General features: G+C 39.8%; 2 protein-coding genes across 5 annotated transcripts; one reads left to right on the forward strand and one right to left on the reverse strand.

Annotated features, from left to right (window-relative positions):
- The first annotated feature begins 2,131 nt into the window (after nucleotides 1-2,131).
- On the forward strand, nucleotides 2,132-30,227 carry IL7R (interleukin 7 receptor). Of its 2 annotated transcripts, XM_060634476.3 has the most exons (8): nucleotides 2,133-2,343; nucleotides 6,852-6,990; nucleotides 17,820-17,977; nucleotides 21,941-22,098; nucleotides 23,926-24,088; nucleotides 24,990-25,083; nucleotides 26,194-26,269; nucleotides 26,669-30,227. In XM_060634476.3, exons 1-8 carry the CDS (start codon nucleotides 2,262-2,264, stop codon nucleotides 27,170-27,172), a joined length of 1,374 nt encoding a protein of 457 aa, XP_060490459.1. In that variant the 5' UTR covers nucleotides 2,133-2,261; the 3' UTR covers nucleotides 27,173-30,227. The 2 variants fall into 2 exon arrangements, with proteins under 2 accessions (XP_060490461.1, XP_060490459.1); XM_060634478.2 differs by lacking the exons at nucleotides 24,990-25,083; nucleotides 26,669-30,227 and having other exon boundaries at nucleotides 2,132-2,343; nucleotides 26,194-26,273.
- Nucleotides 30,228-36,946: 6,719 nt separating this feature from the next.
- CAPSL (calcyphosine like) lies at nucleotides 36,947-59,959 on the reverse strand. Of its 3 annotated transcripts, none has more exons than XM_060634482.3 (5): nucleotides 59,675-59,940; nucleotides 56,669-56,846; nucleotides 56,166-56,375; nucleotides 50,938-51,041; nucleotides 37,523-46,529 (listed from the first exon to the last, which is right to left on the reverse strand). In XM_060634482.3, the coding sequence occupies exons 1-4, from the start codon at nucleotides 59,833-59,835 to the stop codon at nucleotides 50,940-50,942; spliced, it is 651 nt and encodes a 216-aa protein (XP_060490465.2). In that variant the 5' UTR covers nucleotides 59,836-59,940; the 3' UTR covers nucleotides 37,523-46,529; nucleotides 50,938-50,939. The 3 variants fall into 3 exon arrangements, with proteins under 3 accessions (XP_060490463.2, XP_060490465.2, XP_060490464.2); XM_060634481.3 differs by having other exon boundaries at nucleotides 37,523-43,702; nucleotides 59,675-59,937; XM_060634480.3 differs by lacking the exons at nucleotides 37,523-46,529; nucleotides 50,938-51,041 and adding an exon at nucleotides 36,947-37,516 and having other exon boundaries at nucleotides 59,675-59,959.
- Between the last annotated feature and the right edge of the window lie 6,781 nt (nucleotides 59,960-66,740).

Below are 66,740 nucleotides of genomic sequence, written 5' to 3' on the forward strand. Positions count from 1 at the left end.
CATTGTTCCCCAAGAATCTCTAGAAGGACTGACTAATGAGCCTTCACGTTTCTTTGAGCTCCCCACGCTATATCTAGGTTTCTCTCTAGGTCCTTCAGCATCTCCTGCCCCACCCAAAAAGAGTAAGTACACCAGTGGAAATCCCCTGAGCAAACTAGCACATGCTGTACCAAAATATTGTGTCTTGGCTTTGTTCTTTTACATCTTCACAACTAAAGGAAAGAGATACAATCAAAATGATAGTCCACTTAAATGATAAACAAGAGAATTTAAAGAGATACGACTCAATTACTCACCCATAGAGTGAAAATCTGAAAAATTCATGACACCTGGGTTGGTGGATATATATATAATTCATGGTTCCTCCTCTAACACTTATTTAGCTTATGAGAATTTATAATTGTATCTTTCTTGAAAGGATATTCAGCTCAATGCACAAAATATACCAATTGTGAGTCAGACTCATGATTTTCTAACCAAGCTTTCTAGACAAGATTAGAAATGAGGGCAGAAATTATTATCTGATGCACAAAATTGTCACTCTTTATTTGGCTTGAAATATGTTTGAAAATGCCAAAAGTAGGCCTTAGCAGATGGAGGATATAGATTATGCCCATTCAGTCGGCTTCTTGCAGAGAAATATCCCTTGAGTTTGCAGTCCAGAGTGTGATCTTCTGAACAGGACATCCCATCTCTATCACTGGATCTGCCTCAACACTGAAGACAGGCTTCTAGAGACTGGTACAGATGCCTTACTTCTTTTCTTATTTTATGAGATTGTCACAATAACTGTAATGGTGAGTTAAGTGAACTCATGCAGCTTTCAAAGACTCTCTGTTTTATGCACGGGAGGGTGTTGCTCATCTTTGCTAATTTAGCCATTTTTATAGTCCTGTAGGGCCAATTCTACCCAATATCTATGAATCAAACAGTTAAGTACACACTGCCTACTCATCATTTCGGTACTCATCACCTAATAATTGCAGTCTTGTGGCTTTTTTCTAAAAGAGAGGCGAGTGGTGTTTCCTAGTTTGAATACAGGTGATTAGCCAGTGGAAGACCTAAGCAGACCTCTGTCTTCCAGAAGGCTTCCTCTGCCTGTTGATAACAATGATTGCTATGAACCGTCATTTGAATACTAATAGCAGTTTAAAGAAAAAGATCCAACAATTCTGGGGAAGTCAGTTAGGTTTCACAAGTGTCACTACTTTAACCCTGAGGCCGTGTTGGGAATAGTTTTGATTGACACACAAGTTTAGAGAGAGACTGAATTATCTTTGTCATTGTCTCAGGCTTCTGCCCCTTATATATATTGTATGTACTAGTTTGGTTTGCAAATGCCATATGTTCCTGAATGTGTGGAAATCAGATTGTCAGAAATAGAATCCTATTAAAAATACATTGAGAAAATAACTGTTTATCTATTAAACAAGGGATCGACAGTTTTTTTCTGTGAAGGACCAGAGAGTAAAGATTTTACGGTTTGTGTGCCATACAGTTTCTGCCGCAAGTCCTCAGCTCTGCTGCTGTAGCACAAAAGCAACCGTGTTTCAATAAAACTTTATTTGCAAAAATAGGTGGTGGGCCAAATTTTGCCCTTTGGCCGTAGTTTGCCAACTTCTAAACTAAATAAATAATTCTTGAATGCCTACTTTGATCAGTGAAGTATAAGTATTAGGGATACACAGAAAACAAAATGAACATTTGCTGTTCTTGCGAAATTCTCTAGTGTATATGTTCAGAAATTGGAGATGATCTATTTTAAAATAATCTGCAATAAAGTACTTAATAAAGTGCAGAATCTTTCCTTAAAGCAAAACTTACCCCAATCAATTGATTAGCTCTGTAAGTTTACAGTTTTGTTTTGTGATTATTTTTTGAACTGAGCCTTATTCACACTCTAGAGTCTCAGGTATCTTGGACTATATTTGAATGTACTACCTTATTCTGGAATAAGCACAATAAGTTTGGGGACTTACAGGAATACCAAAGAGGTACAATAATTCAAATGCTCTATCCCTTCATTTCCTCTACCTCTGCTTACAACAGCAATACTTTTACTCAGACTTCCTGTTTCTGGCACTTGCCTTCTTTTTTGCTGTGTTTATACTTCCCCCTGTCTGTGGTTAAATAAGTATAAAGTGCTAAAGCTGTAGATTGGTGCCTCTCTCTCTCTCTCTCTCACTGGTGTTCTGTCTCTCATTCATTCCTACACACAGGCTCACACACCTCCCCTCTCCTCTCTTTCTCTCTCTCTCAGAATGATGATTCTAGGTACAGCTTTTGGTATGGTTTTCTATTTACTTCAAGTCGTTTCTGGAGAAAGTGGCTATGCACAGAATGGTGAGTCATTTCTAACTTTTCTTTAGGATTTCAGGTTATCTCTAGCATATGCTTCGGGTTACTTAGATCCCCAAAGACCTGATCTGGACACTGGGTTGGAATGGAGTTAGAGAATTACCATATATTCTGTCATTTTTCTGTCATTTGTAAGTTCTAACCACGGGGACAGGAGGCCAGGAAACAATACTGTGGGTGGTATAAAGTCTTAGAATTGTCTAGAAAGAATGCATTTAACTCTATAAATGTGGATCTTAAATGTTGGTCAATGTTTCTACTCTTACAAAAGGAATACCCATATAGGTGCAATGGTTGTGCTTGTTGGAGAATCTCCAAGGTAATTTTACCTTGTTAAAAAAATCAAACTAGATTTATTTTGTTTAGTTTTTTAAGAGGTTCCAAAAGCATAACTCTCATGATAAAATAGTTTCCAGAAACAACAGCTTTGTCTGCACTTACCATCACCATATCGCCAGCACCTAAAAGTGTCTAGAACGTAGTAAACATTCAATATTTGAATTGAATATTTGAAAATTCCTTCAAAATACTTCAGTTTTGATATTTATGTGAGATTCTTACTTAGTGAATAATTGAACAGAGAAAGATCTGTATTAGTTGTCTCCTAAAAATATATTTAATTGCCTTCATATCAACACATTTATCATCATATAGTAATTCCCTTTGGGATCCTTGAAATACTTAGCACCTACAAACCAATGCTATCTACTTAGGAACTAGGTCATAATGACAACACAACTGTAAACAAAGACAAAATGGCAACAAGAGGAGCCACCTGGGAATTTGAACCACCCATTTGTTCCCGATAATTAAGCTCTTTGGCTCTAAGAGTTGAAAAGTATTTTCCTATCAAAGATACCAAAGACATCAGCTTAATGATTCAGCTTAGATATGTTAAGTCGTGTAATTACTAAGGGTGGAAATCCCTAGAATATTTTCACTGAGGGAATTGTCAGAAAGCTGACATTTTTCAGTGTGACCATATATGAATCACTTTGTGGGGATGATCATAATTCCTTGGTACATGTCCCCTTATGTTTGCACAGATAGCTGCTTGGCAGGTAACACCTAATTCTTACTCTTTGGAGTATAATATTTTCCTTCTATTTCTCCCTGATGGCCATACTTTTTAAAAAAAAGAAATAAGAATTCTAACTGAAAGCTGAGTTTCACTTCAACTTTTCAAATTTCAGTTTTATTTAGGATATCTATAACCACCCATCCACATTGATCACCTCAAAATACTTTTCAGTTTGGTGTGTATAATAATCCACTGCTCTTTGTTGAAGGATTAGTTTGTTGATAACCATAAGGATGATAAAGAGAAGAAAGGGATATCTTTTAATAATCCAAACCATGTATGTTTTTGATCAACTAATTCCTTTCAACAGGAAGACTTCCAGACCACACGGCCTTGTCAATAATGCATATTTAAAAAAACTAAATTTTTATAGACAAATATGCTTAGATAGTATTGAAAGAATAGTAAGTTAACTCACTGTTAAAAATTTCTATGTAATTTCAAAATCATAGCAATAATACCTTTGACATAGAACTCTTTCAAAGGATCCCCAAAGGTTTCATGTAGATTCTTAGAATTAGAATTCTTGTGTTACCGTTTCATTACTTATTTCTCAAAAACAGAAAAATGATAATAATCATAGCTAACCCTTATTCGGTGCTTACTATGTTTTTTTTTTTTTTTAACGTTTATTTATTGTTCAGAGACAGAGACAGAGTGAGAGTGGGGGAAGGGCAGAGAGAGAGAGAGACACAGAATCTGAAGCAGGCTCCAGGCTCTGAGCCTGATGCAGGGCTCGAACTCACAAACCACAAGATCATGACCTGAGCTGAAGTCAGATGCTTAACCAACTGAGCCACCCAGGCGCCCCAAGGTGTTTACTATGTTCTAAGCTAACTCTTTGCATATATTTGTTCAATGATTTCTCATATAATGTGAATTTCCATATCAAAACACTGAGGTGTAGAGAGGTTGAGTAACCTGACAGGGACCACAGTTACAAAGTAAAATAGGAAGAATTTAAACCCACATCTGTCCAGCTCTGGTGTTGGAGGTTTTAACCACTGTGTATAATACTCTAAGAATTTTTCAGCTTAGATCAGGTAGAACATTCTCTTTGTAAAATGCCATGCAATTTTGCAAGTTGTTGAGGGGAATTTTTCTTGGTTACAAAGCAATTTTGCCCAGTAACATCTCCTAAAGAGCCAGTAAGCTGTTTCTCAAAACATAGCCACTTTAATTGTATGACTAGTGTTTTGTATATTGTATAAGCATATACATCAGACACACTTCACCAGACTGAATGGCTAAGGGTGGTAGGAATGCCTCGTTCTGCTGGTGCTCAGCATCTGCTAGTCTATGCTCTCCGGTTTATCTTGTATATTGTATTATATTGTATATTGAAGAATTTTGGACACAAAGCTGATCCACAGAAGTATGAATCCAAATAGTAATGTAGGTTCTGTTGTACAGGATTGGTGGAAGATTTGAAGAAGAGAAAACCTCAAAACAGAGTGAGGACTGCTGTGTAAAGGCAGGCTACAACCACCACTGTTCCACTGAGAAAAAGTTTTAGGAGACGAGGTTTTAATACTATCAGATTGGGAATGAACATGGTTTAGAGTGTGAGCCCTAAATAGTGGGTTGCCCCTCATTATTTAAAACTGTCATCAGGGAGCACCTGGGTAGTTCAGTCAGTTGATCGTCTGACTTTTGATTTTAGCTCAGGTCATGATCTCATGGTCATGAGATCAAGCCCCATGGCAGGCTCTGTGAAAAGCATGGAACCTGCTTAAGATTCTCTGTCTCTCTGTCTCTCTGTCTCTCTCTCTCTCTCTCAACAAACAAACAAAAACCTGACTGTCATCAGGAAGGGGTCTATACCCTACTGAAATTACATAAGGAATCTTTGCTTGTGGCAAATTGTAAGCCTATGGATTCTAGGAACCGTCAGATAGAGCAGCACCCACAGCTTTTTATCTTGATGTAGTCTTTCAAGATGTGTGGCTTTGACTGAACCAACCTGTCACTCATCTAGTTGGTCCACTCCACTCACAACCAGCTTTACTAATTTTCCCACAGAACTACTTGGTAATTTAAGTAAAAAGGACCTTCAGGACACTCAACGGGTTTGATTTTAGTATATTCTGTATCCTATTTGAAGCTCTAGAAGCTTCTAATTTCTAGTATTGATGGGCCAAAGTGATTTTTAGTAACAATGGACCTAGAAGCCATCATAAGCTCACACTTGATTACTCTGAGAATGACTTCAGTTACTCTGGATTTTCTCAGGTCTCAGTCCAAGTATATTTGCTGATACGTTTTTTTCTATTAAATATTATGAAATATAGATACAGAATGTCTATGGAATCTTAAGGACCTCAACCCAGTTTAAAAAATCGAATACAATCTATGAAAAACTGTACTTACCAAAAGTGACTGACAAAAGATTCTGGCTCACTACATACTTTCAGAATTCTGATAATATCTTAAGATACAGTATCTATAGAAGAAGGATCTATAAGCACTGAAGTAATACCTATAGGATTTGTGGGAAAGTCCACCAGATCTGAGTCCCAGCAGATCTAATCTAATCACATTTGCCTTAGTAGCTTAAGACAAATTGCTTTAAATAAATATTCACACAATGGAGATAATCAATTGTACTTTTAGTTGGAATTCCTATTCAGGTAAGGGAAATCTATCCCTTAAAAAAGTGAACTTCTGACTGTATGATAGCTCTCATCTTCCTTCATTAAAAAAATACTTGGGAGGAAATAAATGAAGATTAGTAATAAAGTTAAAGGCTAGGTAGCATTTGAATAATACAGATAGCGTATCTCTTATTTGAAATTCACTAATTAACAGAAGAAATTATAGTGTAAAAAAGAAAGTGTATGTTTAGTATTTTATTCTAGATCTCTAATGCACTAACCCAGTGTCAGAGGTATTTAGAAATATTTGGAGATAGGAGCACTTGGGTGGCTCAGTGTGTTGAGTGTCCAACTCTCCATTTTGGCTTACATCATGATCTCACGATTCATGGGTTCCAGCCCGGCATTGGGCTCTGCGTTGACAGCTTGGAGCCTGGAGTCTGCTTCCGATTCTGTGTCTCCCTTTCTCTCTCTCTCTCTCTCTCTCTCTCTCAGAAATAAATAAACATTTTTTAAAAAGAAAAAGAGTATAATGTATTTAAAAATGAATATTTGGAAGTTATTTATTAATTTTTATGATTTTTTTTCTTCTAGAAAAATCTGTGCTCTTTAGGTTTTATTTTGGTTTGGATTTGGGATCTTTTCTGCTTTGGTTTTGGTTTTTCTGTCTTTTGCCTTGGGCTTTTCTTCTTGAGATAAACTTATAACAGCTCCCTCATGTCTGCCCCCAAAGGCTGCCATTTCATTAAGGTCACTCCAGATTTCAAAAGGATGCACTTATTTGCCCCATTAACAGCTACAGGTTTGTTCCTCCCCAGGAGACTTTGATGATGCCGAACTGGATGACTATCCATTCTCGTGTTACAGTCAGTTGGAAGTGGATGGATCCCAGCACTTGCTGACCTGTACTTTTGACGACACAGATGTCAATAGCACCAATCTGGAATTTGAAATATGGTGAGGAATATTGGCTCCTACGGGTGCCTGGAAATCCTGTCTCTCTTTTCATGTACTACGCAGCAAAGGAAAGAGTATGGAGCATAATTGTCAAGTACTAAAATCGAATGAATTCCAAAAACTTCCTGAAACTCCTTGTTCTTCACCAAAATACTCCAGCAAAGATACTTTCATAGGTTCTCCTGTCAGTCAGTCCTTGCTGGTACAACAAGCTGATGGTATGGAACTTGGAGATCTCCCAACCCTCCTGACTTCATAGCAGACTTTAGCATTTATTTTTTTTTAATATTTTATTTAGTTTTGAGAGCAAGAGAGACAGAGCACAAGCAGGGGAGGGGCAGAGAGAGAGGGGGGAGATACAGAATCCAAAACAGGCTCCAGGCTCTGAGATGTCAGCACAGAGCCCGACGCGGGGCTTGAATTCACAGACCATGAGATCATGACCTGAGCCGAAGTCGGACACTTAACCAACTGATTCACCCAGGCGCCCCCTTCATAGCAGACTTTAAATCTTGCTTTCTTAGAACACTCCTCCCCCAAAATTTATCTGCCTGAGACAATCTAGTGTCTTGCTGCACTCTGGAGGGCTGTTGCCTGTTTTCTAATCCCAATACCAGCACCGTCTTAGCTTTTCAACCTAAAGCAAGCTATGGAACTCATGTAGGCCTCAAGTTCTTCGCCTGTTAAATGAGTTGTACAAATTCATAGGGAGGTTTGGATAAATAAATAATGTAATACTTTAATAATTGAATTAAAGGGGTGCCTGGGTGGCTAAGTTGGTTGAGCATCCAACTCTCCATTTTGGCTGAGGTTAGGATCTCATGGTTTGTGAGTTCGAGCTGCACACAGGGCTCTGCGCTGCCAGCATAGGGCCTGCTTGGGATTTTCTCTCTCCTTCCCTGTCTGCTCCTTTCTGTCTCTGTCTCTCTCTCTCTCTCTCTCTCTTTCTCTCTCTAAATAAATAAACTTAAGAAAATAATAATTTAATTGGAAGACATATCCATTATATAATTATTGGGAAAGAGGCATTAAAATAAAAAAATCTATGAATACAGACCTAACTTCCACCTTCTTGGCACAGTTTGACTCTAGATGGTACCCTTAGTATCAGTTTTCCAAAAATCAGCAGGAATAATCTGGCTCTTGTTTTCATAAGGCCTCAGGGAAAAGGCAAAGAAAAAAAGTAAGTCTCTCTCTGGTTTGAAAGTTTGGTGAAAAACTCAGAGAGTTTTCTTCTCCCTCCATAAACCATCTCATTGCTTTGGGTTACTGTCTCTGATGACTTGAAAAAGATACTCCAACATGAAATTCTAACTTAGGGCTATCTCCAAATTCATATCAAATGCCCTAAGTAGGTTCTTACCAAGAAAAGGGAGTCAAGACCCACTAGTAGTAAAAGAGGGCTTCTTAAATTCAGTAGACTCTCACCAATCCCCCTAATATATGGTCTAGACAAGCCCTAAATTCCATGCCTTACATTAAATTACAGGAGCTTCCTGATGCAGTCATTCGAGAACACAATCTTGGACTTGAATTCCATTGTGTGTTCTCAGCCTGCTTCTTGGTTCACTTCTATAACACACTTTCCAGGAATAAAATCTGTCAGGAGAATAGGAATCTACGATGTCCAGAATCTATACTGCAACTAAACTACACTAAAACAGGCAAACAGCTTATTCCAGCCATGTGCTCCTTTTTATGGACAAAATCCCCTCCAACAGTTATGTGACTTTGGGTTCTCCACCACGCTATTTGGTGGACAGCAGTGTTCGTATAGTTTCTCCTCAGGAGGCTGAGGCTGACCTTTCTGTCCACTTTCACTCACACCACTTCCTTGACCACTTGAACAAACTTGCCCACTTCCTTTTGCAAGTCTTTTGATTACTTCTGTCATATTATAATCTATCTGCAGCATCCATTGGGGGTTTGCAATTGGATTTATGTATTTTGGTTGGAAAGGGATTGTCTTAAGACATGTTTTCAGTGTGAAACACTAAGTATGAGGAGGTTAAGGTGCTTCTGGAGAGCATCTGTGTTTGTGAAGGTATCCACACTTTGAGGGGGACTTTCATGCAACTCCTAATCCCAGGAGGAACATTGTTTCTCAAGTCAAAGTCACTTGGAGTGCTGTATTTGCCTACGAGGCTAGGTTGCTTTGCCAATGTAACTAGTTTCATTGGAGCTTTCTGTTCCTTTAACATGTTTATAAAGAAGAAATTGGAAATCATTGAAAAATGTACTTTCTTCTGAAGTCTTTTCACAGGTGGAATTGTTGACAGAAACCAGATGCTGTTTCCCAGCAGGCTTGTTAGGGGCATATTCCTAGAAGAGTTTACCACCTGCCTGATCTGGTCACCAGTCTCCTAGGGTTAGAAACCATATTACTTGGTGTTCAATGAGAGGATCCATTTCCCAGGAATGGACTTGGATTAGCCAAAATCACAGAGTTATATTACCAATATGCCAATTGAAGATTTCACACTGATAGATACAATTATTATAGATACCCAAATATTCACACTGGGCTCAGGACCAATAGGAGTGGGTGTTTGGGGAGAAGAGGAACAGAGTGGACCAATGGAGTATATGTCAATATAAATCCACTCTTACTGAGGGATCTGAAAATTTTTTATTCACCAGAAACTTAACCACCTCTCAGGTACCTGGATTAACACAACAGAGGCACTAAAAGCAAGCAGCTAAGTTAGAATCCCCATAGTAACACTTAAGGGGCTCTGTGACCAAGGAGTTGCTACTTAAGCTCTCTGATCATAACAACCACATTGTATTGGGGTGGTTGGCATATGGTCAATACCTGTAAATAGTACTTAATTCTCAATGTAGATTGATTTTTATTTAAAATGAGATCAAAAGGTTGTTCAGTAAATATAGAAGCAAAACAAAGGAAATTTATTTGTTGGTTTTATGACTAGAGTTAGTTGGGGCACCTGGGTGGCTCAGTCAGTTAAACATCTCACGTCGGCTCAGGTCATGATCTCACAGTTTCTGAGTTCGAGCCCCACGTTGGGCTCTCTACTGACAGCTCGGAGCCTAGAGCCTGCTTCAGATTCTGTGTCTCCCTCTCTCTCTGCCCCTCTGCTGCTCATGCTCTGTCTCTCTCTGTCTCTCAAAAATAAATAAATATTTAAAAAAATTTTTTAAAGTTTACAGTTATTTGGTTCAGATCTCAAAGTGCTTAATGTTTTAAGACTAGCTACCAGCACTTAAACATCTAGGTATCTCTTTAAAAATCAGATTTGATAATAGCAGGCCCATCCAGCAAAAGGGCCTGAACAGAATTCCTGCTGCTTCTGTGGATGAACAATTAAATCTCAGCCCTGAACGTAAGCCCACTTTTTGCATTTATGTTACTTTCATAGACACTGTGGGCACTTGACTTTGGGACCCTGCTTTCTAGGTGCTTATATAAGGTCCATAGTCAGCTCTCGAAGGCAACTGATTTTTTTGTTTGTTTCCACATTCTTGGGAGCATCACAGTCACCTCCATGTGCCACCTACAGATAGCACTTCCTATATGTCATTTTTAGTTTCTATGATTTACCACCAATGTCACAGGCACCCTGCCAAATTTATCTCATATTGTAGAGTTACCTAGCAATATCTGCCTAGCAATAACCAGGGGTTATTAATTTAGTCCTTCTCCAGGAAACCATGCTAACTTTCAAAGTTGCTAAATATTTTTGAGATAGAGTCTATCTTTAGAGGCCAAATGAGGAAAAAAGACTACAGTTTTTGTTTCTGTTTTTTAATGTTTCCATGTAGATATCTGTCTGCCCCATCAGGAGAAATGCATTTATCAAGCTAAACCAGACAAGATTGAAAGAGATTTAGGAAGCTGGAGCTAAATTGAAGAAGTAGGCACTATGGTCTCCCCAGGAGTCTCTCCCTCTTTTCAGAACAAGAGGGTTTGTGTGAGTGGATTACTGTTGATGCCCTCTGGGAAGGTCGTATAGGCCCAAATTTGTTGGCCTATAGTACTACTGGGGTCAAAAGTACATGAAAAAAAGCCACCCCAGAAGTAAAGCCAGTAAATCACTGAAATAGTAATTTCTAAAAGTTTATTGAGCACGTACCAAAAAGACAGTTTGCAAACCAGCTGTGCTCAAACTAAAATATAGAATGAGGCTCAGAGGTATATTGTTATAAAGCAATTTATATAGTGTAAAGACAATGAGTGTCTATTCTTTACAATGATTGACTATAATATTAGAATTTTCTTAACCAAAAGGAAATTGGTTGGTGGTTACCTCATATCAATTTTGGCAAATGGTTTAAGTTTTGCTTATGATTTTCAGAGGCACAAACAAGAAGTGACCCAGGTTAAGTTAATCTTGCTTGTCTTGTAAAGCAAGCTAAAATAATATTTGCATATATGACGAACTTGTTTTGTCTGCTCAGGGAATTTTCAAGTTCGGTCTCTGTGTTTAATTTTAACATTGGATACTTGTGGTGCTTTTTTCTGCCCCCAAAATACCCTAGAATTTTGGGTATTTCCAACAGAAATATAGTGTGATCCATAAATGTGTGAGCCACATATATAATTCTAAGTTTTCTAGTAGCAACATTTTAAGAAATAAAATATAAATAGGTGACATTAATTTAATTTAATATATCTGATTTAACAATACACTTTAATATACTATATCCAAGATATTATCACTTCAACATGTAATCAATATAAACACAAACATTAATGAAATATTTTACATTACTTTTTGCATCTTCAAAATCTGTTGTATATTTTATAGTTAGAGCACATCACATGTGATATTTCAAGTGTTCAATAACCACATATTGGGAGGTGGTTATTGTGTTGGACAGTGTCATTCTAGAATACGTCTAACCTTAACAATACATATTTAGCAACCAAGGAAATTGTTTCAAATTAGGTAAGTGAGTTGAAATGAATTACATTGAATTGAGTTGAACTCATGGGGAATACACTAAGTTTCTTCCATTTGCCTGAAGCCAGTGTCATTGGCACAAAGAAGATTGTCTATTCCAGGCCATAGGTTCTTCTTAGCAACAAACATGGCTTCCCCTCCACATAGGGTGGCTCCTGGAATTCAGACCCCTTAAAAGGATGCCCAAGCTCAAAAGTCAGCCAAAGGGTGATCCTTTATTTATTTACTTTTTTTTTTGCTCATTTATCTTATTTTCCAAAAAGTGGGAAAAAACCAAGAATGCCATTTTAGGTTCTTTTTAAACTTCTAACAAGACGAAAAACTTGCTACCTGTTAAGGATTTATAATTGAATATTGTACTATGCTTCACTTAAAAATATATTGCAAACTCATTGACTGAACTAAAAGGCATTGGCTTTCTAATTTCTCCACATCATATGTTTACCAAAATTCAGAAATGGGATCATGCTCTAATTCTCCCCCTCTATCTTTATCAAATTATGAAATGTAGGCTATCTTCAGAACTGTCCATATGACATTCCTCCCAAGTTTGTTCCCTGGTATCCATCTGGCCCAACTTAAAAATTTGCTTTTAATATTTACTCTACTCCAAGGGGTGGAAAACCCAGTTAGCCCAATGAGGGACACACTCACTAGAAACTCCAACACACTCACGTGCACACACATACACACACACACACACACACACACACACACACATTTAAAGCCACACAGCTGCATACCCTGAAAGATTAACAGTTAACAAAAAAACTATAATTGGGGGAAGGTGGCAATTTTAAGGGATGTTCCACAAATATTAAATATATTTAGCCAATTAATAAACTTAAAATTTCTTGACCCATCTCTGTCTTTGTTTGAATACAGGAATGTAAGTAGTCACTCAAAGACCACAGCAGCCTAGAACAGGGAGATTGTGCACCTACAGCCGAGCCATCCTCCTCAGATTTTAACCCCACACCCACCTCACCCCAAGCCACACAGACAAGTTCTTTCTGCTCAGAATCCAGCAACAATCCTGGAAAGGGCTCACTTGAGCACATGTTGAGGAAAGTGTACGCACATCTAATTTACCAAAGAAAACCAACACATTCTGTACCGTAGGTAGCAAAGGACATTTTTAGAATATATTCCCTGTGATATTTTTAAAAATATCTGGTTAATGAAAAGAATTCTTTTCATGTAAGCAAACTCATTTTCTTTTTTTTTCTTTTTTTTTTTTTCTTGCTACAATCCCCACTTCCAATTTGAGCCAGCTATCCCTCTTTTCAGGGCTATTTGGCTGGAAGAGCATATAGGAAAACAAATTGGTAATCATGTTTATCACAGGAGACGGAAATTAAATTGACGATTGGAAAAGAAAGAGAAATGAGGACTTTTATTTTTATTTTGCATTGTTTAATTATTGTTGCAATAGGTGTACATACTTTTCATTCTTTCTTTCATACAAAACATTTCTTTTACCCTTCTGTCCCCTTCTAGCCACCCATCCCCTGTGAATAATCCATCACCCTTTGGGTTTGCCAGTTTCCAATACTTCTTATAAGTGGAGTAACACACTGTTTACTCTTTTCTTTTTGAGATTTATCCACATTGATGCATGTTTCGGATCTCATCTTTTCAATTGCTGAGTTTTCATTCCACTGAATGAATATATCACAAATTTGTAATCCTTTCTCCTTTACATGGATATTCGAGGTTTTTTTCTTTCCAAATTTGAGACTATTAATTTTTAAGTCGCTGTTAAAATTTTTGTACAAATTAGTTTGTTCATTTCTCTGCAGTAAAAACCTCAACGTGGAATTACTATATCATAGGCTCGGTGTGTATTTAACTGTAAGAAACTATCCAGCAGTTTTCCAAAGTGGTTATACCATTCTACTCTCCCACCAACAGAGTGTGAGAGCTAAAGTCATCTCCAACATTTGGCTTTGAAATAGTACCTTGTGATTTTTATTTATGTATTCCAAGTAACAAATCATGTCGACCATCATTTTGCATACTTGCTGGCCATTTGCATGTCTTCTTGTAGCAAGTGCCTGTTAAAGCCTTTTGTCCTTTTCACCCAATTATTTATCCTTTTATTGTTGATGAGTATGAATTCTTTATATGTTCTGGATACAATTCCTTTGTCGGATATCTTCATTACAACTATTTTCTGCCAGTGTGTAGCTTGCCATTTCATTTTCTTAAGGTGTACTTTAATAGGCAGAAAGTTTTCATTTTGATGAAAGTCCAATGTCTTTTTTTTCTTGTAAAGGTGCAGCAGATTTTTTTTAAGTTTATTTATTTTTGATAGAGAAAATGTGAGCTGGGGAAGGGCAAAGAGAGAGAGGAAGACACAGAAATCTGAAGCAGACTCAAGGCTTCAAGCTGTCAGTACAGAAGTCTGACTTGGGGCTCAAACTCATGAACTGTGAGGTCATGACCTGAGCTGAAGTCCGAGGCTTAACCCACTGAGCCACTCAGGTGTCCCTTAAGTTTGTTTGTTTGTTTGTTTTTTTATTGAGAGAGAATGAGAGAGACAGAGAGAAGGAGAGCACATGCATGTGTGTGCATGAACTTATGTCTGTGGACAAGCATGGGAGGGGCAGAGAGAGAGGGAGAGAAAGAATCCCAAGCAGGCTGTTAGTAAAGAGCCCCACCCAGCCTCAAACCCAAGAACTGTGAGAGCATGACCTGAGCCAAAAGCAAGTAAAGAGCCCCACCCAGCGCTCAAACCCAAGAACCATGAGATCATGACCTGAGCCAAAACCGAGAGTACAACGCTTAACCCACTGAGCCACCCAGGCACGCTTTTTTTTCCCCTCTTTTATGTTTCAATGTTTTGTGTGTCATTACTCCCTTTGTCCCCTCGTAAAGTCAAAAACATATTTTCTTATGTTTTCTTCTAGATATTTTGTAGTTTGAGCCTTTACATTTAGGTCTATAGTCCATATCTAATTAATTTTGCATGAGATTAAGGGTCATATTTTCCCTACATTTGTTTACTTGTTCCAGGACAATTTGCTGAAATGATTTTCTATTTCCCATTGAATTGATAGAGTACTTGTATTGAAAATCAGTTAACCTTCTATGTGTGAGCCTATTTCTGAACTCTTTATACTTTCTATTGATCCTTTTATTTATTCTTACACCAGTGCTAAGACTGCCCAATTATCATAGCTTTATAGTAAATTTGAAACCAACTGCTCTGAATCTTACATATTTGTTCTACTTTTTCAGTGTGATTTTGGCTTTTCTGAGTTTTTTGTATTTCCACATAAATTTTAGAATCAGCTTGTCAATTTTTTTTTTAAATCCTGCTGAGATTTTGATTAATATTACATACACCAAGTTAGGGGATATTCCCACATTCTTACTACTAAATTTGCTAATCCATGAATGTATGTCTTCATTTATTTAGATCTCCTTTAATAGCTCTGAGGAATGTTTTATAATTTCTATTTCAAAGGCCTTGAACATCCTTTATTAATTTTATCTCTAAGCATTTTATGTTTTCATTGGTGTCATAAATGGAGCTGTTGGTTTTAAAATTTATTTTCTAATTGTTTGATACTAGTCTGTAGAAATATAATTGTCCTTTATATTCTTACTTTGATGAATTCAACTTACTAGTTCCTGTAGTTTTGTTGGAGAGTCTATATAATGTTGTCCACTAATAAAGAAAGGCTTTTTTTCTCTTCCTTTACAACCTGGATATGTTTTTGTTTGCTTGTTTGTCCTGTTTTACACACTGCCTAGAACCTCAAATGTTCTACCTCAATTACTCAAATGCATAGAACCATTTGAGTAAAAATGGTGAAAGTGCATATTCCTGTTTTGTCTGTATCTTAGGGGAAAATGTTCAAAATTTCACCATTAAGTATGATGTTAATTGTAGACTCTTCCTAAATTTCCTGTTTCAGGTTGAGGAAGTGTTCTTCTATTAATAGTCTTGATATCATCCTACAGGTCACTGAGATTTTGTTTTTTCAGACTGAATATTTCTATTGATCTATCTTCAAGTTCAACAACCCTTTCTTCTGCCATCTTCAATCTGTTATTAAGTCCTTCCAATACACTCAGTACATTTTTAAAGATTTTAGATTTACTTGTCAGTTATAGCATTTTCATTTTGTTTTCTTTTATAGTTTCCATTTCACCACTAACATTATGTATCTATTCAATCATTATGACCATATCCTTTTTTCAGCCCTTAAACATATTTACAAAAGCTGCTTTAAGGTCTTTTTCTGCTAATTCTAAAATCTGGTCACATTAGGGTCAGTTTCCATTGACTGTTTTTTGTCTTGACTATGGGTCTCATTTTTCTTTTCTTAAGTCATTTGTAGTAGCTTTTGACTATAGAAAAGACATTATTGACAACAAGTTTTCTGGATTCTGTTAACTTACTCTGCCAACTGTTGATTTGAACTCTGTTAGTTAACTTGACTGGATTAATCTTTAAATTCTCTTTTCTTTTGAGATAATACCTAAAATCTCAGCTCAGTTATTTCTAGTGTCATCTAGCTATTCCTTTCCCATGGTTTCCTTAGAGTTTCCTTCATACCTGACAATTAAAGTGACATATAATGATATGAGCAGAGGTTATATGCAGATCTCTCCATAGCTTCCTCATTTCTAGGCCTTTCCCCATTAAAAATATCCATCCACACAGGAAGTCCTCTAACTTCTCAAGACAATAAAACTGTGGCTTTTTGTTAGATTCTAGATGCCTGTCACAGTGTGACCTGAGGAGTGCTATCAAACAAAGAAAAAGAAAAAGCAGGAACAAGGAGCTCATCTACCCTTTTATAAAGGATAAAATTCCCTCTCAGAGTGCATGGGTGGCTCAGTTGGTGAAGACTCCAACTCTTGATTTGGGCTCAGGTCATCATCTAACAGTTCATGGGTTGAAGCCCCACACTGGACTCCACACTGACAGCATGGAGCCTGCTTGGGATTCTCTGTCTCCATCTCTCTCTGCCCCTCCCCTGCTCACTCTCTATCTCTCTCTCAAATTAAATAAGTTAACATTTTTTAAAAATTCCCTGTAATTTCTGCATACTTTTGATTACTCTTTAAAACTTTTAAAAAGGATTTTCAAAAATATCTTGTCCAAGGTTGATAATAGTTATATATTGGAAGGTTAGTATGATACAAGTTGTTCTGCTATTACTGGACCTAATAGTTATACTTTTTATTGAAAAAAGTGCAATGTGAAGCTTTTGATGTTAGTTGTACAATAAGCAACAATCTCTCTTCCTCAGTTTATTGAAAGACTGATCTTAGTTGGGAAGAGGAAAGGGAACATGGGAATAAGGGTTGATTTTAAAGTTTGTTGATGAGGTAAAAGTGGAGCACAGTCAAAATTACCTTTGAAAGTCCCCAAATTACTCATTAAGTGTATATGGTTTTATGTATATAATCCTCTAGACTATTGTATCATTTCCTTTAACTTTGTTTTGGTCAATGTTCCTTTACAGGCTTTATTTCCTGAATTTATTTCTGCAGAACATCAAAAAAAGCAATTATCTAACCACCTACAAAACATTTTTGTTTTTCAATGATCAATTATTTAAAAATAGGAATTTTCCAGGTTTTTCATGAACAGGCTTTGACAGTTTCATATTCAGTTGCATGTAACGCCAGAGTATATCATCATTATACCATTGTGATGGTACCAAGAAGCCACATTATTTAATTTCTCTCTCTCTCTCTCTCTCTCTCTCTCTCTCTCTCACACACACACATACACACATACACACATACACAAGGACCTATACATCCACATACCAGTGGACAGAGTTGAAGTCACAAAACTGAAATGTACATGTAGTGCTATTCCATTGTATACAGAAACTCTTACTTGAATTAAGATAGATTCCTTTTTTGTTTCTACAGTGGGGCTCTTTTGGATGTGAAATGCCTGACTTTTAATAAAATGCAAGAGATGTATTTCATCAGGACAAAGAAATTCTTACTGATTGGAGACAGCGAAATATGTGTGAAGCTTAAAGGAAAAAAGATAACTTGCAGGAAAATGAACGTAGTCAAGATAGGTAAGTTGTATATGGGAGTAGTCTTGCCGTTTGGACATATATGAAGACACTGATTGTGTCTGGACTTTCTGCATGTTAAAAGTAGACAAATCATGAAAGCTCTTTGCAATAGAGAATAGCAAAGTCCTTAATGGAAGGAATTTTTTTAAGACCTGGAAGTTTTGAAGCATGTGACACTAATTCTTAATATGAGAGAATTCTGAGGGGGATGCCTGGGTGGCTCAGTGGGTTAAGTGTGCGACTTTGGCTAGGGTCATGATCTCAAAGTTTGTGAGTTTGAGCCCTGCATTGGGCTCTGTGCTGACAGCTCGGAGCCTGGAGCCTGCTTCTGATTCTGTGTCTCCCTTTCTCTCTGCCCCTTCTCTGCTCACACTCTATCTCTCTCTCAAAAATAAATAAACATTTTTTAAAAGTTTTTTAAAAAGAATTTTGAGGGTCTTCCAACTCAGCCATGAAAGATAGTGATTGGCACCTACAGATTGCAGGAAGAGTTCTACATGAAGTCACTAGAGCTGGACCTCTGATGCCCTTTCCCTCTTCATCTTTCCTTCTCCTGAATTCCTTGTATTCTTCTTCCCATATATCCACCATATTCAGAGTATGTTTAGTTAAATTATCAAGTTATTTTGAAAAGTTAATATCAATTAATATTTGGCCTAGAATATTCATATTACATTTTGTCAAAAAATATTTCAAACAAAATTATAATCGAAATTGGTAAATTCACCTACATGTTTCCTTTTGCTCTATATAATATTCATATACATAGTAATATGAATCAGAAAATCCATTCAATTATCTGACTATAAGTCAATATTAATTACCAATTCATCATTTAGTTGCCAGGCAAGTAAATCAAAATAATCAGAAAGATTGAGAATATAGACCCAAGAAATTTTCTTTTCTATTACTTACAGATTATAACCCTAGGGTGAATAAAGTTACATTCAAAACCTCAGAGAGACTCTGATATAGGAGAATGTCTAAGCCAATTATGACGCATTAGTGCAATGGAATAATGACTACATGTGTTTATTATACCTATGGAGATTTACAAATGAAATAATATATGTAGGAGGGAAACTGGTCAAAGTGATAGAAGAGGTACATTCATTCTTTTGCTGGTTTTAAGTACTATGGCTCACTCTCTCTCCCTATTTTCAACCCCTTCTTCACCATCCCAAAAGAAAATTAAAGGTAAAAGAATAATACTCATTAGAGACAATAAAGAGGTGAGAAACTTTGAATCTAGTCTCAGCTTTGCCTCACTAAGTTGGTAAAATAAAGAATGAAAACAAAAGTTCCATGTGTGAATAATTACCCTATAAAAGTTCAGATAGTGAAAAAGAGACATTAGACAAATGGTTTGTGCATATTGAACACACAGCAACATAGGCCACAACCAATGTAACTGCAAGGTAATTCTGAATATAGGACACAAGCAAAGTAGGTTTTGGTCATTTGGAGACTAGGCTGTTATGGATGGATGGTCAGTTTGTGCACTGCACAAGAGCACCATATCTAAATGTTTACATTGGGGGTGCAAATCTATATTCACTACTCTAAAATCAGGTAGGGAAGACAGAGATTCTCAGTCCTCTGACAGCATCATGGCATTTTACAGAGTGAGCATGTGACTACTCAAGACTCCAGGTAGCACCCTGCTGATCTGAATCCCCAGATCTCACATATCCAGTGCTCTCAGAAGCCTATTTTCTAGATCTCAGCAGAAGCAAACCTACCAAGCCACATCTGAGAGGCCAAGGGAGAAAGGTAGTTGTGCTCACAGCTGGTAGTCTGGGCCCTTGTGAACTGGGTGTGGTGAGCCCCTTCAGGCTTTGAAAAGCACCCTTAAGCAACCAGATGAGAGGTAATGGAGGTATGTCACTCAGCAGCACCTTCTTCTGGTTCCTAAGGTGACATTTGATTAGCAGAACTGTCATTTAATTGAATTTAAATTGGAAGTTCCTGATTGAGCCCTAGACCAGAGCTACCCTGCAACCACCTGCCCCTCACTCCCCCTTCTTTAGATATGGGCCCTCTGATAAAGCTAGAGGGTCAGCTTCCTGCCTTCCCATTTGTCTTGGTAGAGTGAGTCTGTGTAATTGTTTAGTTTGCTCACAGAATAAACTAAGCTATAAAAATGTTGCTTGAGTAATGAGCAACTTTTTCTGATGTGCTCAGAGACACTCTTTGAACCAGAGACAGCACTATTTGGAAGACACCTGGACAAGCCAGAGTGAGATAATGGAGTACAGAAAGAAAAGCTAAATGAAGAAGAGTGAGCTTCAGAATCAGACAGAATTGGATTTAAATCATATCAAACTATTTTATAGGAACCTGAACTTAAGTTAATTAACCTCTCTGAGACTCAGTTTCTTCATCAATGTAGTGATGATAGAGATTATTGGTGGAAGCTGGCATAAGTACTTAGTAGGTGTATAATCAATATCAGTCTGTTCTTTCCTTAATTCTTCCATTATTATGAGACCTTGAGAGATGGGGATGAGGCAAGGAATTTAACATCAGAGGTTTCACTGAAAATGTGAATCTTAATTATTCCCTTGAATGAAGAGTAGGAACTGGCTTGGCAGGGGTTCTCTGTTGGTCTGTTTCTCTACACTCACCACCCTTTCCTCCTGTTCCCCCAGGGCATCTCCCCTTTCTATAGTGAATCTAAAAATAAAGAAGGATAAACTTCCTCTTTTACAAGACATCCAAGGGCAAAGAAGGACACATTTCCTCTTTTTCAGGATCTCTGGGGCAATGCAGGAGAAACTTAGGTGGTCACCACTATGAGCAAGTGACTACAGTAAGTGAGCCAAACTCCATTACATGAGTTCACTTTACTGGGTCAACAAGTCTGCCATAAAGCCCAGCGCAGAGAGCCTAGAATTCAGCTCAGTCTAGAGGGTAAGAGTTTAATGAACACATACTCTCTCATTAACAATAGATTTAGATTAGATTTTAGTCTATGTGCTCTCATTCTCTGAGACCAGCCATGCAAAAAAGTGGCTGCCCCATCTTTAGAAAACAAACGTCCCAGGTTTTGGTGATAGAGCAGCTAAGAACCCAAGACAGGAAAGCCCCTGGTCAATGATGGGGAGGCTGCTTGACATGCATGCTTTTCAAAGAATTCAGTACCTTTCTCAGGGTAGGTTCTGCCTGAAATAAAACCTATTTCCCTCCAACAGCATTTCATATATGGTGCCTGTGATCCTAAGAGTAAGTTTGCTCAGCAGGCAGACAGAAGAAAGAGACTAGAGAGGAATTCAGAGCTAATACCAACCAGACTAAAGTCACACTAAAAATTATGAGCTTAGGGACAGAATGCAGACCCTCAGCTTCTATATAGCTGAGATGAGGTACAAGGCTCCCAGCTTAAAACCCGATTTATTGGAATAATGAAGACTCAAAGTTTAAACACTCCTGCTTTGAGGCTACTTAGTAACAAATTCTGTAGTATTCAAAAGGCAAAGTGAATGTGTTTTAGTGTAGAATTAGCACTAGCTGCTATAACAAATAATTCCTAAAACTTGATATCTCAAACACCATAAGTTTATTTCTTGCTCACATAAAAGCCAAAATGGGTATTTCTAATGTGTGCATGGTGCTCTTTCAAACAATATTCAGGTTTCTTTCATCCTGTGGTTCCACTGTCTTCAACATATGACTCCAAATGGTGGAAAGGGAACAAACATAAGGTCACACATGTAAGCTTTCTGGGCCAGGTGGGAGGTGGTGCACATTTCCACTCACGTTGTTCACAAGGCTACATTCTACTGCAGAGGAGGCTGAAAAGTCTAGTCAAGCTTTGAACCAGGAAGAATAAATGTTTTCTGATTTGTTGCTTGATTACTGACCCAGAAAAAGAATGTGATTTTCAGAATGGATGAACTTTAAAAAGTATAATTATTTTCTTGATTGCCCTATAGACTGACCTCCTTTCTTTTTCTTTTCCAGTTAAACCTGAGGCTCCTTTTGACATAAGAGTCATCTATCGTGAGGGAGCAAATGACTTTCTGGTGACATTTAACACATCTCACTTACAAAAGAAGTATGTGAAAGAATTATTGCATGAGGTAGCCTATCGCCAGGAAAAACATGAAAATGACTGGATGGTATGTAGATCAACTACATTTATACATTAAAAATGCATAAAGATGACTGCATAAGTATATTGAATAAGTAAATTTCTATAAAATACATAAAATTATAATATATGTATATAAAATCATAAAATAAAAACTTCTTAATGTTATAAATTTTTTCATCCCAGAGGTACATTTACCTGGGGAGGGCCCCTTGCAATTTTGTGTTCAAAATATACCTTTTACTGAAAGAAGTTCCCCAAAGTATAAGAAATTCAGGTTTCACAAAACCTGGATCTTCTCTGGGCCATCCTGTTATAGCTCTCATTGTCATTAGAATGGTCTGGCCATCCCTGCAATCTATCTTGAGGAGAAGGTGGGAGAAAAGTAAAGTGTCCCAGGTTTTTAGGCTCCTCTGGGCTCACTGGCTTAAATTCTGTCCTATTTGTAACACATGGACAAAAACCAGATGATGGCTTATCTTTCTCACAGTGAAAAGAATGCCTATTTATACTCATGCTGTTCTCTTTTCTTAGGCCAGGATCAGCCTTCTTTGTTTGCAATATGCTGCTGTATAGTACTTACATAAGTGTAATGTCTACCCTAAAACAGTTCTACCCTCCTTCTACCACACAAACGAGGGTACCTTGGTCCTGTTCTCTTGAGTCTTCATTTGAAAATTGCACCAATGGAAAAGCAACTATAGTGGAAAAGGAAGCATTAAAAAAAAAAAAAAAAATATATATATATATATATATATATATATATATATATATATATTGTGGGGCTCAAACTCATCACCCCAAGATCAAGAGTTGCACACTCCTCCAACTGAGCCAGCCCAGAGCCCCAAGAAAAGAAGAATTTTGAATAAATGATACCAGGACAGTCAGTTAGCTGTTTGGGGAAATAATTAAGTTAAATGCCTAACTTAAAAAATAGAATAAAAAGATGATTTAAATAAATTATGTAAAAGTGAAACACTAAACAAGGTAGAAAAAATATAGGTAAATGCTTATGTAATCTTGAGATGAAGAAAAATATTCTAAGCATAAAAGCAGTAAAGAGAGAAAAAGACGGATACATATGAATATATAAAAATAAAGGCTTATAAATGTCACCACACATGATAATCAAAATTGTAAGGCAAATTAGATATTAGGATTAAATTGCCATACATACAACTGACAGATGGTTAATATCCTTCATATATAAAGAGGCCTTATAAATCATTAAGAAAAGGACAAATGTAACAACAGAAAAAAATAGCAAGAAACTTGGAAATGTCTCATAAAATAAGATATATGTAAATGCAATAAATATATGAAAACTAATAATCAAATAAGTATAAATGTAAATAACAGTGGAATATTAACTTTTTATCCATCAAATTGATAGTTTTTTCTTAAGGATAATGCACATTGCTGAAGAGACTGTTGTTCTCTATATTGCTATTTGCAATGTAGAATTGAATCTTTCTAGAGAGAAATTATTCCTGCTCACTTACCTTACCATTCCCTTGTATTTTCCTTTGGGATGTGAAAGAGGAGAAAAAGAGAAAAAAAAGAGAGAGAAATCGAAGTGTGGAAAGGAAGGTGGGGGCCTGGGAGTGATTTATATCCTCCTGGTATTGAAGAGTCCAGCTCACCTAAACAAAGACCCATGGTACTGTTGCCCTCCTTGACCACTGGTAGCATCATTTATGAGCTCACACATGCTCTTCTCTATGTCATATCTCCTTTTCCTAACAAGAAAAGGACTTCATGACTAAAGTCACTTAACTTGAAATGATTTGGGGGATCTAGGCAACACGTCTTTTTTGACCCTAAAAATATAATGGCATGTTTTGCTCTTTAGCATGTGAACTTATCCAGTACAAAGCTGGCACTCCTACAGAGAAAGCTACAACCTGATGCAATGTATGAGATTAAAGTCCGATCCATTCCTAATCATGACTATTTTGAAGGCTTCTGGAGTGAATGGAGTCCAAGCTTCCACTTCAGAACTCCAGAGATCACAGGTGGGAAGTGACAGCAGAATCTTTGTCCCCTGCAGAGTGCTTTGCATGTTAAGGTGTGTGAACAAGAGTGAGAGGCAGAAAGGTGAAAGGAACCCACATGTTAGAACTCCCCTGAGGGTATGTTTACACTGTCTTTGGAGAATGACCTGCCATCTTGGCCCCTCTTGTGAAGAATAAGGAAGTAGTGGGAATAGAACCCATAGTCATTGATCAAATGATATAGGCTGCCCTGGATTCCACTGACCCAGGTGTTCTTGGGAGCTGATAATAATTCTGAATAAAGTCCCCACCTATTACCTCCACTCTACCAATTTAGACTGGAATCCCAATGGCTGGTCTCTCAAAAGCTCCTCTAGGAGAACACCTTTGGTGATAGAAGATGAGCAGGTTAGTGCTGCTCATTCATGCCTCCTTTTCCAGAATAACAAAGGTATCCACATGGTCTAGGAAGTGAGAATGGCCAGAAAAGCCAAAGAACATGGCTCACTCCACATATACCTTCTCTTTGAAGTATGAGGGGAACTATTCTTGACATACCAACATCCCATTCTCAGACTGGAAGTTGATGAACCTCTGAGGTAGAGCATCCCCCTCCTGATTCCCCTGCTAGGTTTACTTCTCTTGATGGTAGATGTTGGGGAAAGAGTACTGCTATCCTTAATGCTGGGCCACTTTTACATTTCAAATGACAGATGTTCTACACCTGGTCACTCACGTGAGTGCCACTTACTGAAGCCAAAATTCCTTGTGCGTAAAGTTAGTACATTATCCTGTTCACCGAAGGGCGACTTTGAAGAAATAGTAAATGGTCTCGAGTTACTAAATAAACTCAAAGCATACTGAAAGCCTCCCCAACTCCATGTTTAATGATTACTAACCAAGATCTTTCCTTGCATTCCAGGGAGGATGGATCCTATTTTACTAACTATTAGCATTCTGAGTTTCTTCTCTGTGTCTCTGATGGTCATCTTGGCCTGTGCATTATGGAAAAAAAGGTGAACTTTAATCAGTAGGATGGTTACATGGGGTCCCAGACAGTTGGAGCTCTAGCCTATTTATTGATGAGAAAACTACAAAGGGAAAAGACATTTCAGGAATTGTAGTGCCCAACATCCCTCCCCACCCTAAGGCACTGGTGAATTTCCACATTTAATTTCATAAGAGGTGAAAATACATAAATTAGACATAGGGCAAACCCTGCCCCCAAACTTTTTCTTCTAAAATAGTGGGAACCATGCCTCCAAAATGTCTGGGCAGCTGGGGTACCCATGGAAAATACAGAATGTATTTGAAGTCTTGAATTTCAGCACACAAATTCATGGGACTTTTGCATTCTACCTCATGACAGAGCCCTGTCTGTTTCATTATGAAAATGATGCTTTTGACACATACCATCAAGTTATTAATGTTCTAGGAAGATGCCTTCAGCACAGTGCCACATGCTCTCATGATACTTCAATTTGTCTTTTTGTCTTTTTTAATGTTTATTTTTGAGAGAGAGAGAGAGAGAGAGCGAGTGGGTGAGGGGCAGAGACGGGGGGGACAGAGGATCTGAAGCAGGTTCTGTGCTGACAGCACAGAGCCTGATGCAGGGCTCCAACTCACAAACCATGAGATTATGACCTGACTGAAGTCGGATGCTCAACCAACTGAACCATCGAGGTGCCCCATGATACTCTAATTTCCCTGGGTGGCTTAGAAAATATTCCTCACTTCCACAAAAATCAGAGCAGAGGAGTTGCTATCAGTTAAGAGAAGGAGTAGGATGACAACACCTATATTAAGAGTAGAAGAGCCGGGGGAATGTTGGTTTCATAGCCACACCCTTGCCAAGCCTCACTGTTCCTCTTCTCCAGGGTTCTCTCCCAAAGGTGTTCACAGAGATCACTGACAATGACCCCTGGTCCAACCCCTCTGTGAATTAATAGGACACTGAGGTCCAGGGAAAGCAAGTCACTTGTCCAAGTTCACCCGCCTAGTTGTGGCTGAGGCAAGACTAGAAATCTGCTCTTCTGATTTCTGGCTCAGAATGGATGGAAAGGCCTATTGTGCATGCATGCTCCCTCACTGTTCATTTCATCTTTCTCAATGTCCTCTTATTTCAGAATTAAACCTATTGTGTGGCCCAGTCTCCCGGATCATAAGAAGACTCTGGAACAACTTTGCAAGAAACCAAAAAAGGTAAGTGCTTCTGGTGATTCTTTCACAATGTTGGAGGCATTCCAAAAGCCAAGAATAATATTGCAGGATAGGGAACAGTTGAACCACAAGTGTTGGTCTTTTGTGCATCCCATAACTGCAAGATCCTAGCTGCAGCTCCCTGGATATAGAAAACTAAAATGAGATACAAGTCTCAGAAGTCTCCTGGGCTTTCATGGGGCTGGAGGGCATGGCCAGTCCCTTCAGAATGACATGTCAGAGTGCATCCAGTGGTAGAGTCAACTAGAACATGTGGGTAATTCTCTGACATTCTCTGGTAAACCCCTGTCAGAAAGTTTGTTACATCTTTCCCTGAACTGAACCTTTGCTGGTGTGTCTCTTTGGAGCACTCTTAATGCCTTCTCTCTTTTTTTGGTGTAGAATTTGAATGTGAGTTTCAATCCTGAAAGTTTCCTGGACTGCCAGATTCATAAGGTGGATGGCATTCAAGCTAGAGATGAAGCCGAAGGCTTTCTGCAAGACACTTCTCTGCCACAACCAGAGGAGTCTGAAAAGCAGAGGCTTGTAGGGGGTGTGCAGAGCCCCACCTGGCCATCTGAGCATGCAGTCATTACCCCAAAAACGTTCAGAGGAGATTCACCCCTCGGATGCCTGGCTGGGAATGTCAGTATGTGTGAGGCCCTTGTGCTCCCATCTTCCAGACCCCCAGACTTCAGGGATGGTGGCAAGAATGGGCCTCATGTGTACCAGGGCCTGCTGCTTGTCCCTGGAACTACAAATGGCCCTGGGCCCACTCCATTTCCTTTCCAATCAGGAATCCTGACATTGAACCCAGCTGCCCAGGGACAACCCATTCTCACTTCCTTGGGATCGAGCCAGGAAGAAGCCTATGTCACCATGTCCAGTTTCTACCAAAACCAGTGAATTTTCAGAAACCCAGGACTGGAACCATGATGACTGACAAAGATGACTGAGCTCTGCCTACTCTTCCTCGAAGCACAAAGAAGACAGAATTAAGGCAAGCCCTCCGTATCATCTACAGGATTCAGAAGCATGGCTTGGATCACTCCTTTTCACTCCAGGGGCATTTGGCTTGAGACAGGAGCACTCTGCTTCAGGCAACCCAAATTATTCCATTATTTAAGGAAAAAAAAAAACCAGGAAAGAATGAAAGAAAGGATGGAGGAGAGAAGGGAGGGGGTAGGAAGGCAGGAAGAGGGCAAGGAAAGAGAGAGGAAAAGGAGAACAAGGATGATAGGTATCATTGTTAAGACTTACTATATACCAGTGGGCTCTACGTAGCTTGTCTCCCTACATCCTCATAGTAATCCCAGGCGTTGGTACAATTATTATCATCATTATTATTATTATTCTCTTTTTTAATAGATGATGGAATGGAGACTTGGAAGTATGAAGTAACTTGTCCATTTTGCTCCCCCCTCAGTGTGGGGTTTGATGGTTGGGAGTCTAACCATGGTTCCCCCCAAAACATGCGCCTTTTCCTTGACTAGGGACTATCCTATTCTTGAGTGACAAACCCCACTAATAACAAATGGGGTGACTATGTCATTTATTGTCCAAACTGGGTCATCTTTGAAAGTGAAAGGAGGAGTTATAAATACTCATTCCAGGACAACAAGCATAAACCAGGAGTGTCCCAGACAGCGACATGGCCACCAAACTAAAAACACTGAGAAAGAAAGGGTCAGGTGATGTATGAACTACCATGGCCAGCCATGTCTACGAAAACTGAAGTTTGTTCCCCACATATCCCATTTGATTCTGTTTTTCTGAAAAAGTAGAAGCCCAGGATTTCTGTTGTTAGTTATCGAGAGCGTGATTGTCTTGCTAATACCACCCGGCTGCATCCATCTGAAATAGAAGAACCTGTTGCCAACTCCAGACACAGGTGCATTTGAGCAATGAGCCAGGAATAACACTTCTCTGTGTGTAGAGACTGCCCCAATCCAAATGCATCCACAAATTGTCCTGAGTTTTATACCTGTGGATGTTTCCACAAGCTTCAGGGAGAAGAGTTACAAGCACATGCAGTGAGTGAGCTGACTGGGGCCATGTTCTTGAAGGTAAAGAACATGCATTTCTTGGTCTAGATGAATTTTTAGTGATGAGCTCAAACCAAGTCAAGGCAGCTGAGAAATCTCAGCTCAGAGGAGTGCTGCCAACACCCATCCCACAGCCCCCCAGACCATGGACAGATGCAGAACCACACAGAGCAGCAGAGGCACAGGAAGTAATGAAGGGCATAGTTCAGGGTTTTGTTTTGTTCAAGGGGTTGTTTCCATTGTTTTTGTTTACATTTTACACCTTTTTGTCCTGTTTTTAGTTTTTGGGGGGCTAAGTGTTTTTAAGTTTTCAATTTTCTTGTTTGTTTTGTTTTGTGATATCTGTAAAGGGGGTTTTAAATTTTGGACTAAAATCATATCTGTTGGCTTTGAGGCCTAATGATAATAAGATCATTTACTCCTCTGTTGGCCATTGTACTTTCCAAATCCTTTTCTCTGAATCAGTAGTGATGAATATAATCTCTTATTCCCTTAGATTTGTTAGTGCTTTTGTGATTTTCAAAGCATTTCCCTAAGCATTATCCCTTTCATTTCCTTGGCAAGTATTCATGGAAAGCCTGCTGTGTGCCAGCCACAGGGTTAGGTGAATAAAGTTGGGGACCCTGCCCTCATAGGGTGGAAAATCTGATAAAAGTGGCAACTTTGTAAACAAATGATCCAATAACACAAAGTGCTATAATAGAGGCATGTTCAGGGTGCCCAATTGCAGACAGTCAGGGAAAATGCCAGACAAGTGATATACATCTGTGTGGCGGGAAAGCAGAACCTACCTGGTGTGTCAGCCCTAGAAGACATTTTCCACCAGGTGGACATGTGTTCTTTACCTTTTGTAGAAATGGGAACTAGGTCTCAAAGAGGAGGTTATCACAGGAAATCCCATGCCAACCTGGGTGTCCTATACCTTATTCACAGAGGTCCTATGAGGTGTGTTGTTGTCATCTTTAACTTCTGGGGAAATTGGAACACAGAAACCTTACATGTTAATTCAGGACTGGAAGCCATAAGTTTGTTCCTCTGATATAATAGACAATCTCTTGAAGAAATAAGGAGATAAGTCTTGATACAGATCAAAGCCACCCCTGCTCTAAAATCCCATGTTTCAGTATTTTGGGGCACAGGTTACTATTTGAATTTAGTGTGTGAATGTCTGTCTGTTACTGGAGGGATTTAAAATCCATGTATTATACTCTTATAATCATAATTGCTGCTGATGCTTGATTTTATACTCAAGGACAAGGTATAATGTCAGATTGCAAGTTTGTTCCCACTAACCTCCTTTTGCATTTCATTAGGAAAGAAAAATTGGTCTCAGACACAATGCATAAGTCAGAGGTGTTAACTTCTAGTTCTGTAGAGCATGAAATGAGAACCAAGAAACAGGCAGCTGATTTGGGCAATTAAACAATCTTGGCTGGATCTAGGGAGCCCCTGGATTATTCGACTGATTTTCCACTAGCCTTTGCCTCTCCTGTCATTCCAGTTTCCACGGAAATTTCCTTCAGAAAAGCCAAGTAGAGGCTATTTCAGATGTGCATATTGTGTTTCCATAGCACTTCTGGAGAGGCTACAAGATGGAACCAGCAGGAAGGTGGTGAGAATATGTGGTCAAGACATCTGGAATGGTACAGATCAGATGGCATTTGTGTCAGCTCAGTGGTTTTTTTCTGGGGTTTTTCTAAAAACTACCCATCATTCACTACAGTGAAGGTCTCTGATTTGACCATGTACCTCCCATATGCATTACAAACATTTTGCAGAGCTGCTAAGTATACAACTGTCCAACGTGTGTTACCATCTCATATTTAATTAAACGCTATGGAACTCTCTGTGCCTGTGCTTGTCTTCTGTGAAGAATAGGGACAGAATAGGCCACAGACCTCCTCAACCACTGAAAACATTCTGGTGTCACTTGCCGTCATTTTATATTTGGATTTTCAGAGGAACGTCACTCATCGATTAAGTAAATAATTCACAAGTTAATGAATTAAACAGCAATTTGTTGAGGATCTGCCTTGCCTTACTTTGTTCTGTGCTAGGCACTGGAGTTACAGGGATGAAATGTACTGTTCCCAGCTCACTATCACAGGGGGACAGAGACACATAGGGATAGTTCCAATGTCGTATCACTGCTTGCAGGCAAAGCATTATCAGGATTCTCAGTGTAAGCAATGGAAGCAAATTTAGGCTGATTTGTGCAGAAAAGGAATTTAATAAAGGCTACTAGAGTGCTCCCAGAATATCTGAGAATCGAACATGGAGTTCACAGAGCCTCCCCTTATCTCTACCACTGGCACATCCAGAAACTGAAAACAGCCTCCGCCATTGTCACCACCAACCCCAGAGCAGAGCGGGCAGCAGCGTCCAGCAGCTTCACCTACTGGCCACCAGTTTAGAGGTAGAGCTGGAGCCTGTGGTTGATTAGAACTATGCCGAGCTCATGTGCCTGGGCCCTAGCAATGGGAAGCAGAGAAGAATATAGGTGGCATTTACATCTTCTCCAGTAAGAGGCTGTGCCTCATAGATTGGGGTGGTCCCCAAATATAGGAAGGACATTCTGCCGCTGGCTGAGAAAACAAACAAACAAACAAACCAGGAGAGGTAATGTGAAGGAAATCGCACTTGATGTGGCAAGACAGAGTAAGTAGGAATGTGCCAGATATAGGAGCCCAGAGGACATTTCCTAGCAGAGGAAACAATGCGCTCAAAGCCATGGAGCTGTGACAGAGCACTGGGGCATTTAAGGAGTTACAGCTACAATAGGTGATGTCTCCTTGTCAGCCTCAGTCGGGAACAGTAGGGCATTGATGGTTATTCCCAAAAGTCAGACACAGGGCACTTGTATAAAAAAATAATACATATATGCCTGGAACATTTTATTTTAATTAAAAACATTTGACTGTATGTCCATTCACCACCCTTTTGTAACAAGACCAAACCTTCTCCTTTGGGTTGTGGGTTGCTGACCATAGTTTCACCTTATCTTTCTTTGGTAACACACTGCAAAACATCAACTACTTTGTCTAGTTTTGCTTTCTTTAAAATGGATAAGGACTTTCAAACACCTACAAAAAAATCTAAGTGTAGATGCTTAACTTTTTAAAGGTATCCCTCAGCCTAATCTTGCACCATCATGTTATCAAGCATATGGGTAGCAATATTCTTTTTTTTTAAATTTTTTTAATTTTTAATTTTTTTCAGTTAAAATTTTTTTTTAGTTTATTTATTTTTTGAGAGAGATTGAGAGACAGAGAGAGAGAGAGAAAGAATCCTAAGCAGGCTCCGCACAGTCAGCACAGAGCCTGATGCAGGGCTCGAACACACGAACCCTAAGATCATGACCTGAGCTGAAATCAAGAGTTGGATGCTTAACCAACTGAACCACCCAGGTGCCCCTAGCAATATTCTTTCAACATGCCTTTGTCAAGTATTTTCAAACCATTGAAGATAGTTCTTATAGATCAGCATCAGACTTTCTTTGCATACTCATACTTTATCAGCTTCATAATGTGATTACAATAACAGGTTGAACTGGCCTAAATGAGTTTGGGACACGCAGGACTGACTTGGGTGAGTTTGTGTCTCACTTGGTGGGTACAGAGAGCACTGGAGGATAGCCTGCTGGCAGCCAAGTCTCAACATGGGTGTCAGTGTATCTCACAGAGAGAATGAATGAAGAGTGTTGCTGGTTCATTCAGCAGGTGGTCCATTGGAAGCCATCCACAGGCACGAAGTCTACTGAGCAGTGGCTGAGATGGCATGTGGCACAATTGGTGGGGACCAGTGGTTAAGCATTTGACATGCCAGGCTTAGAAGTTTTGATTTAGCCTTCAGGGGGTGGGGGTACTTGGAAGGATTTCAATCAGGGGTGTGGCATAATAAATTTCATGTGTGTATCAGGGTTTATGGAGAAATCCTAGAGTACTTTATGCTTACCCCTACTGTCACCACATTGATCTGCAATTACCTCATCTGACTCCCCTCTGGTCTTCTAAGCACTCTATGACTTATTGGGGTTTATGTCTGTTGTTAAACACAGCACCTAAGGTCTAGAAGGCACTTAACCATAAACATGGAATGAATGAATCAGCATGTTAGTGAATGATGCTATATTAGTGTGCTTCCTCACCATCATTCAGGATAGAATGATGCCAGGCTGGGATGCTCAGAGGCAGGCACTGCATCCCTGAGTGAGCAGCACATCTGGGCAGCCACGTGTAAGGAGTCAGTTGCCTTCCCCATCCACAGTTACCTCCCCAGCTGCACTATTAACCACTGTAACCACAGAAATGGGGAAACAATAGGGTGAAGGAATTTTCCAAAGCTTCATTTCTGTGATGAATATCTGCATTTAATCTTGTTTATTCATTTATTTAGTTTATTTTAGCTGCACACTGAAGTCTAATCTAACTTCTACCTTTTATTTGCTTGTGGCATTCATGTGGGATTTGTGTATAGTTCACAAGGAGGCAGCTGTTCAGGCAAAGAAAGTATGATGAGTAAAACTTGGTGGGTGGGAGGAATACGTTAACACTCCAGAAGCTACTGGTGAAAACCAAATGTGAAGCAAATGACCCGGGAAGCCCCTGAGGTTTGAAAAATAAAATTTCAATACTGAATTCTGCAGAAACACTTGAGTTGATCTGGTGGACTCCTCAACTGTAAATTATTAGGGTCACTCCCTTTCTACTCTGGGTAAAGGTTTCTCAACAAGGAGAAGAGAACTCGCAGAGGCTGAGGAATTTTCCTATGACAAATTAGTTGCTGCAAAGTATAAATTGGACTAGCTATTAAGCAAAAAAGATAAATAATCAGAAAATGTTTTAATATTAAGTTAAAAACACTTTTATCCACTGAGAAGAGTGAAATATTGCTTTTATAGCCTAAGGAATAATTTAATTAGATAAAAATCCAATAAATGCCCTATCACAAGACTGATAAATATGCTGTGCAGTCCCTTTTTTTACATATTAATAAAATTTCATGAATTAAGATGTGACATTGGCAATGTAGATTTAAGTGATGCTTAGGATTTATTTTTTAATTAAAAAAACAACTTTAGTAAAATAAAATAGAATATAAGCCAGAGTCATGCTCAATGGTGAAATATTAAGTACTCCATTAAACTTAGAGATAAAACAGCAGAAATTCCACTGTCACCACATTTAACATTGTTCTAGAAATGCTATCAAATGCAATTAGACAAGGAGAAAAAGAAAGAAACATAAATATTAAACAGGATTTTAATGTTTTATGAAACTATTTATTATTGGCAGATGAAATCATTGCATATTGCAAAACCCAAAGAGACCAAGCACAAAAAAAAAACAATAACAAAAACAAAACAAAACACTAAAAGACACAAACACTTCATTAAGGTCTTTGATTATAATATTTACATATGTTGATGTTTCTTTAAATCTTCACTGAATATTTATTACTAAACTAATACTTGCTTGTTCCTCAAAATTCAAGAAACACAGACATCTATAATATAGCAAGTAAAAGACCTCATTCCTCAACCCCACTACTCGGAAATAGTCATATTTCATAAATGATGTGTAGTCTTCTACATCATATATATATATATATATATATATATATATATATATGCTATTATTCTAAATATCATGTGAAAAAATATATGTTTAAGAAGAGCCTGCACAATTCTGGAGAAGAAAAGAATCGAGAAGAGCCTATATGGGTGGTTGTGACATTTTATTCATTTTTTAGAGGCAATATAAATTACTTTTGTTATACATTTACAAGTCACAAAATGATAATAATTATCAGCACAAAAATTTGCAAGGGTATTACTTGCCTAGAAACTGCAGATATCCCTGGTTAGATTTTCCTTTTTCCTTTTAATTTTCTTTTTTCTTTTTTGTTTTGTTTTGTTTTGTTTTTTGACAATCAATGGAATAGATAGAAAACCTATGTGTCCAGATCCGTGTACTTAAAAAATTTTCATTTGCTTTTAATTAGTAGAGAAAGGTGCATTATTTAATAGAGATTAGAACAATACACTAGCCAATTTTAGATAAAGAGGAAAGAACTGACTTCTTCTAAAATAAATCCAACGTAGATCAAAGATATAAATAATTTTTAGAATGAAAAATATGCTAGAAGACATGGGCAAATAATTTTATATTCTTTGGATGTAAAAAGCATTTCTAAAAAAGACATAAAACCCAGAAACCATAAAAGAAAAGGAATGATACATTTGCATATGTAAAATATAGAATGTTGGTAATTTTTATATTGTATTAAAAAAATCCACAACAAAAAGAAAAGATAAAAATAAACTGGAAAAATATAGTAACAATGTGACAAACTGCTAATAGCCTTAATATCTAAAGAGTCTTACGAATCAATAAGCAAAAAACAATCTAAGAGGAACATGAACAAGCACATGAGCTGCAGGTTCAAAGAAGAAGTGAAATTTATTCTAAAAATATGAAAATATGCTGGATCTCCTTCAGAATAAAAAAATTCACATAACATAATGAGGTAAATTTTTTACCTATGAAATTGTGAAAATTAAAAATATTGCCAAACTTCAATGCGGGGAAAGGCATTTTCATATACTTTTGGTGTGAGTATAAATTAGTGCAAACTTTTAAGAGGGTGATTTGGAAATACATAGAAAAATGTAAATGGGTATATTCCAAAATTCCACTTTTTAAATGTTTATTTATTTATTTTTGACACACAGAGAGAGAGAGAGAAAGAGAGAGAGAGACAGAGAGAGAGAGAAGAGAGAATCTCAAGCAGGCTCCACGTTGTCAGCACAGAGCCCAACATAGGGCTTGAACTCACAAACCATGAGATCATGATCTGAGCTGAAATCAAGAGTCGGATGCTTAACCGACTGAACCACTCAGGCACTCCTCAAAATTCCACTTTTAAGAATTTTCTAAAGAAATAATCACAGAAAGGGCTCAAAAATTATGCACGAAAAATATCTATGCAGTACTTCTTCTAATGGAGAAAAATTGTAAATATTCTAAATAAAATATGGTATATCTATATTATAGAATATTAACAAAATCACTAAAAGAAATATGGCACATTTTTAGATAACTGATAAAGAAAAACATCTATGCCATTTTGTCAATGTTTCTAGAAAGAGGAAATTCTGCAGAGGCTCCACCTCCCTCTTACTCCTTCCCCCTCTCATTCCCACAATGAGAAACTACCAGATTGATCTGTGTATCTGTTAGCTATTGCTATATGGGTGCTTAGTAACAATCCATGCCAAAACTGAGTGGCTTCAAACAACATCATGTATTGTCACAAATTTTCCATTATGTGGGAGTTGAATGACCTAGGTTGGATTCTGCTGGGTGGTTCTACTAGTATTAGCTGGGAAGAGTTCAACATCAGCAACAGAACAGAAGTCAGCTGATTTAGGCTGGGTTCATCTGGGAATACCACTGATCCGTGACTTTCCTATCTTTTTCTTGAGACAGAAAGGGAACTCAGGTTTATTCTTTTCATAGTAGAGGCACAAGAGAGCAAACAGAAACACAAAAACCTTTTGAGGCTTAAGCTCAGAATCAGCACACCTGTAACTTGCATCTCATCTTATTGGTCAAACAGGCCAAATGACCAAACCCAAGCTCAAGGAGTGAAAGAATACTTTCTTTTGTGTGGGAACTCTGAAACATAAGGTAAAGCATGCAGATAGGAAAGGGATGAAGAGTTGAGTCACTAATGCACCTCCTTCAGTCAGATATGAAGACAGATATAAGGCCACATTTACATGAGAACACAAATGGCATCCCTATCTGAAGAAGCTCCCCTGTCCCATCCATACAGCAGCAGACCCAAAGATACCTTCTCTCCAGTCCTTAATGAAATGGCTTTTGTCTATACGTGTACTGGGAATCTTTAGGGAAGGAAAAGTCGTTGGCCAATAAAAGGGTTTCAATATTTATAGATCCTTTAATCTAATAACAAAAAATATAGCCATTTCTCACATAAATTGTTAAGCAAGAGGAAAAAAAACACACACTTCTCTCCTAAGCACAAATTGTAATTTCTTCCCTTCAGTATGACTGACCCAGCTAAAGTCATGTGCACATCCTTAGATCAGTGCCAGTCACTAATGAATGCCATGCACTGACTGGCTTGGAAATGGCTCACTCTCTGGACCTGGGGATGAGATGGGAACCTGGACAAAATAGGGGTGAGAGGAAGGAAATAAAGGATGTTAAAGAAGCAAACAAAAGTGTCTACTACAAAATATATTTTTTAAAAAGTATATATAGACAGAGAAAGAAAATTAGAGTTAGAATATACTCAGAAAAACTCTGAGGCAAAACTCTGAAGGCAAAGCTCCAAAATGTTTTCAGTGGTTATTAATAAGGAGAAGAATGGAATGATAAATTACTATATAAAAGTAAGGGATTTTCCAATTACTACATTTGTCTTCTTTACCTTTTGGAAGGGAGTATATATGTTTTATCATCATAATAAAAATAATTAAAAGAATAAAATGTTTCTTAATATAATTCTTACTTGGAATTAAAACTTCCATTTCTTTCTTTAATGTTTAATTTTCTAGAATAACATTGATACTGATTTATTCAAGAAAAAAAATGAGATTCTACTGTTCCAGAGTCATCATCTGATTTCTTCCTTGTGTTATGGGTGACACAACAGTGAACTTCAAGATTTCCCTATCCTCCTATCTTTTAAATAATTACTGAATTCCAGTACAGTTCATTGAGCACCTCTTGTGTGCAAATTGCAGAGATAGATACTATGGAACAAGATGAAATTGTAACCAGGGCCCAAGGGTGCAAAAGAGCACCTGGCTCCAGGAATCCCAAATAGACCAGGTTTGGCCACTCATCACTGACAAAATCCAAAGGCAGAGAGATGAACAGTGGTGAAACAAGAAAGGAATTTATTTCAGTGAGGCCAGGAAGACAGAGGTCTGATGTCCCCGAGGCTGTCTCCAAAGTAAAAAAAAATACTTCTAGGTTTATATAAGGAAAATATGGAACAAAAGTTGATGGGTACATGTAGGTGAGAAGTAAAGGTCAGGTCAATCACTGCTTTGGGGTCAGTGATGTGGGGTCTTGCTAGCATCAGGGCAGTTATTGCTTGAAGATGTGGTTTTGGTTCCCATTATGGGATGCTTTTCCTGGCAGGTCTTTTGCCCGAGTTCAGAGATAAGCTGGAAAAAAAGAACTTAATTAGGTAGAAAGTACACATTGAGGTCAAAATGGAGGTAGCTAAAGTCCTATTTCAATATGACACATCTCTACGATTCACATCTCTTTATCCTATCTGCTTTACTATCCTGGTTGAAAAATCTCATAATTCTGCCAAAATGGTGTCCACATAAATTTGTGCTTTCCTTTATTTGTGCTTGGCAGCATCTTTTCCCTTCCAATGACCTCCATGACTACTGCCAAATCTCCACCTCCCCAAGTCCCCCATTGAAACTCAGTCCTCCTCATTCCCAGCAGATGTTTTTGCCTTTGCTTTGAGAAAACTGGGCCATGACTCTTTTTCTTCTCTTTCTATTTCTATCTACAAGTTCCCAAATTCCCATAAATCCTTAACAACTGTTCTCCCAGTCAAAGGAGAAGATGCCCCTCTGTCAGTAGAAGACCAAATCAACCATTAAGTCCTTTATTCCGTCTTTCCCTCCTACTCCAGAACTTTGCCCCTTCAGTCATCTGATATCTCTTGTACCTTTGCTTTTTTCTTTTTTTTTTAATTTTTTTTAATTTTTTTTTAACGTTTTTATTTATTTTTGAGACAGACAGAGCATGAACGGGGGAGGGTCAGAGAGAGAGGGAGATGCAGAATCTGAAACAGGCTCCAGGCTCTGAGCAGTCAGCACAGAGCCCGACGCGGGGCTCGAACTCACATACGCGAGATCGTGACCTGAGCCTAAGTCGGACGCTTAACCGACTGAGCCACCCAGGCGCCCCTACCTTTGCTTTTTTCATTACATTCACTGGCTCTTCACCTTCAAGATTTTCCTATCCATCCAGACCAACACCCTGAACTTTAGAATCATGTCTAATAATTTGAACTTCCACAAGTAAATATATCATATGTCTTTTGTTCAAGGTTAAATCCCCAGCACCTAAGATATTACTCACTGATAATACTGAATATTTTCTCAGTAAATACTTGTTGGTTTAATGGATGAATATCCAACTTCCTGTTGGATTCCTCACTTAGATATCCACAGATCTCTCGAAAGTGAGCTCTTCATCTACCCCATTAGTAGCTTCTCAAAGTTGTCATTTCCCAAGTATGGTAGAGAAGCTGCCATAATTCAATGGACTTAAGAGACCTTGAAAAACAGTAGATGTCTCAAGGATAGCCTGTATGAGCTGAGATTATATCCTGCCCCTCCCCTGCATGCCAGATCTAAGAACCATAGAAAAACCTTAAGTGGAAGTCCCAGGAAAGACTTAAGCTACATTTTCTGCCAGCCATCTTGAATGGAGGAATGCTCCAAGCCTGAAAGTCTATTAGAGAAAATAAAGTAAAATTTCTTATACATCTGACTGGAAGACTGTGATATAAAGACACATATATACTCAGTAAAAGAGGAATAGAATAATGAAAGAGGAAGTCAATCTTGTCGGAAGATTGTGGAAAGCTTTGTAAAGACTTTATCTTTTGAATTGGGCCTTGAGATTTGAGCCAGTTTAGCAAAGAATCACTCAGCTTGTTACGCTGCTTCAACCCCAACTGAGTGTACTGAAAATCAATTCTGGTACTAACCACTCAGAGTTAGGACAGGCCCCTCAAGTGATAGAGGACAGTCTCCAACAAGAATGCTCTTACTTCAGATGTTTACTTCTTACTTCAGGGCTGTTCGCACATCAGTATTAGTCAGAGTTCTCCAGAGAAACAGAACCAATAGTGTGTGTTAATGTAGGCTGGGGGAGGGGGGAGGGGGCGGTGGAGAGGAGACAAAGAGAGAGACAGAGAGGGAACTATATATAGATTTATTTTAAGAAAGTGGTTCACATGATTGTGAGGGCTGGAAAGTCCATAGAGCAAGCTGGCAAGCTGGCATCAGGTAAGAGTTGATGAAGTCTTAAGTCTGAATTCTGTGAGGCAGGCTACAAATTCAGGCAGGATTTTTATATTACAGCCTTGAGTTTATAGCCACTTGGTTCAAAATGCAGGTTCCTATGACACCCTCAGTTTCAGTAAGTCACTAGCATGACTCCAGAACTCAGAAAAGCATTATGCTTACTGACAATTACAGTTTCATTATAAAGAAAGCAAATCAGGAGGATAAAGAGACATGTAAGGCAAAGTCTGAGAGGAAATGCAGAGTGCTCTCTTCTCTTCTTCTGAAATCATGGGATGTCACACTCCCAGCAAATCAATATGTTCACCAACCAGCAAGTGCCACTGAGACTCAGTATTAAGAGTTTTTATTGGAGTTCCTTATGTGGGCATGCTTGATTAAATCATTGTCTGTGAAACTGAACTCAGTCTCCAGAACCCCTCCCCTTTTCAGAGGTGGGCTGGCCCAAAGTTCTAACTCTTTCATCATATGGTACAGCTTTCTGGTGAGCAGTCCCCATCCTGAAACTGTCTAGGTGTTCACTCTGGGTCACCTTGTTAACATAACAAAGACATGCTCTCACTCAGGAAATTTTAGAAGCTCATGCTCCAAGAACCCAGGACAAACACCAGAGAAATTCTTTATGAGAGCACACTGTATAACCAAAGCATGGAAAACATGAAGGATGTGATGGGAGAGATGTCTGTAAATATATAGGTCAGGACAAATCAGGGAGGCCTTAAATGCCATGCCAAGATATCTTAACTTTTAAATGGGCTTGGGGAGTTACTGAACATCTTTAAGAAATGAAGTGATATGGGTGAACCTGAGGCTTAGGAAAAATCATCTTGGTATCAATGTGAAGGGTGGAGGAAAAGGTAAAAGACTGCAGGCAAGGACTTATCTGGGGACCATTCTGAGTTTGAGGTAAGAGGAACTGAACATGTACAGTGGAGAAGGAGAGAAGGGACACCCTAAAATATAATCAGATGACTCTAAAAAGTGATGCAAAATAATAACACACACTTCTACATAGCTTACTTACCTGGCATCAGGTAAAGTTCTAAGTGCTTTCCATATATTAACTCATTTAATCCTCATCCTGTGGTATAGTTACTATTATCTCCACTTAACAGGTGAGGAAACTGAGGTTTGAGAAGTCAAGTAATTTGCCCAAGATTATACAGCTCGTAATCCACAGAGAGTCAGATTTTAAACCATGCAGACTGGTTCTGGCATTTGAACTCTTAACCATCTTTATTCTGCCTCTTGGAAAGAGAGGGAACAAAGATCCTGGGATTTCTTGCTCATGTAGCTGAAGACGCAGACTGAGATAGAAGCATCCTTGGTGTAAGTAGAAGATGGTGGGGGGAGGTTAATGGAGGGCATGGAAAGGAGTAATGAATTTTATTTTGGATCTGATAGTTTCAAGTGAAAGTAAGGAACATGTGCAAACATCTACTACCTGCACTCCTGCAACCAGAAAAAGTAAGATCTCCCCTCCTACCATTTTTAGCAGCTGGTATTATATGTTAGGGCTAATATCTTAATGATATCCTGATTTTTAACTCTACTTGATTCTAAAACTGTTCCCTACAATTTCTATCTGTAATAACAGTCCACTTTAATTATCAATATATAACACTTGCAAACCCCAAAACCTTCCCATGATTTATTAAATCAAGATGATTATTCTGCTGAATTATCTACAGATAAGATCATTCTCTTACGATTTAATTTTCCCCTCCAATATGAAACAAGAAAATTGCCTCAGTGTTGTCTTAGCACGAATTTCAAGGTCAGGAATAGAGCCATAAAAGCCCAAGTGACAAGACTCGCTAAGGGGGAAATCATTACCAGATACGGTTGCAGAAGTTGTTTTCTTGGTTGTTAACATGGTTAAAGATAGAAAGACCTCCATTCCATTCTCCTTCAACCTGGAAAATATCTTATTCCACATGGGTTACTGAGACCACCAAGCATGCCTCCCTAAGAAAATGGAAGGCAATGGGGACTGCTGTTTTAAGTGGCAGAGACAGCTAGTAGTCCACTAAAATTTGTATTGACCTTATGTTAGATATATTTTCACCAGCAAGGAGATTCCCTGACCAGGACTACGCTTCGCAGCCTCCCCTGCATTTCTATGTAATCATGTGACTAGTTATCATCAAATGAAATGCCAGCAGAAGAGAGGGTGTCCCTTCCAGACCACAGCTTTTCAGAAAGTTGTTCAGTCTCCTCTATACACTCTTGTTCTTCAGGCACATGAATATCATTGACTACAAAACCCTGGATAAACAGCCGAACTACAAGATGGAGGAATCTTGCAACCCAGAATCACTACACAGAGGAAAGCTGCTCATCGACCACAAACAGCTGGTACATAATACTGCTTCATGAATGAAAACTAAATACCCATTGTTTGAACTTTTAGAAATTTTAGAGTTTGTTTTCCACATCAAACATTACCCTAACATGCCATAGTAGTTGAATGGCTTGGCATTCCAGTTTTAGCAACGATTGCTATGAGCTTGCTCAGTGTAGTCCCTCTTGAGCAACGACCTACTCTCGGTGGACTGACACATTCAGATCCTCGAAGCTGGAAGGCTGTGGGACTCAGCCCTGGGCTGTGAGAAATTCTCCAATTAGAATGTCACCACACAAGGTCTCTTGGAAGTGCTATTTCTCTCCTACACATGCCTGCGAGGCACATACATTTTCTTGATGCTTCCTTCATATTTTCAGAACTTCAAGACAAAGAAAGGATAGCTCAGCAGTCAAAAATCACAAATTATGATGGCCAACTAGAGATGGAAAAATAATAAACCATAAGTACTGGAAATATACAGGCTGGTGTCTCTATCCATTGTAACTTGAAGTGTTACCTGAAAACCAGAGGCATCAATATCACAGAGAAGCTTGTTAACAAGTTAAAGTTTGAACCCCAATCCAGCCTTCTGAAATAGCATTAGCATTTTAACAAGAGTCTCCGGTGATTTGGGTACTCATTAAAGTTCGAGAAGTGGAGCACCTGGGTAGTCAGTTGGTTGAGTGTCTGACTCTTGGTTTAGGCTTAGGTAGTGACCTCATGGTTTGTGAGTTTGAGCCCTATGTTGGTCTCTGTACTGACAGGGCAAAGCCTGCTTAGGATTCTTTCTCTTCCTCTCTCTCTCTCTCCCTCCCCCACTTGCACTCTCTCTTTCTCCCAAAATAAATAAGTATTTTTAAAAAAATTTTTTTTAAGTTTGAGAAGCACAGCATCAGCCTTTCCTCTCCTCTCCCACTTCATTTCTTCATCTTTTCAAGGTGAAGAGCCTGTAGTTATATGAGTAATCAATTCTCAGCCACTTTTGTTTCCCGAGAAGCAGATATTAGAGGAAGAGAAATGGGTCCAGAAACCTGGTATCACCTAAATGTAGGTTCCAAAGATGAATTCCCAAAACATTTTCAAAGTCCTCCTCATCAATTTACCTTAAAGCTCCAGAAAGTCTCCAAGGCTTCTTATAAGCCCATCGATTTCCCTGTGCACTGCTTTTCATTCTAATAGGCCAACCCCAGGAAGTGATCCCACTCCATGAAAACCCAGCCTTCAACTAAGAGGGCCAACTGAGCTCACCCTCCATTTGTCCCCAGAATCACTTATGTCCCCGTTCATTCATGTGTGGGAATTTGATGACTTTAAATCCCTGGATCAAAATATGAAAGTAGGGGGGTAAAAAAGCCACTAAATTTCAGAATAAAATAAATTTTATTTGTATTCACCAAGAGACACATTAAAATAAGTAAGCTCAGGATATTTTACACAGTCAGATGTTCCTCCAATCCTTTTATCATCACCTCCTGCTAAAGACTCCAAAGACAACAAATAAGTGAAAGTTGGGGAACCACCTACATGTACACCTATAAGAGAAACAACTATAACAAGAAATACATGATTTCACCTAAGAACCACTTTCCAGCCTCACTCCATGGCTTCCTTTCTTCCTTCTGTTCTTCCTTTCTTTCTGATTTAAATATATATCCTAGGCATTTAAGAATATGAATATGTTCCAGGCAATTAAGTAAGATGACTGAAGATCTATTGCTTTTCATAGGCTAGCTTTTTCAGAAACTTCAGTTTATATCTTATCAAAAATCTATAGCAGTGGACTTCTTTCAAAGTCATTCCACTCTCTGAGAGTCCATGATTTCCAAAAGAATTAATAGACAGTGTCATAATCTCCAGGATTTTGTCATCATTAAAATGAAATAGGCGTCGGTGTCAATAGAAGCACTAACACCAGCGTAATAGTTCAAAAATTCTTCTTTTGAAACCTGGTTGGGGGGGAGCGGATAAAGCAAGGGGAAAAGAAGGAAATTGTGTCAAAACATGTGAGTCTTAGTAGAGCATTTTACATTCTCCCTGAAATGTTTTCTATTGAGTCTGAATTGCCATTGGCAATCAAGAAACTCAGGTAATTGGGGATCAGGGTACTTGGTTTTCCTTTCCCCTCTAAGGTGGGGCATTTGCAAGATTTGCCAGCCCACTGGCCATCATTTTTTTTGCGTTAAGATAAAAAATGTTTGGAACTGTGCTATCCAGTAGCCACTAGTCACATATGGCTTTTAAATTTAAATTAGTTAAAATTAAACATAATGAAAAATTGAATTCCTCAGTTGAACTAGCCACATTTAAACTGCTCAGTAGCCATATGTGGCTAGTGGCTGACATCTTGGAGAGCACAGATGTAGAATATTTCCATCATCACAGAAGTTTCCATGAGAAAGCACTACTTTAGAGCATTATTTGTATGATTGTACCTGTGATTATTATTAGTACATTAGGATAGAGAAATTTACAGCATAAATGCACAGATAAAAAGCTCTTTAGGGAAAGTTTAGGCTGATCACATAAGTAAGGATAGAACTAGAGAGTGGGGGCACTTTCCAGGATCCTTGGTCACCCAGGAATCCATGATGCCTGGTATTCAATAGCAGAGGGCAAGGAACTAGCCATATAAGAAGTGCTAGAAGGCCAATTTCTCAATTTGGTCAGGATACATGTTAGCATTTCATAGTTGGCCCTGTGCCTCCTATAATGGGAAACGAGAAAGTAAAAGAGCAGGAATCAGCCCCTAGGTTCCATTTCTCTCTCATCCCTCTTAACCACCCCCATTCCTCAATACCAACACATAGAGTAATTCTATTGCCCGCAGTCCTAGGGGCACCACTCAGAGGCTGAGCATTGTGGGAACTTGCTTGGCCCACTAGATAGAAGTAGTCCAAGCCTGCAAGAAAATGAATGTTAACATAAAATTTTCAAACTCTCATTCTTGGCTGTCAAAATAATGTGGGTTTTTTTTTGGGGGGGGGGTGGATTACATTTTGTTCTTTTAAAAACATGAGCAAGTACAGTTTGAACAGGCCCTCATCATTTTCAAAGAATAAACTCCATAACCTGAAATTGAAATATCACACACATAACATTTTTAAATGATCCAAAAGCACCATCTAGGAAGTAAACTTTTAAAGAAGCATGATATGTAACATGTTAGCTAATTAAGAAGAAATAGATTTTAGAAAGACCTTAAAACAGAAATAAAAACTAGATGAACTCTTTTAGTACAAGGGTAGTTAATGTTTTCCAGCCTTAAATTGAAGAAATTCTATTAAATCAGAATCATGTTAATGGCAAGGCACGGTATGATAAAATAACAATGACAAAGTGGTATTATATATTTAAACCATATCTAATTTTGTAACTCAAAAACTTCTCAATTTCTGGTTCCTTGAAGTAATATCCTAACTATTGCTTTTATGACAAATTCTTACTTTCAATGTATATGTAGCTTACTACTATAAGCATGTATAACTTTTTAAACAAAATATTTTAAAATTTATAGCATAAATGTCATGGAAATTGTGCCTTATAAAACATTGTTTTTTCAGCTTCAATTTCTATTTAAAATACAATCAGGATAGGATTTACATATAGGAAAGCCTCAATATCTAGAAAATAGTTTGTGTTACGTACACTTGCATAAATAAAGCTTTGCCATCAAACAATTGGCCTAGGACGGTTTTGAGATATGTGAGAACTTTTTAGGACTAGCCTACTAATGGCATTCATATGCAAATAGATCTCTCCAAGTACCTATAAAACACACATGAACGTAGGTAGGCACAGCTCCTATAATCTTTATATACTGACCTGCTCATTCTCTTTAGTATAGATGAAACAAAAGTAAACTTTCATTCAAACCCTATCTAAATGAACTCAATTAGCAAAGCTTAAATTAATGGTGATTTATGGTATTTACTGTGCAGCTTCAAAGATAATCTTAAATAAATGAATGCTGAATGATATTGCTAAATGAGATTTGAGGCATGACTAAGTATGCAATCTGTGGAACAGAATTTAATTTCCAGTCCCCCTTGGAAACTAAAAGAATGATCTGGGTCTCATTAAGTCAGTGCCTGACGTTTGGTAATGCCTTGCATTTCTGTTGCACTTTATCCCATCAAGGTGGAAGTGCTTTGGGGCTCCCTATAACCGTGGCAAGAGCAAACTACTCTGCCATCTGTCATTTTCTCTCAATTATGGGTTCCTTTCCTGCTCTAAGGCTCTCTCCGAACACTGATTGTCATCAGTTCCGCATGTGGCCTAAGTGTTTCTAGGAGACAAGCAACTCAAACCTTTCAAATTGAAGATCAAGATGTTCCCAGAATCAATACCAGTGTCTGAGCGCCAAATTTTAAGGTTGGTAAAAAAAAAAAAAAAAAAAAAGAAAGAAAGAAAAAGTAACTCAAGTCTTTCATGACAGGATTACAAGCTACATACTCAGGTCTGGCTTCAAATTTCAGGTGCTTGAGCTCTGAGTCACAGGGTCCATCTTAAATTTATTATGGGACCTAGAGCAGAATGAAACTGGAGATGAATGATAGTTACATGGGCAGCGTAATGGGTATGACCCTGTGTATATCTTGGCTATCTGCCACTTGACCCCATGTTGGGAGTGAGAGTGGGAACAGGAAACCCACGGTGCTCACAGGAACTTTGGTGAAACAGAAATTGCATCACCCGTGTTCAATGGCTGTTAGGATTTGTGTAACACTCCAGAGAAACCATAAATAAATTCTACTTATGAAGAGGAAGAAGAATCTAGAACAAAAGAAAATAGACCATTACATTAGGAGATTTTTCTTTCCCTGATACAATATACCTTTCTGGTAGTTGCCAGGTCCATTATCAAAACCTCAGCTAATGGTTGGTGGCTCATAGTTTCAGTGTCTTGCACTCCTAATGAGCACCTTCCACTCTATTCTGCTGAGGGAAGATACTGGCTTTGGCGAAGCAGGTGTGAAAATAAAACAAGAAGGTCATGCTATTCTCAGAGAGGAAGAGCTGCTTCACCACAACCTCTCACCGCACCAACTGAGGTGGCAAAAGAACTCTTCTCACACAGCACTGTTCTCAGAACCCCCATCAATCATTTGTTTATGTTTCTTCCAACAGATTTCACCCGTCATCTGTTTTACAAGACATAATTTTAAGGTATTCATTTAGTGAGCTTTTTTATGAGAAGAAAAGAACCGGCTATCTCCATCAAGGTTATATAGTTTCCACATCAGCGACCCGGAAGAGTAGGATCATGCTTAGACACATTGGCTTTCAAAAGGATCAATTATATGAAGATAACATTATATGACAACCTATCAGATCCTTGGCCCCTTTGTTTTTCCTTGAATCATAAGCATTTCTGAAATGTAAAACTTTGCTGCTTCTTTCAACAAGCTCTTGATTTAAAAGAACAGCCTATAATTTCCAAGAAAGCCATTCTATGGACTGAACTGAGAAATTGGAACTGCCATGATTCTCTATGCCCCAGAGAGTTGTGCATAAATCCAAAAGGGTATAGCGCTCAGAGGTGTTAGTAGAATTTCATGAAAGGGGAGCAGAAGGGCACCCACACACCAGCCAAAAATGCATTTGGTTAATTTCATCTCTCCACTTGATTAAACATCAGCAGAACAAATTCCATCTGTTGGGTGCCTAAAGAGGCTTGAATAATTACCTGCTTGTACTCTTGTGGCTCAGTGAGGCAATCCACACTGGCCAAGAGAAGTGAAAGGCAGACACAATGGTCTGCTTCCAAGAACAGAAGAGTATTTTCCTGACATTGTCTTGATAGATTGTCTACATTCAACAAATTTACTACATGCTCTGCAACACACTGCCATATAAAGGGCTGCAACTGTCTTGGCTTCAGTGCCTATGTTTCCTCTCTGATATCTTAGCTCTGGGCTATTAGTTTGGTTTGAAAGCCAGTGGTTTTATTTACATTCATTCTAGCTCCTTCCTCTATCCCCACAGCCTAGAATATAACAGGGCACATAGCAGTGACTCAATACATATTTACCAGTGGGATGTATTCAATCTAACACTGTGATGTGACAAAGCCAATCTACAGCCTACTTGGGGGCGGGGGGGGGGGGGCAGCTCTGCCTTAGAAAGCTGCTACTAGGGTATGAAGTGTTACTCCATGCTGCCACCAAACCACCAACAGCCATACATCAGCCTCCAGGGTGCCATTTGGGTCTGGGAAGAAAAATTCTATCAAGGTTTGAATGTCTATGAATGTCAGAAAATTAGCCGTGCAGAATGACAGGAGGAATTCTGCCCTAGACTACGACACCAACGTTTCTTGAATTACTCACCTGTGCTTCTGAAGGGAACTCAGGCAGGATGTGAACCAGCCCTTGAAGAGAGGCTGTTAGGGTCATCCCTCCCTTCCTCCTTAGGGTTGCCTTTAGGGGGAGCTAGAACCCAGATACAGTACTGATATTGGCGGCTTATTCTGAACAATCACGATTCTCAGAATATTCACATACACTGTTTCTGTTTCAGGAGAAGCTACTAAATTCACCCTCTTATCTTTGGCTTGTATGTTTACTTGCTCTCTGGGGTTCAGACCCAACAGGTAAGGTGCTCCTACTGGTTATTTTGGAGATTTTTTTATCGTGTTTTATCTTCTGACCTCGGTACTTACTTTTTAATTTGCAAATGGGAGTAAAATTTAAATTGTGAAAGTCAAATAAACAAAAACTACATCCAGAAAAGTATTAGCAAATGATTTTTCTTAAATGACTCTTCTCTGTTCCTCCCACTGCTACCAGAAGGAATAGAATTAAATAATGAGTTAAATTTATAATACAGTCAAATTTATAATAATCGAGTTAAATTTCTGACTAGGCCAGAAATCACAGAGAAGGCTCAAAATAGGAGTGGAGTGATCCTTGATGATCAACTTGCTAGATCTTGTTTACAGGGGTGGAGGGAGGAGGGGGGTAGGGGAGAGGCTCTTGGGGGAATCCTCACTTTTGGACCCACAACCTGACCTGCTAGAAGAGAGATAACTGAATGTGACCAAACAGACTGTGAGGCACGTGTTATCTAAAATCTGAGAGCATGGCCTGTGCCCCATTTAGACAGGAAGTAAAAATATGACTGGGGGAGACGAAGCTGATAGCTATGGCCTAGCCCTTGTTCAGAATCACATGCTAACTCTATGTCCCCAGTTAAGCAGAGGTATGAGTCATTCCTAGAATCAAAGACACAGATCTATCTAGAGCAGTAGGCTTGAAACTGCCCATGGCCAGGAAACCAGGAACCTCTCCTTAGCCACGACTGGCAAAGTACAGGTTACAGAAAACATGGATATTTTTCTTATACAGCCCATCACAATTTCTACTGGATTTCTGCCTCATTTCTACATATTTCTTCATAATACTTGGCATCTTTCAGCCTTCCAATCTTTATATAAGCCTAGATAATAAATCCAGTGGAAAACCAAACTTGTGTAATTAATTTCTGAAAAACTAGCTTCCCAAAATTTGGGGGTGCTCCCATCCTCAAGAAAAAGGTCACTTCTCCAGTCTGTCATCAGAGTCTGTGGGAGTTTAGCTTCTGGACAACAAGCAAACTACCATGATTCTCATCTGGAAACACCTGCTCTAAACACAAATTTTAAATCAAAGTGTATCTTGATCTAGACTTCCAAGTCTGTGAGATAAAAGTAAATAAGTGAATTAGTACAAAATATGGCAAGTGTGCTTGACCCGAATTCTAGAGAGCCACTTAAATACATGGGATCTTAACTATTATCCCAATGCATGCCCCCAAGCCAGGGGATGAGTACAGCCAGGGACAGAGGAGACAAAAAAGGATGGCCCTGATAACAAGGCAGGTGGTTATTACCTCCAGCATCACAGCCAAAGGGCTGATCCCTGTGTTTTTATCTCTGACCCCAGACACAGAACACATAGAAGGAGAGTGATAGTTTCAACATCTATTTCCTAACAGCTGAAGCTGCCTTTGCTTCGAAGTCTTTCATGGGGAGATTCTTGCACATTGACGACATAAAGCCAAAGCTTAGGGCTGGAAGGAGAATACTTTGGGCCATAAAGTGTCAAGATGGAACACATTCTTTGGAGTAGGCCTGTGACCCTTGTCTATGTCATACCCCACCCTCTTGTGATGGTGGGAATGTCAACATCATTGGCCCATGGCAGGGAGAGGGGAGATGAACATTCCACCGGACAAAGGTTTGATGATACAATCTGCTCACTCACTAAACAAGAGGTCCCCCATAAAATCTGAGAGCACAGCCCAGCCTCAAATTTTAACCACAGGGATGGTCCTAGCTCTACTGCTCAAGGAAATGGCCTCCCATCTCACAGAAGCTTTAGATGACCCAAAAATGTCATTCTAATCTATTCACCACACCAAGGCTTCCCTAAACCACGGGCAGAGAAACTCAAGATTCAGGTATAAAAATTGAGGCTAATGTGTGTTCTCTTCTGGTACCCAATTTGTAACTGAAGCTCTTAAAGTCAGGGGGGTGCCTGGGTGGCTCAGTCAGTTAGACATCTGACTCTTGGTTTCAGCTCAGGTCATGATCTCACAGTTCATGAGTTTGAGCCCCTCATCTGTCTCCTCTGCGATGATAGCATGGAGTCTGCTTGGGATTGTCTCTCTCTCCCTGTCTCTCTCTGCCCCTCCCCCATGCATGTGTGCTTGTGAGCTCTCTCTCTCTCTCCCTCTCTCTGTCTCTCTCTTGCCAAATAAATAAATAAACTTAAAGAAAATTTACAGTCAGTCATAAAAACAGATGAATTCTCACACCTAGAAATAGACCATCTAAAGGATGTGGAGAAAGACTGTGGGTGTGTGAGTGGGAATTATAATTAAAATACTCAAACTTTTATTAACGGCCAAGGAAGGCACCTAATGTTTATTAGACACATGTATGTATCCTAGAGCCTGGCTCTAAGAGCTTTCCAAATCTTATTTTAATTAATTCCTATATTAGAGCTAAGGAAACAGTTTCAGAGAAGTTAAGTCACAGTTAACTACATAGTGTCATGCCTCCCCTAGAAAATGCAGTGTGTGTTGACAGGGAAGAATCACTGGGATGAACATGAAATCAAATGTGTTCCTGGTTTGGGGCTGATGTTTAATCTTTTGGAGCCCTGTGGCTGCACCCAATGCCCTGGTCCCCAGATCCTACATTTAGAGCTTCCAGGCAGTTCTCATCATGATGATGAAATACACATCAGTGTCAATGGATGCGCTCACCCCTGCATAGTAGTTCATAAACTCCTCGGGGGTCACCTGCAGTGGAAAAGTCAGAAACAAAAACATAACTTTGCTTCCCACCACTTCAATGGAAGCATATTTCTAGTACCTGTAAATGGGAGGGGAACTTTGGTCAAGGAAGCTTTTTAATGACACAGATCAAGAATAGATCTCAGACAAGAGCAGAGTCAAGCTGAGGATGGCCTTGATGGGTGGCAGAGGGGAAGATGAATAGAAAATCTTGAAAATTTCCACACCAACCTAAATGGAAAGTGAAACATAGGTTCTCGCCTCTCTTTAAGAGCAGGAACCCATCTGTTCGGATCAGTGAGACTGAAATTCAGAGCAAGAAACAAGTTTCTTTAGCTGTAGTTAGTACAGGCTTTCTGTGACACATGAGAAACAACATGGCATGCCCTGGGGTCGAGGCAAGTAATGTGTTACCTTTTAGAAAGTGGAATTCTGTCCTGTGGATAAAGAAATAGATTTATAGTTAAATCCTCCTTAACTTCATGCTTTTTTAAGATAGAAATTACTCATTCAAGGCACAAAGTGAGTGAAAAAAGATGCCCCTCCTCCATGCCCCCTCACACTAGCCTGGGTTCTCTCCATCCTGTTCTTAGAACTGTCTCTTTGGTATAGCAACCAATGTGTTTTCCCAGGCTAGATTTTATATCACTTTACTGCTAGAAAGAAGAAACAGGTATCAATCTTATTTTTTAATAGCTGTCGGTGATATGTACACTGCAATTTAACCATAGTAGCTGACAGGATTAGTTGACTCAGAGAAGGAATTGTCTTCCTGTTGGAAGGATCTCTGTGAGCAATCAGTGTAACCCAAAGTACAGCCCTGCTTCCATGGGAGGACACAGACACAACAACAATGGCTGGGAAATTTGTTGTTCTCTAGTTAGCCCTCAATTAAAAATTTTTTTAACGTTTATTTATTTTTGAGAGACAGAGAGCGTGCGGCGAGCACAAGAGGGGGAGGGGCAGAGAGAGAGGGAGACACAGAATGCAAAGCAGGCTCCAGGCTCTGAGTTGTCAGCACAGAGCGCCATGCGGGGCTCAAACTCACAAGCCTTGAGATCATGACCTGAGCCAAAGTCGGCCCCTTAACCAACTGAGCCACTGAGGCACCCCTAGTCAGCCCTCAATTTTAAATGTCATGAAAGATTAAAAACATCAAAAAGTGAAATCCATAAATAATTCAAAACCCCCCTTCCAGAGTGCCTACTTATGTCTTCTAATAATCATATGAGCTGATCAACCCACTTGCCTTTTTTACCGTAATCATAAGTGAACAGAGAAAAAAAAAAGTCAGGGGACGAAATTTCTCTCCCTGTACTTACCCCCCACCCCACCACCCACAAAATAGTAAAAAGCAGAAGGAAGAAAGTCGTTGGACTGAACTAATAGTTGAGCTGGGCTTTTCGATGGTCTAGAAGTAGAAATAAATATGTGCATAGCTTTTGTTAAAATTAGAATACCATTAGTGTTCTCCTTTCTTCAATTTCTTTACTTATGTCCTCCTTTGCATTTCCCAGTTATCCAGCATTAAACCTTCCAGAAGTCAGATTACATAAAACCAGACATCAGAGCTAATATATTTGATCATTTCAGAAAAGGCCATCAGTTATTCTTAGTGAAGTGTTTGCTTGTTTCCTGAGACTCAATTTATACTCAGAATAGCCTGAATGACAAATCCTATAATTTCCCCAAGTTTTCCCTCATTGTAGTAAATTAATTTTCAGTCATAATAACTACTCCTACTTAATTATTTTGTTTGACATTAGTAAAAAGGGAGAGAATGGACACCTCTGCTCTTGGATCAGCCTCTTGACGATGCTACCGTGAATTGACAAAATATTCGTTATATAATGGAGAAGGTCCTGAATGGGAGCATTGGAAATATTTGAGTCATGGTACAGAACACAGTACCTTTTTCTCTGTTTCAGACTGATTAGAAAAATCATAAAATAAGTTTAGGTTATTTATATACACTCAGTAATGTATTTAAAATATTTTTAATTGTTAAAAAATTTCTATATGAGAGAAGACTGTAAGACCCATATTTACTCAAAGGCAAATCTACTTCTGACATCTAAAAAATATATTTGTAATTGTAAAATAATATATATAAATGAAAACTTCCAAACCTAGATATTAAAAAAAGGAAGAAGTGGAGCACCCCAGTGACACAGTGGGTTAAGAGTCTAACTCTTGATTTTTTTTTTTTTTCAACGTTTTATTTATTTTTGGGACAGAGAGAGACAGAGCATGAACGGGGGAGGGACAGAGAGAGAGGGAGACACAGAATCGGAAACAGGCTCCAGGCTCTGAGCCATCAGCCCAGAGCCTGACGCGGGGCTCGAACTCACGGACCGTGAGATCGTGACCTGGCTGAAGTCGGACGCTTAACCGACTGCGCCACCCAGGCGCCCCCTTTTTTAATTTTTTTTTTTCAACGTTTTATTTATTTTTGGGACAGAGAGAGACAGAGCATGAACGGGGGAGGGACAGAGAGAGAGGGAGACACAGAATTGGAAACAGGCTTAACTCCTGATTTTGACTCAGGTCATGATCTCACAGTTCGTGAGTTTGAGCCCCGTGTTGGGCTCTGCACTGCCAGTGCTTGGAATTCTCTGTCTTCTTCTCTCTCTGCCCCTCCCCTGCTCACACGCTCTCTCTTTCTCTCTCTGTCAAAGTAAATAAACATTTTAAAAAATTAAAAAATAAAAATAAAAAAGTAAGAAATGAAAATCTCACCCAACTAGGGTGGGTTTTAGGGATAGAATTAGAGTGAGGAAGGTTCACTTCATACATGATTTGGTTGCTTTCATACCTCTATCCATATGGCTTCTGGTGCACAGAGGGCTCTGAGGATGGGGTGTGAGGATTATTAACACAGGATCCATTACATCAAAATCCATGACTGCTACAAACTCAGGAGTTTTTATGACTACCTGAGAACTTAGCCCAAACTATTACAAGTTCACAAATATCAGCATCATAAGGAGTATGCTAAATTTATTGGCTTACTCTAAATTCTGTCTTATTTGGATATCCGCTACATTTTTTAGCCATATATGAGTGCACTGGCTTCAAGCATAGCTAGCTATGCTTCACCATAAGAAATCTTAATGTATAAAACAACTCAATTTGGAAAAGCTCACTTAAGGACTAATTCTTCTCTTTATAAAAGAATTTATCGTGGAGTTTGTTTACATCAATAGTTCTTTGTGTGTTTAAAATATGATTCAATGAACAAAAGTTTGAATTCCACATCACTTTCCAAAAATATTTTCATTATGTATTTTAAGACCTTTAGTACTATATCCAGTAGATAAGTAGTCATTAAATGATCCAGCTCCATAATTATGCCAAATGAGGTTCATGTGCATATTATATGTAGTAATTAAAAAGTACTTCTGAATCTTTTAGAGACAATGATCTCAAATATGAATGTGAATAAGAGCCATCTGGGGTACTTACTAAAACTGTAAATCCTTGATCCCCACCCAAAAATAATCAGATTCTGTAGTTCTGCAGTACAGTCAGCAATGTACATTATTAATACGTAGCCTGGATGATGATCATGCACAGTCAGCTGGATATTAACACAGTGTCTGTGATAGTCAGGTGATAGCAAATGCTGTAACTACTAAAAACCCCAATGACCTTTATGAGTATTTGAGAACTTAAGATGGCTTGTTAAAATAAATGTCAAAAGGGACAGAAGTGGGAACTTTAAATCAGCTGAATCATAACAACTGGCTACTTTGACTTGGGGTAGAGAAAAGAGCAACTGAGGTTTCCCCTGGCAACGAGGAGAAGGAACCACCTGCAGAGAGGAGGCAAGTACACCCTGGGATCTCATGTAGAGGCGGGCTAATTTGGGGAAATGGCAGTTGACTATTTTTCCACTGCCATTTCAGAGATCAAAGACCAGCAATGTTGGAAGAAAACATATGGTTTGGTTCTGTTACTTCTGTCCCTAAGCATTAGGCTCCCCTGAGAATCTAGCCCCCCGCCCCCCCCCCCGCCCTTTTTTTAATCCACCTCTCTAATCCTTCAACTAAAATGAAGGGTATTTCTCTGTCCCCAACAGGAAAATATCAGTAGGAAGGAAAGAAAGGTTGCCTTACTACTCCCCTAACCCCTTGCTAATTAGACTCACTATGAAGTTTTATGGAAAAAGTTGGGAGAAACTCCCTTAAGAAAGGGAAGCCTTGCTTCCTATTCCTATCATTAATATCTTTTCTTCCTGCCCAGTGCCCCACTACTCCTTCCTGTGTGACACAGGGGTTCCGAGTAACCCTCCCCAGGCGTCTGCTGGTGCTGACTGTGGACCAAGTAGAACACTCCCTTCCCCATCATCAGGGCCTTTAGGACACCTAAGACCAGAACTGGTTCTGAGTTCAAAAGCCCACTTAAGCCTGTTGATAAAAGACAGATGACATTGTCATCTCAGCCTGGGGAGACAACATCACAGTTGCAGAGATGTAATTCCTTACCCTACCAAGCTATGTGTTCATAACTTGAAGATACCATTAATGGAGATCAGGTGTTTTTAAGTTCACTATAGTTTAGAAATGCAAGTTAATCTCAAGCCTACTCAAGACAAAATTGAAGTAAATTCTGTTATCTGGCATTCCCTTTGCTGAAAGCTTCCCTTAAATGGCATTTCCACACAGCAAAGTGTGATAACAAATGATACTGTAAGGATGAGTGTGAAAAGCACTTCAATATCTTGAAATACCTTGTGAATCATGTTCCAAAAAATTAAACCATGGTTTCATTTTGAAGTTAAATAGGCTTTACCCTAGTCGAGTTCATTGGAATATGGCTGGCTAAGTATGGTAAACATAAGTAACTGTGCAATGGAGTGTTAAATCAAAATATTGTGTTCTTCAGATGATGGGTATTTAGCTATATGTGGACCTCTCACCAATATATATATCACATATATATCATATATCACACACACATATATCATCACTTTAGTTGCCGACTTTCTAAATAGTCTCTAAGGAGATATTTTACTCCTATTTATAATGAATATGCTATAAGTACTTTTTAAGGCTTTGGACCTATTTCCTAATTTCAATGACAAATTCAACAGAAGAAACTTCACTTAGGTTAAGCTCTTTTACTTACCAATCCATCCTTGTCATAGGGTGAATCAAAGTTATCCAGAAACTTCCTGAATACTTGTTCTTCGGACCATTCTCCATTTTGGTACTTAGGATGGTGTTTCGCATTATACACTTCACGAAGATCTTCAATCGTTATAACTCCATCTCCGGTCTTGTCTAACTTCCTAAAAGCTTGCATAATTACCTCTTTCCTGGCTCTAGACATTGGAGGCTAGATAAATAGAAAAAAAAAAAAAAAACACAAACACAGACAACACAAGCAAATGAGCTTTTTTTTGTAAGATATATGATGAAATATCTGATTCCTTTCAGTGGTATGAAATTGTGTGCTGTTAAATGACATGCATTATGGTTACTCCAAAAAGTCCCTAAACCTGTTATCAATCTCCTTCCCATCTCCTCCACAGCACAGTAACAACTTCTGAAAACAAAACCTCAAAATAACCAACCCAAACCACGTGAAAGCCAAACTCAGAAGATACACTGATTCATGAGGCCACTTACTCTTAATGTGAGAAGAAATTCATTGAAGTCTATTGTTCCATTTCCATCTTTATCAAACCTCCGGAAGAGCTCTTCTGCCTCTTCCTTTTCCATGACCACAGCATAATCATTTAGTCCTTTCAAAAATTCTTTGAAATCAAGGGTCCGGTTGTTATTGTCATCCATAATTCGAAACACTCTGAAGAAAATGCACACACACATACACACACACACAGGAAAGAAAAGAACATAGAATAAGATGTAAGCACAAAGATTTAAAAATAAACCACTCTCAACGTTATTCAAAGTAAAATACAGAAGCCCTAGATTCTTGTCTGTACCCTCCTTCAAAAATTGGAGAGCCTCTTCCCAGAATCTCATAAAAGGAAAACCTTAAAAGAAAATGTACTATGTGATTCTAATTCTATGACATTCTGCAAAAGGCAAAACTATACATACAATAAAAAGAAAAAGGAAGGAAGGAAGAGAATAGGTGGAGCAACAGGGAATTTTTAGGACCGTGAAACTATTCTCTATGATGGTGGATACATGATATACTTGCTAAAGCCCAAACTATAATGGTGGATACATGACATACTTGCTAAAGTCCATAGAACTGTAGACTACAAAGAATAAAATTTAATGTATACAAACTTTAAAATAACTAGGAGGTCAGGGGATCCCAGGAAGGAATGCACAGTGACAAGAGAACTCAACTGTATTACAAAAGTTTGAAACAACCTCACTGAAAGGGGGTGGAGGGGGAGCCGTGGAGTATGAAGGTGCTGACTTAAGTAGCTGTGGAGATGGGAGTCTGTAGGACTAAAGGCAAAAGGAACTGCACATAAGCACTGGACTCTAGTTGATAATAATATTTCCCATGGAGATTTGAGTTAACAATTCTGACATTGCTATAAGGTATACTGGAATTGAACAATTAAGTAAATAGATGGCAGATGGTGGGAGCCAGATTTATCACTGTTGAAATGGGAATTTATAGATAAGCGAGGGGAGGAGGCTAAATGGTCGGATGCATGTGGTAATGGGCTAGAGTTGGAGACAGTATGAACTCATGCTTAGCTTAATATAAACACAGATGATTACATATAAAATTATCTATAGATTGTACATATATTTACACATATGCTTTCTTCTTCTGTCAGCTAAGAGAACCTAGAAGTAACACCCCAGTAACAACAAGCACATCTAGAGCCTAGATCTTGATTTCTAATGCAATTATCCAATAAAAAGAATGGGGCTTCTCGGAGAAATGTCTGATTCTAGGACTGGGACACGAAATACACAAGATGAGCTTGGAGTATCTTGTACAGAAAGTAAGGAAGCACTCAAAACAAATAAAAAAACTTAACAATGATGGGGATATGTCAAAGGGACATAGGAGCCAACTGAAAGAGCTTCTAAAGCTCAATTTTCTAGAGTTTGAGCAATACAATAGTGTTAAATTGTAACACAAAGTATAGAATAAATATCCATGAGTCCATATGGGTTTAAATAAATGATTAAATAAATAAATAAATATTATTTAGAAAAGACAAATTTCCCTTGAGTAGAATTCCAAATAAATCATGCACATACGCTCTGTCCTCAAGGAGGGAAGCATACTTCCCACTTCCTAAGTGTGGCTTTGCATGGAGACTTCCTTCCTTCCAGTCCAGTACGGAATGGGGTTGGGGAGGAATGGTAACTTTACATGGGAAAAGCCAGACAAACACTACCTCAGCCAGGTGATCAAGGTCAATACCAATACTGATAAATCATGTTGACAGTATGTATCCTTGACATCATGTGACGAAAATGGCACTTTACTTTTGTGGTCCCATAAAGAGGAAAACTAGGGAGCACCTTCCACTTGAGTTGAGGAGAGATTGAGGGAAGGGAAAAACTAGTAAAGGGGCCAAGGCAGAGCACACAGTGGAGCAAAAGGCCAAGGATGAGCCAATAGACTGGCTCACAGTGGAAGGGCTAGGAGGGGTTGGGGGGTGGGTAGGCAGCAAGAGGGACTCAACTGAGTGGGCCAGTGAGTGGGACAGAGGGCAGTGTTCCTGAGGGGTTTGCACCACGGACAATGACATGGCTCCAGGATGAAAGACGTGGAGGTTGTAGGTTGGGGTGATACAGTATTGAAGAGAAATGGGCTAGTCTTCTCACTGGACTGTGACTGCCTGGCCACCAGGGTCACATACCCACAGCCTGGGCTTCTGACAGAGCCAGGCTTAGTCTGAGAATTTGAGACTATTAAAAGTGATGTCCCCAATGCTCAGTAAGTTCCTCACTGTAAGTGAAGCTGTCTATAACCTCCACATGTGAGGTCGGATGCCCCTGCTGCGGTGCCCTGTATTTCTCTAACCTACAACATCACCACGGAGATTCTGGTTTTTGTGACAGTCAATTTCCTAAGTCTAAGTCCTGCCTGGGGCCTGGAGAAGCCTTGTTCACCCACAAACATACAAACACCTGGCCCATGGCAGGCATTCCATGCAGTCTGTTAAAAAGAGATCCTGCCAGTTGGAGGCTTACAATCTCTTTTTCCTTGGGTTTCCTGGTCCTGAGGACTTCTCACACTCTCAGAGGGCCAGAGGACAGGTCCTATGGAGTTGGGAGAAGCCCACTGGCAGTGAATATCCCACAGGCAATTCCAGTGCCCCCTGGAGGTCAGCAAGATGTGACTGCCTGAAAGCAACTTCCTCCCTCTTCCAAGCTCGCTTCCATTGTCAGTTTCTAGCAGAGTCCCTCTCCGCATCCTGCTGGGTGTCGCTGGGACCTGGGCACGCCTCTCTCTTCACTTCAAGTTGTCCCAGGGGCTGTGCTCTCATCTCAGACACAGCCTTGCTGAATCTGGGACTAAGACCCAAAAACGGTCACAAGATGCTTCAGAGATCAAGTCTTCCAAACTACATTTTACAAATAGGGAACTGAGACCCTAGGAGAATAAGACTCGGTCAAGGTCACACAGCCAGTATTAGCCTCACCTGGCAGTGTCCTTCCTCCCCATGGCCAGGACCCTACCTGCCAAGACCTTTGATGCCTGCAGAGCCCCTGGCCAGGCACTGCAGTCGGAGTCTTTCAATGGGATCGGTGGCCGTGGTGAGCTTCCTCTTGGACTGGATCGCCATCTCTCGATCATGACGTGCCGTGCCCGCCATCTGACAGAAGAGTTCACAGCACATTAGCAGAGCTCGGCCTCTCACCTGCTTCTGGGCTACGGGGTGACAGCAGCCTCTCCAAGGAACAGCCTCAAACCTCTCAGAATTCCCAACTCATTTAGACCAACTATGTGCTCAGCATATTTCTTACTTACTTGTTTAGTCCAGAGAACATCTGATTTCTCCAGCCTGGACAACAGTTATAAATAAACAGCTTTTCCTAGATACACTTTCATATAGTTGAAACCCTCCTCCTGCCATAAAATAAAAAGTCTCACTTCCCTTTACTCTCCTTTTTGAGTCAACCCTATATGCTTTATTCTCTTATTTAGCATTCTACATGTTCCCTGACTCCACATTTAATATTCTCATCTTTGGTCTAAATATTAACTATTATTGTTTCTGTCTTGACTGAGATTCTCAACACTGAATGATCCCTGCCAGGAACCAGCATGTTTTGATTAACAGACTAGTGTCCATTAACACCTAGATTCTGAGGACAGAAAAGGGTAAATAGACACTAACTGTCTCCTGACAAATAGACATAATATTTATTTTTCTGCAGTTTGGCTTTTGTGATTTAAATATTCAGGAAGAGAAGAATGTGTGCAGTGAAGCATCCTCTCCTGAGAGGTCTCTGGCCACATACAGACTCCTGCAGTGGGGCTGGAGTTTTCAAAACCTGCACAAGAGTGGAAAGCATACTGGCCTGGGAGCCTGGAGACGCGGCCCCAGGGATGTCTGAGCAAATCTCAGTGTCTCTGGTTTCTCCTCCTCTGTCAAATGGAAGGATTGGATTAAACGATCTGAAAGTTCCTCCCTATTCCAAAACAACTAATCATCTTACGAGCTCACTGACCAATGTAAATGAGGAACTCTAGAAACTATTTTTTTTAATGTGAATTGTGAATGAAGGAGCAAGATGGTTGAAGGCTATGCAAACACAGCATTCAAGATGCAGAAAGATGGTGTTAGAATGGATCTGCCCTTGGCTTAAGGGCCCCCCATCCCTGGCCAAGTGCTGATATTTCTCCTGAGCGCCACGTTAGGAGGGGATTCTTGTCATCAGAGAAGACAACTCTCAGATAAATGCTCTCTAAAGCTGTTCCTCTCCAATACAAGCTATAAATTCTCCCCAACAAAGACCATATTGTTTAACTTTGGAGGGAGGGAAGCTCAGACTGAAAACAGACCAGAAGAGGTAAGTCAGGTATGCGCGTGCCTGACTGCCTCATTTCCTACAGCACCTCCTAAGAGCCGTCTTATGGGTTCCCTCCGCCTTGACCTGCATTCTAATTCACACTATATAAATGCAAATGTGAGTGATTCTTCTCAGTTCTCTTGGACACCAGGGCAAGAAGGAGGCCTTTGCCTGTTAGGTCGTGGCCTCTATTCCACATTAAGAAGAAATTGCTCTGACCAAAGGTATGTGGATCCTTCTTTGCTCCCTCCAGCACCAGAGGTACAGGTGTGCCAGAATTCCAGATGACCACACGCCACACTTTTGGAGACCTCCCTCTCAGCTCCTGAGGAGCTTTTACCCAGAGTGTTCAGACTCTACTCCAACAGTCTCATCCACAGCCCAAATCAACTGCCTTCCTGGCAGCATTTGTGTTCCTCAAACCTGCATTTTCTTGTTACTATTTTGTCACCTGATGTCAAGCTGACGACCCCAGGAGCTTGTTCCCAGCTTCTGGCCCTAACGCCACCCCCACAGAGTGCTCCAGACACTATCAGAATCTCCTCTTTCTGTACAAAAACATCAGTTCACTCCAGCCACCTCCTGCTCCCTTGCACATCCTCTCCTGAGGTACCTCTTAGTCCTGACCAGAGGCTGCTGGTGGTACCGGCCCCAGCCTCACCCCGCCTCCCTCCACTGGAGCAGGAAAGCAGCAACCCCGTGCCCTCCTCATTCTTAGACCCACCTCAGGGTCTGCTCTTTCCGGACCTGGTGTCCTTCCTGCCTCTGCCCCTTCCTCCGTACTACCTGCCCGGTGGCTCCCAGACGCTCACCTCCCCCTCCGCATTTCCACTACTTCTCCCCTGCCTCTTTCACCCTACCCTACCCTCCCTGGTTTACCACACCAGCCACGGCAGCAGGGAGGAGGGGAATGGAGAGACATACAGGCTACAAACCAGTAGTGGAAGAAAGTGAGATCCAGCTCCCGCGTGTGTGAGACGGCAAGAGAAAGAACCCACATGGGACCCTATTTACACACCTTCAAGATAAAATAAATAACATCAATCCTAACATTTATTCTGCCCCCACTATGAGATAAGCATGTGCCCAGTCCTCATGAAAACCCTAGGAGCTGAATTGAAAACAGAAACTCAAACAAATACGCATATGTCATATTCACAGCAGCATTATTCACAATAGCCAAAAGGTAGAAACAACCCAAATGTCCATCTACAAACAAACAGATGAACAAAAGGTGGTTCAACTTGTCCCAGGCCACCAAGTTTCAAATGCACTATTTCCACGTGACCCCAGATTTAGGATCATAGTAACAGTGCATTATTATGAGCTGTTTCCACACTACTGCCTACTCCTTTTGTGTAATAAGTGTAAACTTGACAAACGTGAGAAGAATCTCCTCACTCACTAATTCAACAGATATTTGTTGGGTAGATAGTGTTGGTCAGGTCTGCTAGGTGCTACGAACCTGAAGATGAACAAAGTTCTGTCCCTGTTCCTAGGGAGTCCAGACTTCCCTAGTGGGTAGAGAAAGGGAGGTACACATGGATTATTATGGGATAGTGAGAAGAGTACAATATTAATGCCTAAACAGAGAGCCACAGGAATTGGGGAAGTAGCCTGAGATGTGGGCATCAGGGGGTGAATAGCAATTTGACAGGCAGAGAGTGGGACAAAGCCACTAATGAGAGAGGAGACTACGTACAAAGGCAAGAGAGTAAAAGCATACCACAGAATATTATTCAGTCATAAAAAGGAATGAGGTACTGACACGTGCTACAATGTGGGGGAATGTCAAAAACAGCACACTAAGTGAAAGAAGCCAGATACAAAATGTCACACGATTGTACGATTCCATTCATTTGAAATATCCAGAATAGTCAAATGCGTAGAGACAGAACACCGACTGGTCGCGGCCAAGGCCTGGGGGAAGGCGGCAATGGGGAGTGACTGCTTAATAGGTATGGGCTTTAATGTTTTGTAACTCGATATGGGTGGTGGTTGCACAACATTATGAATGTACAGTATATTTTTAAATGACTAATTTCATGTTATATAAATTTTATCTCAATTAAAAAAAACCCTATTAGCTAATCATAACTATGATTTCTATTTCACAAAGCAAGTGGGGAGCAGTCGGTGTGGCTCCCAGGAATTCACACACCATGTGAGACCCTGAGTGACGGCCCCGGGTCCTGACCTCTGTCAGCAGACTAGGGAACTAAGGCGCGGGCTGGTAAAGCAACTTGCCCCAAAGTGTTGGCTCATACCCAAACATAGATCTTCTGACTTTCATGCAGACCTCTTTCAACTTCACCACCTTTGTGAAATAATATAAAAGAACCTCAAAGAACAGTTTGATGGAACCCACTCATAGGAGAGCAGGGTAGAGTCCAGGAAAACACCCTGCTGTTTCTATCTCCTGTGCCTAACTGGACACAGTGACCATACTAACAGTTACCTCTGGAGTCGAATTTGATATATTCAGGAAAAAAAAACCACAAATTCTCTCCCGCCATCATACTTGAAATACCCATATTAAGCATTCTCTTTCATCATTTATTTACACATTTCATGGACAGTTAATAGGCTTTGTGTGCTGTTTTCAGGGCACCAGTGCTGTAAAGGAAGGATTACTCTGACAAGCAAGCCCTTGAATAGCACAGAATCCTAAATTTGAGTACTGAAGTCACATAGTTAAGCAAGGCAGGAAACAGGTTTGGTAAGAACTGGGGGCTTTCAAAGAAGGCACGGATCTGGGAGGGTCTTGGGGAAGAAGAGAGACACTCAGGGCTTCCATAGGCCTGGGCCAGAGTCTGTCCCCAAACGTGTGTCACCAACATCACAGCGTGGCACAAAGCGTGTCCCTGACTGCAGGAGACCCTTCTGGAGCCTCGAAAAGCAGGCATGGGGACAACAGAGGAGGCCCAGCCTTGCCAGGGCATCAGGATCCCTCCTGATGCACATGGCCGCAACGCCACCTGGTGTTGGCCCTGCACACTTCCCTGGGTCAGGTACACTTGGTCCATTGTGCCACCAAATGTTTAGTAAGGGCTTAGTTAAGAGTAGGGCACTGGGTTAGACTGTGGAACAGGGAGTAAGAAACACAGTGCTTCCGGGAGTGGGAATTGGCAGGGAGCAACCCACTACTCAGCCACAATAAATCAGAAGGGGGTGCTAACCCTGAAGACTTCTCAGAGGAGGTGATGTTTAAGCTTTCATCCTAAAGGAAAGAGTAGTCATCCAGCCCAAGGTCGTACGGGGTGGAAGAAGGAAGGACACTGGGCATTTTCCAAGTACCAAGGCCAAAGCGAAAGAGAAAACGGTATAAATACAGAAACACAAGTATTGTAGTATGACTGATGAAGGGTGGGTGGGTGGTAAGGTGAAGCATTGTGGCAAAAGGGAGGGGATGTGGGAAGTGGAAAGTCGGAAAAAGATGAAACTGGGCAAGTAAGCAGGCACCAGATCACAAGGAGCCTGGGACACCATGCCGGGCAGTTTGGATCCTGTACTGAGAGCAACAGAAGATCACAAAGAGCTTCAATGAGGGGGTGACAGTTTGCAATGTCAAAGAGCTCTCTGGTTCAGTGTGGACAATGGATGGGAAGGTGGCACAGGCTGGGGATGATCAGGTGAGAGGTCATGCTGACTGGATGGAGATATTGGCAGCAGGGAAGAGAAAGGTAAAGAGATCTGAGATGGAGAGTACATGAATGTACAGTCTGAAGGAGAGAGAGGGCTCAGCTGTGGCAGCCAGAGCGCCTGCTGACAGCTCCTCACCACCACCCCACCCCCACTGGCTGGTGAGGAGGAACACGCACAGAGCAAAAGGATGCAGAGTCCTGGAGACATGGGGCACTGGCTGAGTGGAGCCACCAGCAGCAAAGCCAAAGGAGACTTTGCAGCAATGGTCACCAGGTCTTCTCACACTGTAACTAGTTAAGGCTCCTTCATCCCACTGTCCTGGTGCACAGCTGCCTGTCACTGCCAGAGCACTCTTCTTGGAATGCAAGAATCATTATGGGACAGGATGTGGAAAGCTAAAAATGCATGGAGGTCTGTCTCTTCATGATTCTCAATGAAAGTCTTCTTTGCTGAGTTCAGGGGCAGATTTAAGTTGAACCTTTATGGGGGAAAAACAAAAAAACAACCACCACCTCTCAAGCCCCAGACTGTGGTCTTTGGTGTCCTCTAGTGGCAATAAGCTGAATTACATCACTCTGTGTGTCTGTCTCTCTGTGTCTCTCTTTAGTGGCAATAAGCTGAATTACATATTTCTCTCACTTCTCTCTCTGTCTCATGAACCTACACCCCAACAATCTGCAACACAGAGGTAGATCTCAAAACCAAAGAGACAGCCCCAGGGATCACTTATTCAAACATCCATCAAGAGAAAGCACCAAGATCTTCCATATCCTCTGATGCAAAAATCCAAAGGAAATGTCTCACTCCACTCTCTAAAGAACACTATCCTCTCTGTTTTCTGTGACACTACACTTCTTGTTTTCATCTCTCAGGAAAAGGGTGGTTATATGAAGGAGCAGAGGGAGCTGAAGCAGGTTTAGTCAGCTTGGGTAAACTTTAGAGAGCAGAGTTAGCCTGTAAGAGTTGAGACAGAATTAGGGAAACAGGAAGGCCTTGTAAACACGGGAGGGGGAGCACAGGGGAGGTGGGCCACGTACTGAGGAGAAGGAACGGCAGCAGCCCGGCCTCGCCAGGCTAGGCAGGGATGTGCACTACGATGGGTGGGCCTGGTTTTGCCTGGACAGTCCTTCTTTGCACCCTAGTGCTCGGGGTGCTGGGACAGGGGGACAGTGTGTGCCTTGAGGAAACTGTCCTACTGAGAAAGTCACACAAGCCCGCCCCATGAGAACAGCAACTGCCAGCAAAGCCATCCAATCTTTCCAAAGACCTCTCCTGCCTCTTTATGCTATCAAGCCCATTTTCCCCACAGCCAGGCCATGTGATGAGTTTTGCCTTAAAAGCATTTTTAGGAATTTATGTCACTGTTAAATACCTGTGCCATTACATTAACCATTTCAGTAGCAAGGGTCCTAGGGTTGCTAGAATAGCTCCTTGTGATTTTAAACACTCTTCTATTCAGAGAAAAGAGTAAGGCAAAGAAAAGAGTAGGTAGCTGCTGCTAAAACATTAGGGCTCCAAGCTCATTCTTAAGAGGTGGGAGTCATACTTCCCTTCTCTACAGCTCACATCCAAGCCAAACCTTTCCCCATCTGCCAGCTCAGATTTGACCCTGTACCTAAGGGCCATCCCCATGGGGATGGAGGGCATGCAGTGGTTTTTACCCTTTCTCTACTTGGGAACAGGAAGTAAGACTGAAATTTTAATTTTGACTCAGTGCATCTTTTAATACTTGAAATGTCATCCAGGGGTGGAGCGAGACATACAACAGATCACGTTTGAAGGTTGTGGTTGGGAAAAATTAAACTATCTCTATTGACTCCAGTCCATTCAATAAATTAATTATTGCTGTGTGGTAGATGGCAAAAAGCTGTGGTCCCTCAAGAGGTTTTCCCCACAGAAAATGTTCCTCTGGAATAAACATTAGATCCCAGTGCTCAGAGCAGTGTAGCAGGTGGCTAGGATGTGCTTCCTCTGAGACTGAAATGAAAGACTCAGACGATATGAAGAAAGACATAGTTTTTGCAGTAGAATATTGGGAACCACCCCGCTCCAGGCATAATCACAGGTGTGTGTCAGTGTCATT

Source organism: Panthera onca, chromosome A1 (genome assembly GCF_046562875.1).
Source record: "Panthera onca isolate mPanOnc1 chromosome A1, mPanOnc1 haplotype 2, whole genome shotgun sequence".
Lineage (NCBI taxonomy): Eukaryota > Metazoa > Chordata > Mammalia > Carnivora > Felidae > Panthera > Panthera onca.

What these genes read in the sequence shown, in the direction of transcription:
- IL7R (XM_060634476.3), top strand. Translation starts at nt 2,262, where the DNA reads ATGATGATTCTAGGTACAGCTTTTGGTATGGTTTTCTATTTACTTCAA. An exon ending in AAGTGGCTATGCACAGAATG is followed by an intron (nt 2,344 to 6,851) that starts GTGAGTCATTTC and finishes GTTCCTCCCCAG; the next exon opens with GAGACTTTGATGATGCCGAA. An exon ending in AACATGAAAATGACTGGATG is followed by an intron (nt 22,099 to 23,925) that starts GTATGTAGATCA and finishes TTTGCTCTTTAG; the next exon opens with CATGTGAACTTATCCAGTAC.
- CAPSL (XM_060634480.3), bottom strand. Translation starts at nt 59,835, where the DNA reads ATGTGCTGTGAACTCTTCTGTCAGATGGCGGGCACGGCACGTCATGAT. An exon ending in GGCATCAAAGGTCTTGGCAG is followed by an intron (nt 56,847 to 59,674) that starts GTAGGGTCCTGG and finishes CATTTTCTTCAG; the next exon opens with AGTGTTTCGAATTATGGATG. An exon ending in CCTATGACAAGGATGGATTG is followed by an intron (nt 37,517 to 56,165) that starts GTAAGTAAAAGA and finishes CTTTTTTTCCAG; the next exon opens with CTTATCTCTGAACTCGGGCA.